Below are 60626 nucleotides of genomic sequence, written 5' to 3' on the forward strand. Positions count from 1 at the left end.
CCCGCTCCCTGGCTCTGCTCCAGCCCTCGGCTCCGCTCCCGGACGCCCCCGCCCCCCCCGGCCCGGCCCTGCCCCCCGGCCCCGCCCCCGGCCCCGCCCCCCCGGCCGGGTACCCCGCTCCCTGGCTCTGCTCCAGCCCTCGGCTCCGCCCCCGGCCCCGCCCCCTGCCCCCGGCCCCGCCCCGCGGACCAGCGCTCTGCTCCCAGGCTCCGCTCCAGCCCCCAGCCCCGCCCCTCCTGCCCCGCCCCCACTCCTGGCCCCGCCCCCCCGGCCCCTGGCCCGGCACCCTGCTCCCTGGCTCCGCTCCAGTCCTAGCCCCGCCCCTCCAGCCCCGCCCCCACTCCTGGCCCCGCCTCCAGCCCTTGGCCCCGCCCCCCGGACCAGCACTCCGCGCTCTGGCTCTGCGCCAGCCCTCGGCCCCGTCCCCGGGTCCGCCCCTCATCCCATGGCCCCGCCCCTCCGCCTCAACCCCGCCCCCTCCACCCTTGACCACGCCCCCGGCCCCTGACCCCGACCCCCGATCTGGCACCCCGCTCCCTGGCCCCGCTCCAGCCCTCGGCCCCGCCCTCTCCACTCCTGGCCCCGCCCCCGGCCATGGCCCCGCCCCCTTCAGCCTCCCCCCAGGCTGCATCCGCTCACGGCACCCGCCCGCCCTCAGCCCCGCGCCTCCGGCCCCGCCCCCTCCGATCCTGGCCACGCCCCCTGGCCATGGCCCCGCCCCCTCCGGCCCCCCCGGGCTGCACCCGCTGCTGGGGCACCCGGCACCCCCTATAGCCCCCCCGACACCCGCCCCCCGGCCCCTCCGCTCCCCGCACCCCCTATAGCCCCCCCCCGGCCCCTCCGCTCCCCGCACCCCCTATAGCCCCCCCCGACACCCGCCCCCCCGGCCCCTCCGCTCCCCGCACCCCCTATAGCCCCCCCCGACACCCGCCCCCCCCCGGCCCCTCCGCTCCCCGCACCCCCTATAGCCCCCCCCCGACACCCGCCCCCCCCCGGCCCCTCCGCTCCCCGCACCCCCTATAGCCCCCCCCGACACCCGCCCCCCCCGGCCCCTCCGCTCCCCGCACCCCCTAGAGCCCCCCCCCGACACCCGCCCCCCCCCGGCCCCTCCGCTCCCCGCACCCCCTATAGCCCCCCCCGACACCCGCCCCCCCCGGCCCCTCCGCTCCCCGCACCCCCTAGAGCCCCCCCCGACACCCGCCCCCCCCCGGCCCCTCCGCTCCCCGCACCCCCTATACCCCCCCCGACACCCGCCCCCCCCCGGCCCCTCCGCTCCCCGCACCCCCTATACCCCCCCCGACACCCGCCCCCCCCCGCCCCTCCGCTCCCCGCACCCCCTATAGCCCCCCCCGACACCCGCCCCCCCCCGGCCCCTCCGCTCCCCGCACCCCCTATAGCCCCCCCGACACCCGCCCCCCCCCGCCCCTCCGCTCCCCGCACCCCCTATAGCCCCCCCGACACCCGCCCCCCCCCGCCCCTCCGCTCCCCGCACCCCCTATAGCCCCCCCCGACACCCGCCCCCCCCGGCCCCTCCGCTCCCCGCACCCCCTATAGCCCCCCCCGACACCCGCCCCCCCGGCCCCTCCGCTCCCCGCACCCCCTAGAGCCCCCCCCGACACCCGCCCCCCCCGGCCCCTCCGCTCCCCGCACCCCCTATAGCCCCCCCCGACACCCGCCCCCCCCGGCCCCTCCGCTCCCCGCACCCCCTAGAACCCCCCCCGACACTCGCCCCCCCCCAGCCCCTATGCTCCCTATACCCCCTATATCCACCCTATAGCACCCATACCCATGTGCCCCCGCCCCCAGCACCCCGGGGTCCCCACCCTCAGCCGTGCCGCCTCGAGGGGCCCAGGTGTCCTGCCCCCCACAGATCCCCCCCAATTTGTCCCGTTCCCCCCCCAAAATAAAGCCAAGAGCAAGGTCGGGGCCCAGGCTGGCTTTACTGCGGGGGCGTCGCGGCCCCCCAACCCCGCATGGAGGGGGTCAGGGCACCCCCAAATCCTGCCGCGGGGCGGGCAGCCCCCCACATGGGTGCCGAAGTGGGGGCAAAAGTGGGGTGTTATATGGGGGGATTGGGGGTGCCGGGAGGGGGGACGTGGAATTGGGGTGCTCTACGGGGGGGGCACAGACAGGGGGTGCAGGGTGGGGGGTGCAGAAGTGGGGTGCTATATGGGCGGACACGGAAATGGGGTGCAGGGTGGGGGGATGTGGAATTGGGGTGCTATATGGGGGGCACAGATGTGGGTTGCCATATGGGGGGGGCCACAGATTTGCAGTGCAGGATGGGAGGTGCAGAACTGGAGTGCTATATGGGGGGCACAGATTTGGGGTGCTGTGGGGGGGGACACAGACTTGGGGTGCAGGGTGGGGGGTCCGGGCACCCCCCCCCCGGGCACAGGCACTTCAGGAGTACATGGTGAGCTGCAGCCACTGCGGAGAGAAAAGGGGGGGTCACCGAGGGTGCCTATAGGGACTGGAGGGGTCCTACAGGGACTGGGTGTCACTCTACAGGGATTTGGGGTCGCTCTCTAGAGATTTGGGGTGTTATAATGGGATTTGGGGGCCCCAAGAGGGATTTGAAGGGCTCTATACGGAGCAGGAGGTCCCTATGGGGATTTGGGGTGCCCTATTTTGGGGTTCCTCGTTAGGGATTCGGGGGGCTCTCTAGGGGTGCTGGATGCTATATACAGAGATTTAGGGTGACCCCATAGGGGTTTGAAAGGCCCTACAAGGATAAGAACCCTATAGGGATTTGGGGTGCCCTACAGAGACTTCAGGCTGCTCTTTAGGGATTTTGGGAGCCCCACGGGGCTTTGTGGGACCCTGTAAGGATATAGGGGGCCCTAGAGGGATTTGCAGGGTCCCATAGGGATTTGGGGGCCCCTATAGAGCTCTGGTGTTGCCCTGTAGGGATATGGGGTGCTCCATAAGGATCTGTGGAGTACTGTGGGGCCCTATAGGCATTTGGGGGGGGCCCTACAGGGATTTGGGGTGATGTTATGGGGATTTAGGAAGCTCTATAGGCATTTGGGGTGCTGTGTAGGTACTTGGGGGTCTCCACAAGGATTTGAGGTTACCCTACAGCGATTGGAGATCTCTATAGGGATTTGGAAGCGCCCCTACGGATTTGAAGCTGCTATATGGGTATTTGCGGGGTCCCTATAGGGAATCTGGGGGCCCTCTGAGCATTTGGGGTGCCCTATAGGAATTTCGGGTGACTGTATAGGGATTTAAGAGATTCTGTTGGCATTTCGGGTTGCTCTGTAAGTATTTGGGGGTCCCTATAGGGATTTGGGGCTGCTCTATGGAGCCCTGAGGGTCCCTATAGGGATTTGGGGTGCTCCACAAGGATTCGGGGTGCTCCACAGGGATTGTGGCGGCCCAGTCGGCTTTTGGGGGGCCGTATAGACACTCGGGGTGATTTCCTAGGGACGTAGGACGCTCTACAGAGACTGGGGCCCTATAGGGATTTGGGGGACCCTATAGGGATTTGGGGGACCCCCAAACTCACCTCCTGGAGGCTCACACGGATCTGCCCGGTCCCATCCCGGTCCAGGGACTTGAAGGCACCTGGGTGGAGGGGGGGAAGGGGTGAGGGGGGCACCCAGTTGGGGCCCCCCAAACCCCCCTGGGGCCCCCCACAAGCACCAGGGGGTCCCCAAAGTCCCAGGATCCCCCCCCAAAATCCAAGGCATCCCCAAAGTCCAGGGCTCCCCCTGGAGGGGATCCCCAAAAGTGCCAGGGGGTCCTCAAAGCCCCCCTGAGAGTCCTCAAAATCTCAGGGGGGTCTTCAAAACCCAGGGGTCACCCCATGTTCTGGGGGTCCCCACTGGCCAAGGACCCCCTCAAAGCACCCAGGGGTCCCCACAATCCAGGGGGTCCCTCATGTTCAAGGGTCACCCCATGCCCTGGGGGAGGGTCCCCAAAAGTGTCGGCGCTTCCCCACTCTCGGGGGTCCCTGGTGCCCCCCCCCACCCCCAGGGGTTTCCCCCAGCTCGGGGGTCCTGAATGTCCCTGGGAGTCCCCAGCCCTGAGGGTGCCCCCCCCCACCCTTGGGTGCCCCCCCACCCCAGGGTGTCCCCAACCTGGGGTCCCCCCCCGCCCAGGGAGCCCCCCATCTCCAGGGGTTTCCCCCAGCTCGGGGGTCCTGAATGTCCCTGGGAGTCCCCAGCCCTGAGGGTGCCCCCCCCCACCCTTGGGTGCCCCCCCACCCCAGGGTGCCCCCAACCTGGGGTCCCCCCCCGCCCAGGGAGCCCCCCATCTCCAGGGGTTTCCCCCAGCTCGGGGGTCCTGAATGTCCCTGGGAATCCCCAGCCCTGAGGGTCCCCCCCCCCACCCTTGGGTGCCCCCCACCCCGGGGTGCCCCCCGCTTACGGAACATGGCGTCGAGGCGCACGAGGCAGCTGATGAAGTTGTCGAAGTCGAGGCTGCCGTCCTCGTCCCCGTAGCGCCGCGCCATCACCGCCCACAGCGGCTCCGGCAGCCCGAAGCCTGAGGAGGGGGCGCGTGGGACCCCCACCCTGACCCCCCCCTCCTCAGCAGCCCCCAACCCCAGCAGCCCCGCCCCCCAGCACCCTCAACCCACCCAGGAGCACCCTAATCCCCCCTAGACACCCCAAATCCCCCTCCCAATACCTCCTAACCACAACCACCCTGACCCCGACCCCCCCAGCACCCCCCAAGACCCCCCCCAAATTCCTCCAGCACCCCTTAACCACAACCTCCCGGACCCCTGACCCCCCCAGCACACCCAAACCCCCTAAATCCCCCCAGCAGCCTCCCAAATCCCCTCCAGCACCCCCTAACCACAACTACCTGGACCCCTGACCCCCCCAGGGCCCCCCCAAATTCCCCCAGCAGCCTCCCAAATCCCCCCCAGCACCCCCTAACCACAACCACCCAGATCCCCAACCCACCCCGACCCCCCCCAGCACTCCCAGGACCCCCCCAAATGCCCCCATCACCCCGTAACCACAACCAGCCCAACCCCCAGCCCCCCCAAATGCCCCCAACCCCCCAAATGCCCCCGGCACCCCCCAAACACCCCCAGACTCCCCCAAACTGCCCCTGACCCCCATCAAATGCTGTCACTCCCCAAAACGCCCCCAGACTCCCCCAAACTGCCCCGACCCCCATCAAATGCCCCCAGCACCCCACAAAACGCCCCCAGACTCCCCCAAACTGCCCTGACCCCCCTCAAATGCCCCTGTCACCCCCCAAAACACCCCCAGACTCCCCCAAACTGCCCCTGACCCCCATCAAATGCCCTCGGCACCCCCTAAATGCCCCCAGACCCCCTAAAACACCCCCAGCCCCACAATCGCCCCCCTCCCCCAAAAACCCCCAGGTCCCCCAACCCACCCTAGCGCCCCTGAACCCCCTCAACACCCCAAATGTCCCTGTGCCCCCCCCAAATGTCCCCAGGCCCCCCCAAAATCGCCCCCCCGAATCCCTCACCCGCAGCCTGGAAGGCGCCGGGCAGCTCCCGGGCGCCGATGGTGCCCGAGCGGTCGGTGTCGAACTGCTTGTAGATGCACTTTGGGGGGGGCAACAGGAGAAATTGGGGGGCACGTGGGGGGGACCCCCACCCAGCACCCCAGGGTGGCCCCCAGCACCCTGGGGTCCCCCCTCCCAAACTCCCGCAGGGGCCCGGGATCACCCCAAGTTGTCTTTCCCCGCTTCCGTTCAGGATTTGGGGGTCCCCTTTGCCCCCCCTCTCCAAAGAGTTTGGGGGTGCTGGGGGGGTCCCCAATTTCTCTCCTCCTCCCCCCCACCCTAGAGTTTGGGGGTGGTGGGGGGGTCCCCACTTCTTCCTTGTTTCCCCCCCCCGGAGTCTGGGGAGCCCGAAGGTGCCCGTTTTTAAGAGGTTTCACCCCAGGAATTTGGGGGTTTTGGGGGTGGGTCCCCACTTCCCCCCCCCAGGACGTTGGGGGTCTCAGTTGCTCCTCAAGGATTTGGGGGTCCTGGGTGGGCCCCATCTCCTCTCTGCCCCCCCCCACCCAGTCTGAAGGTCCCAAAGGTCCCATTTCTGCCAGGTTTCACCCCAACATTTTGGGGGGGTCCCCAACTCCTCTGTACCCCCCCCTCACAGAGACTGAGGGTCCCAAAGGTCCCCATTTCTGCCAGGTTTCATCCCAGAAATTTGGGGGTGTTGAGGGGGGTCCCCATTTTCTCCCCATCCCCCACCAGCTATTTGGGGAAAAAAGTTCTCGTTTGCTCCCCATTTCCCCAAGGATTTGGGGCAGGGGGGGTCTCTGCCCCCCACCCCAGGATTTTGGGGGGGTCCCAGAGGGGGGTCCCACCCCACCCCCTCACCTGCCACTTTTTGATGTTATTCCACAAATACTTGAACTCCTCGAAACCCAACTTCCCAGTCGTGTCGCTCTGGGTGGGGGGTGTCAAGGATTTGGGGGGGGGCCAACAGGGCAGCCCCCCCCTCCTCAAAATAGGGCCACCCCCAATCTGCCCCTATCCCCCCCAAAATCCACCCCCTACCCCCCCGCCAAGGATACGTCCATGACGGCCACCATGCTGCGACACGTGTCGATGCCGAAACCGTCCGTCTTCAGGTCGGGATCTGTTGGGGGGGGGCAAAAATTTGGGGGAGGGGGGCAAAAATTTAGGGGGAGGGGTGAATTTAAGGGGGGGCAACACCTCAAGGAAGTGGCTCTGCCCCCCAAAAGCAGACCCTGGAGTCCTGGATACCCCCCACCAAAATGAGCCCAATTGGTATCAGAGTGGATTCTCTAGTGGCTAGTATAAGGTTGTGCTCTCCCCCTCCCTTCCCCCCCAAATGGGGGGTGGTCCTAGACCCCCCCACTTTAAATTGTCACCAGGAACTGAAAATTTTGGAGCCCCCCCCCCCACCCCTTCCCCATCAGCTACCCCCTAGGTGTGTGGGGATTCTCTAGTGGCTACTACAGGGTTGTGCCCTCTCCCCGATATCTCAACCCTGGTGGGTTTGGGGGGGGGTCCCAGCTCTTCCCCCCCCCCAGAGCTGCCCCCGTAGCCGAGGGTGTCGTGTCCCCCCCCCCCACCCCCCCGGCCGTGGGGACACCTGGGTCTGGGCTGGGGACACTTACGGCGGGTCACCACCTTGTTGAGGATGTTCATGAGCTCGGTGGGGCTCACCTCCATGTCCTGCGAGGAGACGGGGTGTCACGGGGTGGGGGGGGGCACCCTGACCCCCACCCAGACCCCCACCCTGGAGGGGACACCCCCACCCCACCCAGACCCCCACCCTGGGGTGCTGGAGGGTGCCTGGGGGGGTTCAGCACTCGGGCAGTGACTGGAGGGGGAAAGGTATCAGAAGGGGACAAGGATCCAGTGGAGACTCGAAGGACCCACTAGGATCTGATGGGATCTCGTGGGATCCAGTAGGGTCCAGTGAGCCTGCGGGGGTCCAGAAGGGGTCTGGTGGGGATGGGAGAATCTGGGGGGGGGGATCCAGGAGGAGCTGGTGGGGGCAGACGGGGTCTGAAGAGATCTAGAGAGGTCTAGGGATCCAGGGGGATCTGGTGGGGCCAAAAGGAGTCTGAGGCGTCCAAGAGGGGTCAGGATCCAGGAGGATCTGGAGGGGCCTCGATGAGGCCTGGAGATCCATAGGCATCCAGAGGGGTCTAAGGATCCGGGGGGGGATCCAGGGGGATCTAGTAGGGCCAGGAGGGGTCGGGGAGATCCAAGAGAGGTCGGGGGGGGTCCAAGAGGGGTTGGGATCCAGGGGAATCTGATGGGGCTAGAAAAGCTGGAGGGTCCCACAGGGATCCAGAAGGGTCTAGACATCTAGAGGGGATCCAGGGGGATCCAGGGATCCGGGAGGATGCTGGGGGTGATGGGGCCTGGGGAAGGACCTGGGAGGTGGGGGGGGGGAATGGGGTGTTTGGGGGGGGGATCTGAGGGGGGTGGGATCCTGGGGGGGGTGGGATCCCTCGGGGGAGGTTGGGGGATCCCGGGGGATCCCGGGGTCACTCACGTCGCCAGCGAGCTGGGCGAAGAGGCGCCGAAACTGCCGAACCTCCTCGCTCTCGTTGGCGTCCACCGTGGAGATGTAGGTGCGGGGGGGCTGCGGGTGGGGTGGGGGGGTCAGCGGGGGACCCCGAAACCCGGGGGGGGGGCCCGACCCCACTGGAGGGACCCTGATATCTGGGGGGGGCTCAGATTCCACTTGGGGGACCCTAAAACCCAGGGGAGCCCCCACCTTGCTGGGGGGCTGGGGGGGACCCCAAAACCTGGGGGGGCCCGGACCCCTCTAGGGGGACCCTGAAACCCAGGGGCGCCCCCACCTTGCTGGGGGGTTGGGGGGACCCCAAAACCCGGGGGGCCCGGACCCCTCTAGGGGGACCCCAAAACCCGAGGGAGGCTCAGATTCCACTTGAGGGACCCCAAAACCCAGGGGGGCCCCCACCCTGCTGGGGGGTTGGGGGGACCCCAAAGCCCGGGGGGGGGTCCAGACCCCTCTAGGGGGACCCTGAAACCCAGGAGGGCTCAGATACAGCTGGGAGGACCCCAAAACCCAGGGGGGGCCTGGACCCCTCTAGGGGGACCCTGAAATCCGGGGGGGGGCTCAGATTCCACTTGGGGGACCCTAAAACCTGGGGGAGCCCCCACCTTGCTGGGGGGATGGGGGGGACCCCGAAACCCGGGGGGGGGTCCGGACCCCTCTAGGGGGACCCTGAAACCCAGGGGGGGCTCAGATTCCACTTTAAGGATCCCAAAACCCGGGGGGGGGTCCGGACCCCTCTAGGGGACCCCGAAACCCGAGGGAGGCTCAGATTCCACTCGAGAGACCCCAAAACCCGGGGGGTCCCCACCCTGCTGGGGGGTTGGGGGGGACCCCCAAATCCGGGGGGGTCCCAACCCCACTGGGGGGCTGGGGGGGGCCACTGGGGGGGACCCCAAAACTCAGGGGGTGACCCAAGCCCCCCCCACAGGGGATGTGGGGGTCAGTGGGGGGGACCCCAAAAGCCAGTGTCACAGGGGGTCAGGGGACCCCCAAACCCAGGGGTCGGGGGGAACTGGGGGGGGGGGGCCGGGGCACTTACTGGGGGCTCGGGGTTATACTGGGCGGCCGCTTCGCTGGAAGGGAAAGGGGGGGGGGTCAGGGCACCCCGGGGTGCCCCCGCGTCCCCCAGCCACGATCCCGTGGGCCCCCCAAACCCCAGTCCCCGCGCCCCCCCGTGTCCCCGTGCCACTGTGCCATGTCCCCAGTCCCGTGTCCATGACTCCCCCCGCCACGTCCCCCCCCGTTGTCCCCACTCCCCGCCCCCCCAAGCCCCCCCACCATGTCCCTCCTCTAGGCCCCCCCAAGTCCCCATGTCCCTGTCCCCTCCATGTCCCCATGTCCTCCTGACCCTCCCATGTCCCTCTGTCCTGCCATACCCCCCTTGTCCCCTCTCCCTCCCATGTCCCCCTGTCCCATATCCCCCCCACGTCCCATGTCCCCCATCCCATGTCCCCCCCCACGTCCCATGTCCCCTCTCCCTCCCATGTCCCCCTGTCCCACCATGTCCCCCCCACGTCCCATGTCCCCTCTCCCTCCCATGTCCCCCTGTCCCCCCTGTCCCCATGTCCCTATGTCCCCTCTCCCTCCCATGTCCCCCTGTCCCATGTCCCCCCGTCCCCATGTGCCCTCTCCCTCCCATGTCCCCCTGTCCCCTCACGTCCCCCCCACGTCCCATGTCCCCTCTCCCTCCCATGTCCCCGTCCCCTCATGTCCCCCCACGTCCCATGTCCCCTCTCCCTCCCATGTCCCCCTGTCCCCTCATGTCCCCATGTCCCCATGTGCCCTCTCCCTCCACGTCCCCCATGTCCCCCCCCATGTCCCCATGTGCCCTCCCTTCCCATGTCCCCCTGTCCCCCTGTCCCCCTGTCCCCATGTGCCCTCTCCCTCCCCTGTCCCATGTCCCCATGTGCCCTCTCCCTCCCACGTCCCATGTCTCCCCCACGTCCCTATGTGCCCTCTCCCTCCCATGTCCCCATGTCCCCCCATGTCCCCCACGTCCCATGTGCCCTCTCCCTCCCATGTCCCCCTGTCCCATGTGCCCTCTCTCTCCCATGTCCCCCTGTCCCCATGTCCCCCATGTGCCCTCTCCCTCCCATGTCCCCCTGTCCCATGTCCCCCGTCGCCATGTCCCCTCTCCCTCCCATGTCCCCATGTGCCCTCTCCTTCCCATGTCCCCCTTCCCCCTGTCCCCCTGTCCCCATGTGCCCTCTCCCTCCCACGTCCCATGTCCCCATGTCCCCATGTGCCCTCTCCCTCCCACGTCCCATGTCCCCCCCACATCCCTATGTGCCCTCTCCCTCCCATGTCCCCATGTCCCCCCATGTCCCTGTCCCATGTGCCCTCTCCCTCCCATGTCCCCCTGTCCCATGTGCCCTCCTCTCTCCCATGTCCCCATGTCCCCCACGTCCCCATGTGCCCTCTCCCTCCCATGTCCCCCTGTCCCATGTGCCCTCTCTCTCCCATGTCCCCTGTCCCCATGTCCCCCATGTCCCCTCTCCCTCCCATGTCCCCCTGTCCCATGTCCCCCCGTCGCCATGTCCCCTCTCCCTCCCATGTCCCCATGTGCCCTCTCCTTCCCATGTCCCCCCGTCCCCGTCCCCATGTCCCCATGTCCCTCTCCCTCCCATGTCCCCCCGTCCCATGTCCCCATTTCCCATGTCCCCCCCATGTCCCCATGTCCCCTCTCCCTCCCATGTCCCCTCTCCTTCCCATGTCCCCCTGTCCCACCATGTCCCCCGCGTCCCCATGTCCCCCTCTCCCTCCCATGTCCCCCCCCCCGTTCCCCCGCCGCGGCCTCTCACCTGATGGCGCTGATGACGCCCCCCAGGATGCCCATGGCGCCGCCGGCCCCCCCCGGGCGGCCCCCGCCGCCCCCCCCGCTCAGCAGCCCCCCCAGCACCGAGCCGATGTTGCCGGGGAGCCCCCCCGCGCCCCCCCCCACCCCGCCCGCCCCCCCCCAGCAGGTTCTTCACCAGGAACATGGCCCCCGCCCTGCTGGGAGCACTGGGAGCACTGCGGGGGGGTACTGGGAGCGCTGCGGGGGGGTAACTGGGAGTGCTGGGAGCACTGGGAGCGCTGTGGGGGGGTACTGGGAGCGCTGCGGGGGGGCACTGGGAGTGCTGGGAGCACTGGGAGCGCTGCGGGGGTGTAACTGGGAGCGCTGGGAGAGGCTGCAGAGAAACAGAGCACAGCGTTAGCGTACAGCGCGGCGCTATAGGCTCCTCTGGACCCTATAGATCCCCCCCCAAGACCTCCTCTCCCCAGGCCCTATAGAGCCCTCCAGGGCCCTACAGACCCCCCCACACACACCCTATAGACCCCCTGCTCAGCCCTACATACCATAACGCTCATCCAGAACCTATAGACCATTCAATAGTGCCCCCCCCCAACCTTATAGGCCCCCCAGCCCTATAGATGTCTCCAGACCCTATGGGACCATCCTTCTGAGCTCTACAGACTCCTCCCCTCCCCAAGGCCCTATGGATGCTCCTTGGTCCAATTCCCCCCCCCCAGCCCCTATAGACTTCCCCCAGGTCCTATGGATTCTCTCTAGACTACATGGAGACTTCTAGAACCTATAAATCCTTCCCAGGACCTATAGATTTCCCCCAGACCCTATAGAGCCCCCATGGCCCTACAGATTCTTCTCAGCTCCTATAGATCCTGCTGGCTCTATAGAACCCCCAACTCCTATAGAACTTCTCCAGACCTTACAGAATCCCCCCCAGGCCCTATAGACCCTTTCAGCCCTAGATGGATCCTCCCTAGGGCCTATGGACCTTCTCCAGGCCCAATGGACACCCCTAGATCCTACAGCCCCCCCCCAGCCCTATGCATCCCCCTGGCCCCCTAAGCCCCCGTAGATTCTACGCATGCTCAAGAGATACTATAGTCCTCTGCCAGACCTTATAGACTCTTCCAACCCTATAGAATCCCAAATCCTACAGACAACATGCCCCCGAGCCCTGTAGACCTCCCCGCTCTCAGCGCCCCTCAGACCCTATGGATGCTTCCAGGACCTATGGATCTTCCCCAAAACCCTATAGAGCCCCCAGGTCCTGTAGACCTCCCTTCAGACCCTATAGACTCTTCCAGGCACTACAGACATGCCAAGGTCTTATAGACCCTCGCCCAGTTCCCACAGGCTCCCCCCTTCCCTGGCCCTATGGACCCCTCCCTCGGGCCTTATAAATGACCCCAGGCCCTATAGATCCCCTTGGACCCTATGGACCCCCCTTGGCTCCATATAGCCCCTTGGTCCATAGGACCCTATGGACCCCCCAGGCCCTATAGATCTTCCAAGCTCTATGGATTCCCCTTGGCCCTATAGATTCCCCCAGAACCTATGGACCCCCTTGGCTCTATACATCCCCCTGGACCCTATGGGGATTCCCCTTGGCCCTATAGATTCCCCCGGACCCTTATGGACCCCCCTTGCCTCTATACATCCCCCGGACCCTATGGATCCCCTTGGCCCTATAGATTCCCCCAGAACCTATGGACCCCCTTGCCTCTATACATCCCCCTGGACCCTATGGATCCCCCTTGGCCCTATAGATTCCCCCAGAACCTATGGACCCCCCTTGGCTCTATACATCCCCCTGGACCCTACAGATTCCCCTTAGCTCTATAGATTCCCCCGGACCCTATGGATTCCCCCTTGATCCTATAAATCCCTCTGAACCCTACAGATCTCCCCAGACCCTATGGATCCCTCTGAACCCTATGGATCCCCCTTGGCCCTATAGATCCCCCTTGGCCCTATAGATTCCCCCAGACCTTATGGATCTCCCTTGCCCCTACAGATCCCCTGGACCCTATGGATCCCCCTTGGCCCCATAGATCCCCCGGACCCCCCGGACCCCCCTTGGCCCCCCAGGGCACAGCCGGGGGGCAGCCCGCCCGGACGCCTGGGCCCCCCGTAACACCCCCACCCCGGCTCGGGGGTTTCCGGATCGAAAGGGACCCAGGCGTCCGGGGCGGGGCTGAGTCACGCGCGGGGCGGGGGGATCCCGGAAGAGACCGCGGTGGGGGGGGGGAACCGGGGTCGGGGGGGGGGGTCGGGAGGGGGTACCCGGGGGACCCGCTACCTGCGGGCTCCGCTCGGCTCCCGGCGGCGGCGGCGGCGGCGGCGACTGCGGACCCCGCCCCGGGGCCCAGGCGTCCGGGGGCCCAGCCCCGCCCTCCCCGGGAGGGGACCGAGGCGGCCCGGGGGGCGGGGCCTGGCGGCGGCGGCGGCGGGAGGGGCGGGGCCAGCGCGCGTTCTGGCCCCGCCCCCCGCCTCCTCGGGCAGCGGCCCGGGGGGCGGGGCCTGGCGGCGGCGGCGGGCGCGGTAGTGGGCGGGGACCTTTCGCGTCATGGCCCCGCCCCCGCCTCCTCGGGCAGCGGCCGGGGCGGGGCGGGAGCGGGAGGGGGCGGGGCCAGCGCGCGTTCTGGCCCCGCCCCCGCCCCCACATGCGGGCGCGGCCCTTCCGGTGACGCAGCATGAGGCGGCCGGAAGGAGATGATGGCGGCCGGGAGGGGGGGGGGAGGCTCTGCAGGGGGGTATCCGGGCCCCCCCCCATGGGCAGCAGGGGGGGGGCTCTATAGGGGGCGGGTCGGCAGCTATATACCAGGCACCCGGATCCCCCCCCAGGCACCCATATGACCCCCTCTGGCACCCATGTACCCTACCAACACCCCCCCCAGTGCCCATATATCCCCCCAGCACCCCAATATCCCCCCCAGGCACCCATATACCCCCCCCAGTGCCCCATATATCCCCCCAGCACCCCAATATCCCCCCCCAGGCACCCATATACCCCCCCAGTGCCCATATATCCCCCCAGCACCCCAATATCCCCCCCAGGCACCCATATACCCCCCCAGTGCCCATATATCCCCCCAGCACCCCAATATCCCCCCCAGCACCCCAATATCCCCCCCAGGCACCCATATACCCCCCCCCAGTGCCCATATATCCCCCCAGCACCCCAATATCCCCCCCCAGGCACCCATATGACCCCCTCTGGCACCCATGTACCCTACCAACACCCCCCCCAGTGCCCATATATCCCCCCAGCACCCCAATATCCCCCCCCAGGCACCCATATACCCCCCCAGTGCCCATATATCCCCCCAGCACCCCAATATCCCCCCCAGGCACCCATATACCCCCCCAGTGCCCATATATCCCCCCAGCACCCCAATATCCCCCCCAGGCACCCATATACCCCCCCAGTGCCCATATATCCCCCCAGCACCCCAATATCCCCCCCAGCACCCCAATATCCCCCCCAGGCACCCATATACCCCCCCCAGTGCCCATATATCCCCCCAGCACCCCAATATCCCCCCAGGCACCCATATGACCCCCTCTGGCACCCATGTACCCTACCAACACCCCCCCCAGTGCCCATATATCCCCCAGCACCCCAATATCCCCCTTCAGGCACCCATATGACCCCCTCTGGCACCCATGTACCCTACCAACACCCCCCCAGTGCCCATATATCCCCCCAGCACCCCAATATCCCCCCCCAGGCACCCATATACCCCCCCAGTGCCCATATATCCCCCCAGCACCCCAATATCCCCCCCAGGCACCCATATACCCCCCCAGTGCCCATATATCCCCCCAGCACCCCAATATCCCCCCCAGGCACCCATATACCCCCCCAGTGCCCATATATCCCCCCAGCACCCCAATATCCCCCCCAGGCACCCATATACCCCCCCAGTGCCCATATATCCCCCCAGCACCCCAATATCCCCCCCCAGGCACCCATATACCCCCCCAGGTGCCCATATGACCCCCTCCGGCACCCATGTACCCTACCAACACCCCAACACCCCCTCCTGGACACCCATATACCCCCCCCGGGCACCCACAACTCTCCCAGCACCGATATGCCCCACCCCAGGCACCCATATACCCCCCCAGGCACCCCTGTATCCCCCCAGCACCCCAATATCCCCCCCAGGCACCCATGTGACCCCCCACAGGCACCGATATACCCCCCAGCACCCTGATATCCCCTCCCAGTCACCCATATATCCCACCAGCACCCATATATCCCTCCAGCACCCCCATATCCCCTCCCAGGTAGCCATATATCCCCCTAGTACTCCGATATCCCCCCCAGGCACCCTAATATCCCCTCCCAGGCACCCATATATCCCACCTGTCACCCTGATATCCCCCCAGCACCTCTATATCCCCCCAGCACCCCAATATCCCCTCCCAGGCACCCATATGCCCTCCCAGCACCCCTATATCCCCCCAGCACCCTTATATCCCCCCCCAGGCACCCATATACCCCCCCAGGCACCCATATATCCCCTCCCAAGGACCCATATCGCCCCCAGGCACCCCGATATCCCCCCAGGCACCCCGATATCCTCCCAGCACCCCAATATCTTCTCCCAGGCACTCATATCCCCTCCCAGGCACCCTTATATCCCCCCAGCACCCCAATATCCCCCCCAGGCACCCATATGTCCCCCTAGCACCCCAATATCCCCTCCTAGACACCCATGTATCCCCCTAGCACCCCCATATCCCCTCCCAGGTGCCCATATATCCCCCCAAGACCCCAATATCCCTTCCCAGGTGCCCATATACCCCCCCGGCACCCATCTATCCCCCCAGCACCCCAATATCCCCCCAGGCACCCATATATCCCCTCCTAGGGACCCATATACCCCCTGGCACCCATCTATCCCACCAGCACCCCGATATCCCCCCCAGGCACCCATATATCCCCTCCTAGGGACCCATATACCCCCCCAGCACCCCAATATCCCCCCGGCACCCATATATCCCCTCCTAGGGACCCATATACCACCCTGGCACCCATCTATCCCCCCAGCACCCCTATATCCCCTCTAAGCACCCATATATCCCCTCCTAGGGACCCATATACCCCCTGGCACCCATCTATCCCACCAGCACCCCGATATCCCCCCAGGCACCCATATATCCCCTCTTAGGGACCCATATACCACCCTGGCACCCATCTATCCCACCAGCACCCCGATATCCCCTCCAAGCACCCATATATCCCCTCCTAGGGACCCATATACCCCCTGGCACCCATCTATCCCACCAGCACCCCGATATCCCCCCGGCACCCATATATCCCCTCCTAGGGACCCATATACCCTCCCGGCACCCATCTATCCCCCCAGCACCCCGATATCCCCCCAGGCACCCATATATCCCCTCCTAGGGACCCATATACCCCCCGGCACCCATCTATCCCACCAGCACCCGGATATCCCCCCCAGGCACCCATATACCCCCCAGCCCCCATATACCCCCCGAGCTCCCAGCTCCCCCCCCAACCCCCACATATGCGTCACCATCCCCCCGCAGGGTCCCCATGTCCCCCCCCATCTTGACCCTGGCATCCCCACGTGTCCTATCCCCCCCCCATCCCAGCTTCGGGGTCCCCGCGTCCGTGTCCCCCCCCCCCGCCGTGTCCCCACGTCCCCCGCGGGAGCCGACACACGTAGAAACGCGGTTTATTGGTGACAGAAGCGGGTCCGGGGGGACCATGCGGCAGCGGGGGGGACGTCAAGCCACTCACGACGATCGCGGGGACGGGGACAGGGACGAGGCGGGGGGGTTATTGCTACTGAGAGAGGGCGGTGGGGGGGTGGGGGGAGCATGATGCCACGGGGCCCAGGCGTCCGGGGCTTTCCAAGCGCCTCCTCCCACTCTGCATGGCCCGGATGCCTGGGCTCCCCGGGTTTTTTTTTTTGGGGGGGGGGGGGGGCTCAACCTCACTATCAGCCACTGGAGAATCCACCCTGGCGCCGGGGTGGGGGGAAGCGGTTCCTGCTCTAACCACAACGCCCCGCAGCCCTCTGGGAGGGAGCCCAGGCGTCCGGGCTCGTCCCCCTCCACCCCCTTCTTGGGAGTGGGTGGACCCCAGCCCTGCCCCAAAGCCCCCTCTGCCCATTCCCCCCCCAGTAAAGCCTGACACCTCCAGACCAGTATAAACCACTTCCCCACCACCACCACCACCAAGTTGTGACCAGTTTAGGAGCATCCGTTACTGGCGGATGTCGGTCTGCCCCCCGCCGTTAGACTGCGGGAGGGAGGGCTGACGTGGCCGTTCAGGTGCCGACCTATCCCTGTGGGTGTAGTCAGTAGGTTCCAGGGTGAACAGCCCAGAGGAACGGGGTTACGGGAGGTCCCTGGCAGAAATCGGTCTCCATTGTAATCAGTAGGTTCCAGTGTGAACAGCCCCAAACAGGGTTTAGGGGGTCTGGCACCGACTTTCCCTCATAACTGTAATCAGTAGGCTCCAGAGTGAACAGCCCAAAAACGGGTTGGGGGAGGCCCAGAGGGTTTGGGGGAGGCATGGCATCAACTCACCCCCCATAACTGTAATCAGTAGGTTCCAGACTGAACAGCCCCAACAGCATGGAGGGGGTGGGAAATTGGGGGGGGGGGGCCTGGCATCAACTTACTCCCCATAACTGTCATCAGTAGGTTCCAGAGTAAACAGCCCAGAGCAAAAGGGTTAGCAGGGTTAGAGAAGGGGGAAGGGGTGTCACATCACTTCTCCCCTCGCTGGGGAGGGGGCGGGGGACAAGGCACTGGGTGGGGGGGGGACCCGGGGACAGCGGGGGACAGCGTGGCGGCGGGGCGGGGGGGTTAGGACTGCATCTCGGCTCGCAGCATCCAGGGGAACCAGCAGCAGAAGAGTAACCTGGGGGGGGGGGGACACAGAGATGGCACCGTGGGTGGGGGGACGCTGTCCTGTCCCCCCCCCCCCACCAGCTGCCGCCACCCCGGGGTGGCCTTTCCCCACCGCTGTTGGGGGGGGGGTCGTCCCCGCGCGCGGGACCCTCACCTGGAGAGGGAGCTCTCTGATGCGATGTCCTTGGGGGTCCGCACCGCCGGGAAGTTGCGCTTGGGCTGTGACACTGCCGGGGGGGGGGACACAGGGACACCGGGGGGGGGATATGGGGACACCAAGGGGGGGGGAGACAGGGACATCGGGGGGGGCATGGGGACATCGGGGGGGCATGGGGACACCGAAGGGGGGACACGGGGACATTGGGGGGGGCATGGGGACATTGGGGGGGGCATGGGGACACCGAGGGGGGGGACATGGGGACATCGGGGGGGCATGGGGACATCGAGGGGGGCATGGGGACACCGAGGGGGGGGACACGGGGACATTGGGGGGGCATGGGGACATCGGGGGGGGCATGAGGACACCGGGGGGGGGACACGGGGACACCGAGGTGGGGGGACATAGGGATGGGGGGGGGACACGGGGACACCGTGACACGCCGACCCTGGTGTCCCCCTCCCCCAATTTGGGGAGCGAGGTGGGGGGGGGGGATCTGCCCTGGCCAATCAGCACCAGGGTTCTCCACCAGCTGGCCAATCAGCAGGGGCGGGATCTCCCCCCCCCCATGGTGTAGGGTGCTAGAGCAGCCAATCAGCACAAAGTGGCCCTTCCCGCAGGCCAATCAGGCGGCCCCGCCCCCTCCCAGTGCCCCCAGTCCCCCCCACGTACTGGTGACCTGATGGACCTTCTTCTCGGAGCCGCCGTCCCCCGGCGCGTCCTTGGGGCCCCCGATCCTGGGGGGACAGAGCCGGTGGCACCGCGGGGACAGAGCCACCGCCCCCCACGTCCCCCCACGTCCCCCAAACCCCACGTCCCTCCAATGTCCCCATGTCCCCCAATGTCCCCAATGTCCCTCCAATGTCCCCAAGACCCCTCCCATGTCCCCATGTCACCTACATCCCCCATGTCCCCAAGACCCCATATCCCACGTCCCTCCAACGTCCCCATGTCCCCCATGTCCCTCCAATGTCCCCATGTCCTCAATGTCCTTCCAATGTCCCCATGTCCCCCCACATCCCCCATGTCCCTCCATTGTCCCCAAGCCCCCATGTCCCCCCAGGACCCTCCAACGTCCCCAAGCCCCCATGTCCCCCCAGGACCCTCCAATGTCCCCAAGCCCCTCATGTCCCCTGATAGCCCTCCAACGTCTGCATGTCCCCTGCATCCCCCATGTCCCTCCAAAGTCCCCAAGACCCCATGTCCCCCCACAGCCCTCAACGTCCCATCTCCCTCCAATGTCCCCATGTCCCCCCACATCCCCATGTCCCTCCAACGTCCCCAAGCCCCCATGTCCCCCCACAGCCCTCAACGTCCCATCTCCCTCCAATGTCCCCATGTCCCCCCACATCCCCCATGTCCCTCCATTGTCCCCAAGACCCCATGTCCCCCCACAGCCCTCAACGTCCCATCTCCCTCCAATGTCCCCATGTCCCCCCACATCCCCCATGTCCCTCCAACGTCCCCAAGCCCCCATGTCCCTCCACAGCCCTCAACATCCCATCTCCCTCCAATGTTCCCATGTCCCCCCACATCCCCCATGTCCCTCCATTGTCCCCAAGACCCCATGTCCCCCCACAGCCCTCAACGTCCCATCTCCCTCCAATGTCCCCATGTCCCCCCACATCCCCATGTCCCTCCAACGTCCCCAAGCCCCCCATGTCCCTCCACAGCCCTCAACGTCCCATCTCCCTCCAATGTCCCCATGTCCCCCCACATCCCCCATGTCCCTCCATTGTCCCCAAGACCCCATGTCCCCCCACAGCCCTCAACGTCCCATCTCCCTCCAATGTCCCCATGTCCCCCCACATCCCCATGTCCCTCCAACGTCCCCAAGCCCCCCATGTCCCTCCACAGCCCTCAACGTCCCATCTCCCTCCAATGTCCCCATGTCCCCCCACATCCCCCATGTCCCTCCATTGTCCCCAAGACCCCATGTCCCCCCACAGCCCTCAACGTCCCATCTCCCTCCAATGTCCCCATGTCCCCCCACATCCCCATGTCCCTCCAACGTCCCCAAGCCCCCATGTCCCCCCACAGCCCTCAACGTCCCATCTCCCTCCAATGTCCCCATGTCCCCCCACATCCCCCATGTCCCTCCATTGTCCCCAAGACCCCATGTCCCCCCACAGCCCTCAACGTCCCATCTCCCTCCAATGTCCCCATGTCCCCCCACATCCCCCATGTCCCTCCAACGTCCCCAAGCCCCCCATGTCCCTCCACAGCCCTCAACGTCCCATCTCCCTCCAATGTCCCCATGTCCCCCCACATCCCCCATGTCCCTCCATTGTCCCCAAGACCCCATGTCCCCCCACAGCCCTCAACGTCCCATCTCCCTCCAATGTCCCCATGTCCCCCCACATCCCCATGTCCCTCCAACGTCCCCAAGCCCCCATGTCCCCCCACAGCCCTCAACGTCCCATCTCCCTCCAATGTCCCCATGTCCCCCCACATCCCCCATGTCCCTCCATTGTCCCCAAGACCCCATGTCCCCCCACAGCCCTCAACGTCCCATCTCCCCCCAATGTCCCCATGTCCCCCCACATCCCCATGTCCCTCCAACGTCCCCAAGCCCCCATGTCCCCCCACAGCCCTCAACGTCCCATCTCCCTCCAATGTCCCCATGTCCCCCCACATCCCCCATGTCCCTCCATTGTCCCCAAGACCCCATGTCCCCCCACAGCCCTCAACGTCCCATCTCCCTCCAATGTCCCCATGTCCCCCCACATCCCCATGTCCCTCCAACGTCCCCAAGCCCCCCATGTCCCTCCCATGTCCCTGCAATGTCCCGAGGTCCCCCATGTTCCCCCATAGCCCTCCAATGTCCCCAAGCCCCCATGTCCCCCCACATCCCTCCAACATCCCCAAACCGCCAAGTCCCTGCAATGTCCCCAAGCCCCTCATGTCCCCCCCCATCCCCCATGTCCCTCCAATGCCCCCAAGCCCCCATGTCCCCCCAGGACCCTCCAATGTCCCCAAGCCCCTCATGTCCCCTGATAGCCCTCCAATGTCCCCATATCTCCCACATCCCCCAGGTCCCTCCAACGTCCCCAGGCCCCCATGTCCCCCCAGGTCCCTCCAATGCCCCCAAGCCCCTCATGTCCCCTGATAGCCCTCCAATGTCCCCATATCTCCCACATCCCCCAGGTCCCTCCAATGCCCCCAAGCCCCCATGTCCCCCCAGGACCCTCCAATGTCCCCAAGCCCCTCATGTCCCCCGATAGCCCTCCAATGTCCCCATATCCCCCACATCCCCCAGGACCTTCCAATGTCCCCAAGCCGCCACGTCCCCCCGCGTCCCGCCAGCGCCCGCAAGCCGCCCGCGTCCCCCCGGGTGGCCGGGTCCCCGCGCCCCGGCGTCACCTCTGCACGCGGGAGGGGGGCGCGAAGACCCCGTGCTTGGGGGCGCAGCTGAAGTAGCGGACGCCGAAGACGGAGCCGTCGTGTTTGCCCGCCGCCGCCTCCAGCTCCACCCCGAACCAGTAGCCTGCGGCCAGCGTCAGCGGGGTCCCCGGGGGGGGGACACGCGGGGGGACGCCGGGGGGGCGCCGGGGGGGGGACGCCGGGGGGTGGACGCTGGGGGCTCCAAGGGGGATGTTGGGGGGACATCGGGGGGACGCCGGGGGGACACTGGAGGGGACACTGGAGGGGATGCCGGGGGGACGCTGGGGGGACACTGGAGGGGACGCCGGGGGGGATGCTGGGGATACAGGGGACACTGGGGGGGGACAGCAAGGGCTCCAAGGGGGATGCCGGGGGGATATCGGGGGGACGCCGGGGGGACACTGGAGGGGACGCCGGGGGGGCGCCGGGGGGGGGACGCCGGGGGGTGGACGCTGGGGGCTCCAAGGGGGATGTTGGGGGGACATCGGGGGGACGCCGGGGGGACACTGGAGGGGACACTGGAGGGGATGCCGGGGGGACGCCGGGGGGACACTGGCGGGGACGCCGGGGGGGATGCTGGGGATACAGGGGACACTGGGGGGGGACAGCAAGGGCTCCAAGGGGGATGCCGGGGGGACATCGGGGGATGCCAGGGGGACACTGGAGGGGACACCGGGGGGGATACCAGGGGGACATCGAGGGGATGCCGGGGGGGACGCCAGGGACCCCAAGGGAGATGCCGGGGGGACACTGGGGGGACGCCGGGGATACAGGGGACACCGGGGACCCTGAGGGGAACTGCTGGGGGGACACCGGGGGGATGCCAGGGATACGGGGGACACCGGGGGGGACACTAGGGACCCCGAGGGTGACGCCAGGGGGCCACTGGTGGACACCGAGGATACAGGGGACACCGGGGACCCTGAGGGGGACGCTGGGGGGACACCGGGGGGATGCCAGGGGGACACTGGAGGGGACACAGGGGACCCTGAGGGGGATGCTGGGGGGACACCGGGGGGACACCGGGGGACACTGGAGGGGACACTGGAGGGGACACCGGGGACCCTGAGGGGGATGCTGGGGGGACACCGGGGGGACACCGGGGGACACTGGAGGGGACATTGGAGGGGACACCGGGGACCCTGAGGGGGATGCTGGGGGGACACCGGGGGGATGCCAGGGGGACACTGGAGGGGACACCGGGGACCCTGAGGGGGACGCTGGGGGGACACCGGGGGGACACCGGGGGACACTGGAGGGGACACTGGAGGGGACACCGGGGACCCTGAGGGGGATGCTGGGGGGACACCGGGGGGATGCCAGGGGGACACTGGAGGGGACACCGGGGACCCTGAGGGGGACGCTGGGGGGACACCGGGGGGACGCCGGGGGACACTGGAGGGGACACTGGAGGGGACACCGGGGACCCCGAGGGGGACGCTGGGGGGACACCGGGGGGATGCCAGGGGGACACTGGAGGGGACACAGGGGACCCTGAGGGGGATGCTGGGGGGACACCGGGGGGACACCGGGGGACACTGGAGGGGACACTGGAGGGGACACCGGGGACCCTGAGGGGGATGCTGGGGGGACACCGGGGGGACACCGGGGGACACTGGAGGGGACATTGGAGGGGACACCGGGGACCCTGAGGGGGATGCTGGGGGGACACCGGGGGGATGCCAGGGGGACACTGGAGGGGACACCGGGGACCCTGAGGGGGACGCTGGGGGGACACCGGGGGGACACCGGGGGACACTGGAGGGGACACTGGAGGGGACACCGGGGACCCTGAGGGGGATGCTGGGGGGACACCGGGGGGATGCCAGGGGGACACTGGAGGGGACACCGGGGACCCTGAGGGGGACGCTGGGGGGACACCGGGGGGACGCCGGGGGACACTGGAGGGGACACTGGAGGGGACACCGGGGACCCCGAGGGGGACGCTGGGGGGACACCGGGGGGATGCCAGGGGGACACTGGAGGGGACACAGGGGACCCTGAGGGGGATGCTGGGGGGACACCGGGGGGACACCGGGGGACACTGGAGGGGACACTGGAGGGGACACCGGGGACCCTGAGGGGGATGCTGGGGGGACACCGGGGGGATGCCAGGGGGACACTGGAGGGGACACTGGGGACCCTGAGGGGGATGCTGGGGGGACACCGGGGGGATGCCAGGGGGACACTGGAGGGGACACTGGAGGGGACACCGGGGACCCTGAGGAGGGTGCCAGGGGGATGCCAGGGGGATGCCAGGGGGACACTGGAGGGGGACACTGGAGGGGACACTGGGGACCCTGAGGGGGATGCTGGGGGGACACCGGGGGGATGCCAGGGGGACACTGGAGGGGACACTGGGGGGGACACCGGGGACCCTGAGGAGGGTGCCAGGGGGACGCCAGGGGGATGCTGGGGGGACACTGGGGGGGAACCCAGGGACCCCGAGGAGGATGCCGGGGGGACGCCAGGGGGACACTGGAGGGGACACTGGGGGGGACACCGGGGGGAACCCAGGGACCCCGAGGAGGACGCCGGGGGGACACCAGGGGGACACCGGGGGGGACGCCAGGGACCCCGAGGAGGACACCGGGGGGACACCAGGGGGACACCAGTGGGGACACCGGGGGGACGCCAGGGACCCCGAGGGGACACTAGGGGGGACATCGGGGACACCAGGGAATACCAGTGGGATGCCGGGGGGGGACGCCGGGGGGGACACCAGGGGGGACGCCGGGGGGACCCCAGGAGATGGCCGAGGACACGCGGGGGCAGACCAGAGGGACATGGGGACACGGAGCGGACACAGGGACACGGGGGGGGTCCCCAGGGGTCCCCGGGGGGGTCCCAGGAGGGGTCTCGGGGGGGTTCCTGGGGGAGTTGGGGGGTTTCCCAAGGGGGTTGGGGGGGGTCCTGCAGGTGTTCCTGGGGGGGGTTGAGGGGGGTCCCGGGGGGGTTCCCCAGGGGGTCTCCTGGGGGGGGTCTCCTGGGGGGGGTGCTGGGGGGGTATCCCAGGGGGGTGCACAGGCGGGGTGCCCGAGAGGGGTCTCCCATGGGGGTCTCCTAGGAGGATCTCCCATGGGGGTCTCCCGAGGGGGTGCCCAGGGAGGTGCCCGAGGGGGTCCCCGCAGGGGGGTCTCCCGGGGGGGTCTGCCGGGGGGGTGCCTGAGGGGTTGCCCGCAGGGGGTCTCCCGGGGGGGGCTGGGGGGGTCTCCACAGGAGGTACCGGGGGGGTCCCCACAGGGGGTCTCCCGGGGGGGTGCCCGAGGGGGTGTCCGGGGGGGGTGCCCAAGGGGTTCCCTGCAGGGGGTCTCCCGGGGGGGTCCCCGGGGGGGTGCCCAAGGGGGTCCCCGCAGGGGGTCTCCCGGGGGGGTCTCCAGGGGGGGTACCGGGGGGGTCTCCAGGGGGGGTCTCCCGGGGGGGTCTCCCGGGGGGGTGCCCAAGGGGGTCCCCGCAGGGGGTCTCCCGGGGGGGTCTCCAGGGGGGGTACCCAAGGGGGTCCCCGCAGGGGGTCTCCCGGGGGGGTCTCCAGGGGGGTCCCTGCAGGGGGTCTCCAGGGGGGGTCTCCAGGGGGGTCCCCGCAGGGGGTCTCCCGGGGGGGTCTCCAGGGGGGTGCCCGAGGGGTTGCCCGCAGGGGGTCTCCCGGGGGGGTGCCCAAGGGGGTCCCCGCAGAGGGTCTCCCGGGGGGGTCTCCAGGGGGGGTCTCCAGGGGGGTCCCTGCAGGGGGTCTCCCGGGGGGGTCTCCAGGGGGGTCCCCGCAGGGGGTCTCCCGGGGGGGTCTCCAGGGGGGGTCTCCAGGGGGGTCCCCGCAGGGGGTCTCCCGGGGGGGGGCTCACCGGGGGCGAAGTCGGTCTTGCCGTAGAAGCGGGCCCGGCCGGCTTTCTGCCCGGCCACCAGCACGGCGTCGCCCGGCTCCACGCGCCGCCCCTCGCGGTCCAGCCACGCCCCCGGCCCCGCCCCCGGCCCCGCCCGCTTCCGGGAGGCTGCGCGATGGGGCGGGGCTAGCGCCGGGCCACGCCCCTCTGCACCAAGCCACGCCCCCCACATGCACCACGCCCCTCTGCGGGGGGGGGATCAGCGAGGTGGGCGGGGCTATGCGCGGCCACACCCCCCTCACAACAATAGGGGTGTGTGTGGGCGGGGTTTAGGGGTGGCCACGCCCTTCTCACCATTAGCCCCACCCACCTTAGCCCCTCCCAGGGACCTGCCTGGGTAAGGATGGGTGGGGCTAAAACTGGCCACGCCCCCGCTCTAGCCCCACCCCCATCCTGACCCCATCCCTGTTGTTATGGGTAGGTGGGGCTACATGTGGCCACGCCCCCTGCTCCAGCCCCACCCCGACCCCGCCTCCCTGGGACTTGCCTGCATGTGGGTGGGCGGGGTTTGGAGTGACCACACCCCCATCTAGCCCCACCCTCCCTAGCCCCATCCTTAACCCCGCCCCTTCGAGCCAACACACGGGTGGGCGGGGTTTGTGGTGGCCACGCCCCCCACTCCAGCCCCACCCACCACACCTCCCAGCCAGCCAATCCGGAGGCTCCCCGCTCTCCCCTCCCCTCCAATGAGCACACAGCGGGGGGGCGGAGCCCCGGGGAAGGGCAGAGTAAAGGGGATGAGCTGAGTCCTGACCCCCTCCACCCCCACCCGCCGGGGACCCAGGCGTCCGGGTTGGGGAGGGGGCCCAGGCGTCCGGGCCGTACCTCTCTTGTCCTTGCGGGCCTTGGCGGGGGGGCGGGCCGGGGGTCCCGGAGGGGTGCGGGGGGGGGACGGTGCCGGGGGCTGCTCCTCCGCCTTGGAGATCTTCGACACCGAGGCGAAGATACCTGCGGGCGGGCGCCGTCAGACCAGTCCGGACCAGTATGCACCAGTCCGGACCGGTACTGACTAATCCAGGCCAGTCTGCATCCATACAGACCACTCCGGACCAGTCTCGACCAGTCTGGACCAGTTTGCATCCATATAGACCTGTCTGGACCAGTATGGAGCAAAATAGACCAGTCCAGAGCACAGACCAGTATGGTCCAGTCCAGACCAGTACGGACCAGTACAGGTCAGTATAGATTGGTATAGACTGGTAAGGGCCAGTCCAGATCAGTATGGACCAGCATGGACCAGTATGGCCCAGGATGGACTCTGATGGACCATTCTGATCCAGTATGGACCAGTATGGCCTAGGATGGACTGGGATGGACCATTCTGACCCAGTACGGACCATTCTGACCCAGTATGGACCAGTATGGCCTGGGATGGACTGGGATGGACCATTCTGACCCAGTACGGACCATTCTGACCCAGGATGGAGTGGGATGGACCATTCTGACCCAGTATGGACCAGTAGGGCTCGGGATGGACTCTGATGGACCATTCTGACCCAGTATGGACCAGTAGGGCCCAGGATGGACTCTGATGGACCATTCTGACCCAGTATGGACCAGTATGACGCAGTATGGAGTGGGATGGACCATTCTGATCCAGTATGGACCAGTATGACCTAGGGTGGAGTGGGATGGACCATTCTGATCCAGTATGGACCAGTAGGGCCTAGGATGGACTGGGATGGACCATTCTGATCCAGTATGGACCAGTATGGCCTGGGACGGCCTGAGATGGACCATTCTGACCCAGTACGGACCATTCTGACCCAGGATGGAGTGGGATGGACCATTCTGACCCAGTATGGACCAGTAGGGCCCGGGATGGACTCTGATGGACCATTCTGACCCAGTATGGACCAGTAGGGCCCGGGATGGACTCTGATGGACCATTCTGACCCAGTATGGACCAGTAGGGCCCGGGATGGACTCTGATGGACCATTCTGACCCAGTATTGACCAGTAGGGCCCAGGATGGACTCTGATGGACCATTCTGACCCAGTATGGACCAGTAGGGCCCGGGATGGACTCTGATGGACCATTCTGACCCAGTATTGACCAGTAGGGCCCAGGATGGACTCTGATGGACCATTCTGACCCAGTATGGTCCAGTAGGGCCCGGGATGGACTCTGATGGACCATTCTGACCCAGTATGGACCAGTAGGGCCCGGGATGGCCCAATATGTCCCGAGATGGCCCAGTACAGACCAGTATATCCCACCATACCCAGTCTCTCCCTGCACCCCCCTGCCTGGCCCAGTATGTCCCAACGTGACCCAGGGCGACCCAGGGAGCGAGGTGGCCCAGCCCCGCCCCCGCCCCCCGGGGGCCCAGGCGTCCGGTACCTTGCTTGGGGGGGCAGATGAAGTAGCGGACGCCGCCGACGCTGCCGTCGTTCTTGCCCTCGGGCTCGTCCAGCTCCACCCCGGCCCACTGCCCGCTAGCGAAGGCCGTGGTGCCGCAGAACCGCAGCGTCCCCACCTGGCCGGGGAGGGGGGGGACACAGGGCTGGGGGTCAGCCCCACGGCGCCCGGGTCCCCTATGGCGCGTAGGGGTCCACCCCGGTGCCGGCCACCTACTGCTAAACCCTGCCGGGGGCATGGTGTCAGCTCACGCCCCAGCACTGTAATCAGTAGGTTCCAGAGTGAACAAGCCAAATTGAATTAGGGGGGTGGAGGGGGGCTGGTATTAACTCACTCCTCCTGACCGTAATCAGTAGCTTCCAGAGTGAACAGCCCAATAGTGAATCAGGGGGCTTGAGGGGACTGGGATGAACTCATGTCCCAGAAATGTCATCAGTAGGTTCCAGAGTGAACAGCCCGAAACAGGCTTGAGGGTGGGTGGATTGGGATGTGGGTGCTGCTGCACAGGGTGCTGCAGGGCACTCTGCACCCCTGGGACCCCAAGACCGCCCCTAATTCACCCCCAAAAAAACCCTCATGCACCCCAAATACACCCCTAAACCCCCTGTGCATGCTGCACAGCCTCATGCAGCAGCTTGCCTGGGTGCTGGGTGCAGTCGTGTCGGGTGCTCCGGGCTGCCCTGCACCCTTGGGTGCCCCCTGCACCCCAAATCCCTAATGCACCCCAAACCGCCCCAATGCACCCTACAACCCCTCAAATACACCCCTAAACCCCCTATGCATGCCGCACAGCTTCATGCACCAGCTTGCCTGGGTGCTCCAGGTCGGGTGCCCCAGGGTGTCCTGCACCCTTGGGTGCCCCCTGCACCCCAAACCCCCCAAATGCACCCCTAAAACCCTCCAATGCACCCCTAAACCCCCCATGCACCCCAAATACAACCCAAAACCACCCATGTACGCCGCACAGCTTCATGCACCAGCTTGCCCGGGTGCTGGGTGCAGCCATGCCGGGTGCCCCAGGGTGTCCTGCACCCTTGGGTGCCCTCTGCACCCCAAATCCCTAATGCACCCCAACCCCCGCAATGCACCCCAAACTCCCCCAATACACCCCCAACCCTCCTCCAAACACCCCCCCACCCCCCCCCGGGCGGCGAGCGGCGGGGGGCACCTTGTCGGCGCCGTGCAGGCGGACGCGGTCGCCCAGCTGGAGGCCGAGGCAGAGGAGGGTGAGGGTGCCGGGCAGGTTGTCGTAGTTGGGCAGGGTGACGCGGGGCAGGCTGCAGCTCAGCGGCACGGCGTCCAGCAGCAGCCGGCGCAGCTCGCGGGCCGCCAGCGCCGCCTCCGCCTTGTCCAGCGCCATGTCCGTCGGGTCCGGCACCACCTCGGCCGCCACCTGGCCCTTGCTGTTCTGGGGGGGGGGGTGGAGGGGGGTGATGGGGGGGGCCTAGGGCCATGGGGACATCTGGGGGGGTCTGAGGGTCATGGGGACATCTGGGGCACCTGGGCGTGCTGAGGGTCATGGGACCATGGGGACATCTGGGGGGGGCTGAGGACCATGGGGACATCTGGGGCACCTGGGCGTGCTGAGGACCATGGGACCATGGGGACATCTAGAGAACCTGGGGGTGCTGAGGACCATGGGGACATCTGGGGGGGGCGTAGGGCCATGGGGACATCTGGGGCACCTGGGGGTGCTGAGAACCATGGGACCATGGGGACATCTAGAGAACCTGGGGGTGCTGAGGACCATGGGGACATCTGGGGGGGGCGTAGGGCCATGGGGACATCTGGGGCACCTGGGCGTGCTGAGGGTCATGGGAACATCTGGGGCACCCAGGGGGGCTGAGGACCATGGGGACATCTAGAGAACCTGGGGGGGCTGAGGACCATGGGACCATGGGGACATCTAGAGAACCTGGGGGTGCTGAGGACCATGGGGACATCTGGGGGGGGGCGTAGGGCCATGGGGACATCTGGGGCACCTGGGGGTGCTGAGAACCATAGGACCATGGGGACATCTAGAGAACCTGGGGGTGCTGAGGACCATGGGGACATCTGGGGGGTCGTAGGGCCATGGAGACATCTGGGGCACCTGGGGGTGCTGAGAACCATGGGACCATGGGGACATCTAGAGAACCTGGGGGTGCTGAGGACCATGGGGACATCTGGGGGGGGCGTAGAGCCATGGGGACATCTGGGGCACCTGGGGGTGCTGAGAACCATGGGACCATGGGGACATCTAGAGAACCTGGGGGTGCTGAGGACCATGGGGACATCTGGGGGGTCGTAGGGCCATGGAGACATCTGGGGCACCTGGGGGTGCTGAGAACCATGGGACCATGGGGACATCTAGAGAACCTGGGGGTGCTGAGGACCATGGGACCATGGGGACATCTGGGGGGGGTTGAGGACCATGGGGACATCTGGGGCACCTGGGCGTGCTGAGGGTCATGGGAACATCTGGGGCACCCAGGGGGGCTGAGGACCATGGGGACATCTAGAGAACCTGGGGGTGCTGAGGACCATGGGACCATCGGGACATCTGGGGGGGGCTGAAGACCATGGGGACATCTGGGGCACCTAGTGGGGCTGAGGGCCATGGGGACATCTAGAGAACCTGGGGGTGCTGAGGACCATGGGACCATGGGGACATCTGGGGCGTGCTGAGGGTCATGGGGACATCTGGGGCACCCAGGGGGGCTGAGGACCATGGGGACATCTAGAGAACCTGGGGGTGCTGAGGACCATGGGACCATGGGGACATCTGGGGGGGGCTGAAGACCATGGGGACATCTGGGGCACCTAGTGGGGCTGAGGGCCATGGGGACATCTGGGGCACCCAGGGGGGCTGAGGGCCAGGGGGTTTTGGGGGCACCCAGGGGTGCTGAGGAGACCAGCCCCCTCCTGGACCCTGATACCCCCCATCCCCTGATGCCCCCTGCTACCCCAACACCCCCCAGCACCCCAACACCCCCAGCACCCCAACACCCCTCAGTACCTCAACACCCCCCAGCACCCCAACACCCCCATACCCCAATCCCCAGTACCCCAATACCTTCCAGCACCCCCAAACCCCCCCATAACCCAATCCCCCAGTTAGCCCAACACCCCCCAGTACCCCAATATCCCCGGTACCCCAATCCCCCCCAGCACCTCAACACCCCCCAGTATCCCAATATCCCTGGTACCCCAACACCCCCTGGTACCCCAGTCCCCCCAGTACCCCAATACCTTACAGCACCCAAAACCCCCCAAACCCCAATACCCCTCAGTACCCCAACACCCCCCCAGTATCCCAATCCCCCCGGTACCCCAACCCCCCCCAGTATCCCAATATCCCTGGTACCCCAACACCCCCAGCACCCCAATACCGCCCCAGCACCCAGACCCCCAGCACCCCAGCCCCCCCAGCACCCCAGCCCCCCAATCCCCCCCAGCACCCAGCTGCCCCCAGCACCCCAATCCCTCCCCAGCACCCAGACACCCAGCAACCAGACCCCCCAGCACCCCAATCCCCCAGCACCCAGCCCCCCAGCACCCCAATACCCCCCCAGCACCCAGCCGCCCCCAGCACCCCAATCCCTCCCCAGCACCCAGACCCCCCAGCACCCCAATACTGCCCCAACACCCCAATCCCCCCAGCACCCCAATCCCCCCAGCACCCAGCCCCCCCCAGCACCCCAATACCCCCCCAGCACCCCAATACCCCCAGCACCCCAATCCCCCCCAGCACCCAGTCCCCCCAGCACCCCAATCCCTCCCCAGCACCCAGCCCCCCAGCACCCCAATACCCCCCAACACCCCAATCCCCCCCAGCACCCAGTCCCCTCCAGCACCCCAATACCCCCAGCACCCCAATACCCCCAGCACCCCAATACCCCCCAACACCCCAATCCCCCCCAGCACCCAGTCCCCCCCAGCACCCCAATACCCCCAGCACCCCAATACCCCCCAACACCCCAATCCCCCCCAGCACCCAGTCCCCCCCAGCACCCCAATACCCCCACCACCCCAATCCCCCCCAGCAACCCAATCCCTCCCCAGCACCCAGCCCCCCCAGCCCCCCGTCCCCCCCGCACGCAGCCCCCCAGTACCCGGAGCGCGGGGTCGGCGCCGTGCTCGAGCAGGCAGCGCACGGCGCCCAGGCACAGGTTGGAGGCGGCGATGTGCAGCGCCGTGCCGTGGCTGAAGTCGCTGCACGTCGAGTGCAGCACTGCGGGGCCCCGGCGTGCTGAGCCACCGCCGCTGGGGCCCAGGCGTCCGGGGGCACCCCAATCCCACCCGCGGGGAACCCGGGGCCCAGGCGTCCGGGGGTGCCCCAACCCCACCCGCACGGAACCGGGGGCCCAGGCGTCCGGGGGCGCCCCAATCCCACCCGCACGGAACCCGGGGCCCAGGCGTCCAGGCGCACCGCAACCCCACCCGAGCGGAGGACCCCGGGGGCCCAGGCGTCCGGGGGTGTCCCAATCCCACCCGCACGGAACCCGGGGCCCAGGCGTCCGGGGGCGCCCCAACCCCACCCGCACGGAACCCGGGGCCCAGGCGTCCGGGGGTGCCCCAACCCCACCCGCACGGAACCGGGGGCCCAGGCGTCCGGGGGCGCCCCAATCCCGCCCGCACGGAACCCGGGGCCCAGGCGTCCGGGGGCGCCCCAACCCCACCCACGGGGAACCCGGGGCCCAGGCGTCCGGGGGCGCCCCAATCCCACCCGCGGGGAACCCGGGGCCCAGGCGTCCGGGGGCGCCCCAATCCCACCCGCGGGGAACCCGGGGCCCAGGCGTCCGGGGGCGCCCCAATCCCACCCGCGGGGCACCCGGGGCCCAGGCGTCCGGGGGCGCCCCAACCCCACCCGCGGGGAACCCGGGGCCCAGGCGTCCGGGGGTGCCCCAATCCCACCCACGGGGCACCTGGGGGCCCAGGCGTCCAGGCGCACCGCAACCCCACCCGAGCGGAGGACCCCGGGGGCCCAGGCGTCCGGGGGTGCCCCAATCCCACCCGCGGGGCACCCGGGGCCCAGGCATCCAGGGGTGCCCCAATCCCACCCGCACGGAACCGGGGGCCCAGGCGTCCGGGGGCGCCCCAATACCACCCGCACGGAACCCGGGGCCCAGGCGTCCAGGGGCGCCCCAATCCCACCCACCCGCCAGGCACCCAGGGGCCCAGGCGTCCGGGGGTGTCCCAATCCCACCCGCGGGGAACCCGGGGGCCCAGGCGTCCGGGGGCGCCCCAACCCCACCCGAGCGGAGCACCCAGGGGCCCAGGCGTCCGGGGGTGCCCCAACCCCACCCGCGGGGAACCCGGGGCCCAGGCGTCCGGGGGCGCCCCAATCCCACCCGCACGGAACCGGGGGCTCAGGCGTCCGGGGGCGCCCCAATCCCACCCACCCGCCAGGCACCCAGGGGCCCAGGCGTCCGGGGGTGTCCCAATCCCACCCGCGGGGAACCCGGGGGCCCAGGCGTCCGGGGGCGCCCCAACCCCACCCGAGCGGAGCACCCAGGGGCCCAGGCGTCCGGGGGTGCCCCAACCCCACCCGCGGGGAACCCGGGGCCCAGGCGTCCAGGCGCACCGCAACCCCACCCGAGCGGAGGACCCCGGGGGCCCAGGCGTCCGGGGGTGCCCCAACCCCGCCCGCGGGGCACCCGGGGCCCAGGCATCCAGGGGTGCCCCAATCCCACCCGCACGGAACCGGGGGCCCAGGCGTCCGGGGGCGCCCCAATACCACCCGCACGGAACCCGGGGCCCAGGCGTCCGGGGGCGCCCCAATCCCACCCACCCGCCAGGCACCCAGGGGCCCAGGCGTCCGGGGGTGTCCCAATCCCACCCGCGGGGAACCCGGGGGCCCAGGCGTCCGGGGGCGCCCCAACCCCACCCGAGCGGAGCACCCAGGGGCCCAGGCGTCCGGGGGTGCCCCAACCCCACCCGCGGGGAACCCGGGGCCCAGGCGTCCGGGGGCGCCCCAACCCCGCCCGCGGGGAACCCGGGGCCCAGGCGTCCGGGGGCGCCCCAATCCCACCCGCACGGAACCGGGGGCTCAGGCGTCCGGGGGCGCCCCAATCCCACCCACCCGCCAGGCACCCAGGGGCCCAGGCGTCCGGGGGTGTCCCAATCCCACCCGCGGGGAACCCGGGGGCCCAGGCGTCCGGGGGCGCCCCAACCCCACCCGAGCAGAGCACCCAGGGGCCCAGGCGTCCGGGGGTGTCCCAATCCCACCCGCGGGGAACCCGGGGACCCAGGCGTCCGGGGGCGCCCCAAACCCACCCGCGGGGAACCCGGGGCCCAGGCGTCTGGGGGCGCCCCAATCCCACCCGCACGGAACCGGGGGCTCAGGCATCCGGGGGCGCCCCAATCCCACCCACCCGCCAGGCACCCAGGGGCCCAGGCGTCCCAATCCCACCCGCGGGGCACCCGGGGCCCAGGCGTCCGGGGGTGCCCCAATCCCACCCACAGGGCACCCCGGGGGCCCAGGTGTCCGGGCGCACCCCGACCCCAGCCGAACGGAGCACCCCGGGGGCCCAGGCGTCCGGGTGCCCCCCCTCCCCAGCGGAGCACCCCGGGGCCCCGGCGTCCGGGTGCGCCCCCCCGGCCCGGCGGAGCACCCGGGGACCCAGGCGTCCGGGTGCGCCCCCCCAGCCGAGCGGAGCACTCCGGGGGCCCAGGCGTCCGGGTGCGCCCCCCCAGCCGAGCGGAGCACTCCGGGGGCCCCGGCGTCCGGGTGCGCCCCCCCGGCCCGGCGGAGCACCCCGGGGCCCCGGCGCGGGGCGCACCCTGGGGGGCGGCGGCGCGCAGCAGGGTGCGGATGAGCTCGGGCACGTCGAAGTAGGCGGCGTAGTGCAGGGCGTTCATGTGGGTCCAGCGGCTGCGCAGCGTCGCGTCCCCCCCCAGCGCCAGCAGCCGCGTCGAGAGCCGCACGGCCGCCGCCGGGTCCCCTGCGCCCGCGCCCGCCCGTCACCCCGCCGCCACGCCCCCTCGGGAGCCCCGCCCCCTCGGGAGCCCCGCCCAGTCGTGCCGGCCCCGCCCCCTTCTGTAAGCCCCGCCCGCTTGAGTCAGCCCCGCCCCCATTGGAGCCCCGCCCGTTGGTGCCGGCCCCGCCCCTTTATGCAAGCCCCGCCCCCTCGTGTAACCCCGCCCCCCAATGAAAGACCCCGCCCCCATTGTAAGCCCCGCCTCCTGGTTCAAGCCACGCCCCCCCGGCACCAGTCCCACCCCTACGTGCAAGCCCCGCCCCCACTCTGGTGCCAGCCCTGGTGCCGGCCCCGCCCCCAGTGCAAGCCCCGCCCCCCCGGTGCAGCCCCACCCCCCGGGGAGCACACCCACGCCGTGGGCCCTCCCAGTGCAGCCCCACCCCCGAGGTAGCCCCGCCCCAGTGCAAGCCCCGCCCCCGCGGTAGCCCCGCCCCCGCGGCGCGCACCCACGCCGTGGGCCCCGCCCCCAGTGCAAGCCCCGCCCCCGCGGCACGCACCCACGCCGTGGGCCCCGCCCCCCCGCGGCAGCCCCGCCCCCCCGCGGCGCGCACCCACGCCGTGGGCCCCGCCCCCCCGCGGCAGCCCCGCCCCCCCGCGGCGCGCACCCACGCCGTGGGCCCCGCCCCCCCGCGGCAGCCCCGCCCCCGCGGCGCGCACCCACGCCGTGGGCCCCGCCCCCCGCGGCAGCCCCGCCCCCGCGGCGCGCACCCACGCCGTGGGCCCCGGCCCCAGTGCAAGCCCCGCCCCCCCGCGGCGCGCACCCACGCCGTGGGCCCCGGCCTTGCAGGCGTAGTGCAGCAGCGTCATGTCGGTGAGGCCGTCGCGGTCGTCCACGTGGCCGCCCCGGCGCAGGATCTGCCGCGGCCGCCGCTGCTGCACCGCCGCCCGCGGGCACCCGACCCCCCCCGGGGACCCCCCCACCGGGGACACCCCCCCCACGGGGATCCCCCCCGCACCGGGATCCCCCCCACCGGGGACACCCCCCCCGCCGGGGACACCGCCCCCCACCGGGACACCCCCCCGCCGGGGACACACCCCCACCCGGGACCCCCCAGCGGGGACAGCAGCCCCCAGGGACAGCATACCACCCTGGGGACACCCAGCACCCAGGGACACCCAACCCCCAGGGGCACCAGCACCCAGGGACACCCGGCACCCAGGGACACCCGGCACCCAGGGGCACCAGCACCCAGGGACACCAGCACCCAGGGACACCCGGCACCCAGGGACACCCAGCACCCAGGGACACCCAACCCCCAGGGGCACCAGCACCCAGGGACACCAGCACCCAGGGACACCCAGCACCCAGGGGCACCAGCACCCAGGGACACCAGCACCCAGGGACACCCAACCCCCAGGGACACCCAACCCCCCCAGGGGCACCAGCACCCAGGGACACCAGCACCCAGGGACACCCAACCCCCAGGGACACCCGGCACCCAGGGACACCCGGCACCCAGGGACCCCCCCAGCACCCAGGGACCCCCCAGCACCCAGGGACCCCCCCAGCACCCACCTCATTGCCGATGACGTCGATCTTGTGCTGCACCTGGGGCACCCACTGGCGCACGATGGCGAAGAGCTCGGGCACGGTGGTGCGCGGGTCGTACAGGATCTCCTGGCACGCCGGGTCGTTGGGGTCGAAGAAGGTGAAGGCTGGGGGGGGACACGGGGGGGGACACGGGGGGGACACGGCGGGGGGGCACGGGGTGACACCCGGCAGTGCACAACCCCATATCAGCCGCCGGAGAATCCCCACCCGGCTCCTCCAGGTCCCCACCATGGGGGTCTCCTACCCTGGGGGGGGGTTCCCTATGCCCCTGGGGGGGGTCCCTGTGCCCCTGGGGGGGTCCTTGTCCCCATGGGGGGGGTCCCTGTCCCCAAGGAGGGGACACAGGGTGACACCCGGCAGTGCACAACCCCATATCAGCCGCCGGAGAATCCCCACCCAGCTCCTCCAGGTCCCCACCATGGGGGTCTCCTACCCTGGGGGGGGTTCCCTATGCCCCTGGGGGGGTCCCTGTGCCCCTGGGGGGGTCCCTGTCCCCATGGGGGGGTCACCGTCCCCAAGGAAGGGACACGGGGGTGACACCCGGCGGTGCACAACCCCATATCAGCCGCCGGAGAATCCCCACCCAGCTCCTTCAGGTCCCCACCATGGGGGTCTCTTGTCCTGGGGGGGGTCCCTGTGCCCCTGGGGGGGGGTCCCTGTCCCCATGAGGGGGGGGTGTCACCATCCCCAAGGCCCTTCCAGCACCAAGTGGGGATTCTCTGCTGGCTAATATAAGGTTGTGCTCCCCCCCCCACCACCACCACCAATGCACCGAGTTGGCTCGGTCTCAGCCGCGCGGGGCCAGGTGTTGGGGTGTTGGGGGGGGGGGAACGAGGTCTCCTGGGTGGGGGGCGCCCGCGCCGCACTCACCGTAGTCCTTGGGCAGGGGGGCGGGGGCCGAGGGGTGCACCACGGGCTTCTTGCGGCGCTGGGGCGCGGGGCTGGGCGCCTCGGGGGGCTGCTCGCCCCCTGCGGGGGGGTCGCCGGCGCGCTCCTTCGTCATGCTGCCGCCTGCGGGGGGGGGGGGGGGAACGGACAGACGGACGGACGGACGTTGGGTCGTCGCCTCTGGGTGGGGGGGTTCTGATGCCGGGGGGCAGGGGGGAGTGGGAGGGCCCAGGCGTCCGGGTTTGCCACCCAGTCCGGCGTCCCTGCTCGGGATACGGGGTGGGGGGGGGCAGGAGCCGGGATGGGGGCACTGGGATGGGGGGACTGGGAGAGGGATGGGGCTGCTGGGATGGGGGGACTGGGATGGAGAACTGGGACGGGGATGGAGGTACTGGGATGGGGATGGTGATACTGGTATGGGGGGACTGGGAGAGGGATGGGGACACTGGGATTGGGGGGACTGGGACGGGGATGGAGGTACTGGGATGGAGATGGTGATACTGGTATGGGGGGACTGGGATGGGGATGGGGCTACTGGGATGGGGCTACTGGGATGGGGCTACTGGGATGAAGAACTGGGACATGGACGGAGGTACTGGGGTGGGGATGGGGCTACTGGGATGGGGGGACTGGGACGGGGATGGGGCTACTGGGATGGGGGGACTGGGAGAGGGATGGGGATAGTGGGATGGGGGGACTGGGATGGGGCTACTGGGATGGGGGCACTGGGATGGAGAACTGGGATGGGGATGGAGGTACTGGGATGGGGATGCTGATACCGGGATGGGGGGACTGGGATGGGGCTACTGGGATGGGGATGGAGGTACTGGGATGAGGGGACTGGGATGGGGATGGGGCTACTGGGATGGGGGGACTGGGATGGAGAACTGGGATGGGGATGGAGGTACTGGGATGGGGATGGTGATACTGGTATGGGGGGACTGGGAGAGGGATGTGGCCACTGGGATAGGGGATTGGGACAGGGATGCAGATATTGGGATGGGGATGGGGATACTGGGATGGGAGAGTGGGATGGAGCTGGGGCTGGGGATGGGGAGGAGGCGGCGAACGGAGCCGGGGATGGTACCGGGATGCGGGGCCCGGGGACGGTACCGGGATGCGGGGCCGGGGATGCGGGGCCCGGGGACGATACCGGGATGCGGGGCCCGGGGACGGTACCGGGATGCAGGGCCCGGGGACGGTACCGGGATGCAGGGCCCGGGGACGGTACCGGGATGCGGGGCCCGGGGACGGTACCGGGATGCGGGGCCCGGGGACGGTACTGGGATGCGGGGCCCGGGGACGGTACCGGGATGTGGGGCCGGGGGACGGTACCGGGATGCGGGGCCCGGGGACGCTACCGGGATGCGGGGCCGGGGACGGTACCGGGATGCGGGGCCCGGGGACGGTACCGGGATGCGGGGCCCGGGGACGGTACCGGGATGCGGGGCCCGGGGACGGTACCGGGATGCGGGGCCGGGGACGGTACCGGGATGCGGGGCCCGGGGACGGTACCGGGATGCGGGGCCCGGGGATGGTACCGGGATGCGGGGCCGGGGACGGTACCGGGATGCGGGGCCCGGGGATGGTACCGGGATGCGGGGCCTGGGGACGGTACCGGGATGCGGGGCCCGGGGACGGTACCGGGATGCGGGGCCGGGGACGGTACCGGGATGCGGGGCCCGGGGATGGTACCGGGATGCGGGGCCGGGGGACGGTACCGGGATGCGGGGCCCGGGGACGGCACCGGGATGCGGGGCCTGGGGACGGTACCGGGATGGGGGCCCGGGGGACGGTACCGGGATGCGGGGCCCGGGGACGGTACCGGGATGCGGGGCCTGGGGACGGTACCGGGATGGGGGGCCGGGGACGGTACCGGGATGCGGGGCCCGGGGATGGTACCGGGATGCGGGGCCCGGGGACGGCACCGGGATGCGGGGCCTGGGGACGGTACCGGGATGGGGGCCCGGGGGACGGTACCGGGATGCGGGGCCCGGGGACGGTACCGGGATGCGGGGCCCGGGGACGGTACCGGGATGGGGGGCCGGGGGACGGTACCGGGATGCGGGGCCCGGGGACGGTACCGGGATGCGGGGCCCGGGATGCGGGGCCGGTCCCGGCCGGGGGGGGGTCCCGGCGGCGGGGGGGTCCGGGGGGTCGCGACGCTCCGCGCCGCCGGTACCTGCAGGGCCGCGGCCGCCGGGGCTGGGCTCGGCCACGGCCCATGCGCGGCCCGCCCGGGGGAGGGGCGGCGCTATAGGGGCGGGGGCTGCGGCGCTATAGGCGCTATAGGGGCTGCGGGGGCGGGGCTGCGGGGGCTACAGGGGCTGGAGAGGGGCTAGAGGGGAGCTATAGGGGCTGGAGGGGCTGGAGAGAGGCTATAGGAGTGATAGGAGCTGGAGAGGGGCTATAGGGGCTATAGGGGCTGGAGAGGGGCTATAGGAGTGATAGGGGCTGGAGAGGGGCTATAGGGGCTATAGGGGCTGGAGAGGGGCTATAGGAGTGATAGGAGCTGGAGAGGGGCTGGAGAGGAGCTAGAGGGGCTGGAGAGGAGCTATAGGGGCTGGAGAGGAGCTATAGGAGCTATAGGAGCTGGAGAGGGTCTATAGGGGCTGGAGGTGCTGGAGAGGGCCTAGAGGGGCTGGAGAGGGGCTATAGGAGTGATAGGAGCTGGAGAGGGGCTATAGGGGCTGGAGAGGAGCTATAGGAGCTATAGGGGCTGGAGAGGGGCTAGAGGGGCTGGAGAGGGGCTATAGGAGTGATAGGGGCTGGAGAGGGGCTATAGGGGCTATAGGGGCTGGAGAGGGGCTATAGGAGTGATAGGAGCTGGAGAGGGGCTATAGGGGCTGGAGAGGGGCTATAGGGGCTATAGGGGCTGGAGAAGGGCTAGAGGGGCTGGAGAGGAGCTATAGGAGTGATAGGAGCTGGAGAGGGGCTAGAGGGGCTGGAGAGGAGCTATAGGAGTGATAGGAGCTGGAGAGGGGCTAGAGGGGCTGGAGAGGGGCTATAGGGGCTATAGGGGCTGGAGAAGGGCTAGAGGGGCTGGAGAGGAGCTATAGGAGTGATAGGAGCTGGAGAGGGCCTAGAGGGGCTGGAGAGGGGCTATAGGAGTGATAGGGGCTGGAGAGGGGCTATAGGGGCTATAGGGGCTGGAGAGGGGCTATAGGGGCTATAGGAGCTGGAGAGGGGCTAGAGGGGCTGGAGAGGAGCTATAGGAGTGATAGGAGCTGGAGAGGGGCTAGAGGGGCTGGAGAGGGGCTATAGGAGTGATAGGAGCTGGAGAGGGGCTATAGGTGCTGCAGTGGCTATAGAGTATATAGGGGCTGGAGAGGGGCACTAGAGGCTGTAGGTGCTACGGGGGCTACAGGGGCTGGAGGGGCTACAGGGGCTGCAGAGACTGCAGAGGGGCTATGGGGGTCACTGGGGCGACAGGGGCTATAGGGGCTGGAGAGGGGCTAGAGGGACTAGAGCAGCTGTAGGGTATATAAGAACTGCAGGGGGCTATAGGGGGCTACAGGGAGTGTAGGGGCTATAGCAGCTGGACAGCGGCTGGAAGGGCCGTAGGGGCTAAAGGGATTATAGGTGCTGGAGGGGCTATTGGGGCTGCAGAGGCTACAGGGGCTATAGGGGCTGGAGTGAGGCTACACGGCCTGCAGGGGCTATAGCAGCTGGAGGGGCTATAGGGGCTGGAGGATCTATAGGGGTTAGAGGGGCTACAGAGGCTCTGGGAGCCAGGGAGGTGCCGCAGGGGAGCTATAGGGGCTGCAGTGGGGCTATAGGGGCTGCAGAGCAGCTCTAGAAGGAAATCGGGGGCTATAAAAGCTGGAGAGGCACTATAGGGGCTGCGGTGCAGCTATAGGGGGCTAGGGAAGCGTCATAAAGGCTGTAGAGGAGCTATAGGGGCTGGAGAGTGGCTATAGAGGGTTATGGGGGGTATAAAAGCTGTAGAGGGGCTATAGTGGCAGGAGAGCGGCTATAGGGGGCTATGGTAGTGTCATAAAGGCTGGAGAGGGGCAATAGGGGTTGGAGAGCAGCTATAGGGGATTGTGGGGGGTTATAAAGGCTGCAGAGGGGCTCTAGGGCCTCCACGGTGGGTTTTAAAGGTTGGGGAGGGGCTATAGGGGGCCATCGGGGGCTATGAAGGCTGGGAAGAGGGTGTAGAGAGCTATGGCGGGGGGAGTCATAACGTTTGAAGAGGCTATAGGGGCTGGGGAGCAGCTATAGAGGCCTGGGGAGGGGGTAATCAAGGGCCAGAGAGGGGCTATAGCGGTCTATAGGGGCTGCAGTGCAGCTACTGGGGGTACAGAGAGGGGCTATAGGGAGCTGCGGAGGCACTGCAGCGGCTGGAGAGCAGCTATAGGGCAGCTACAGCAGGTAGTGAGCGCTATAGGGGGCCGAGGGTGCTGGGGAGAGGTTTATGGGGACTATAGGGGGCTTTGGGGGCTATAGGTGAGGACAGAGACGGGAAGCGGGCTTTGGGGGAGGTTACAAGGGGTGGAACGGCGCTCGAAGCGGTATAGGGTGCTATAGGGGGCACGTGGGGGGCAACAGGGGGTGGCGGAAGGGGCCTAAAGAGGGCTACAGGGGCCTATAGGGTGCAAAGAAGTGAGAGGAGCCATACGGAGGCTGGAAGGCTGCTATAGGGAGCTGGAGGGGCTGTGGGGGCTCAATGGGTCGGAGAGATGCTATAAGGGGGCTATAGGGGGCTGCAGGAGGGGCTAAGAGAGCAGAGAGGGGATTATGGGGGGGCCTATAGGGGCAGAGACTATAGGGAGGGCGAAGGGCCCCTTCCTGTATCTATAGGGAACTGGCAGCACAGACTCGCCCCAAGGGCTGCCACCTTCTTTCCCCGCTGCCAACAATCCTCCGTTAACTCTGGAACCTACTGACAGCTGCAGCCCAGGGCTCAGAGCGCAGGGTCAGCAGACAACCAGCCGCCACCCAGGGGTGGCCCCAGGGCCGACCCCCACCCAAGGGGACCTCCGAGGGCCGACCCCCACCCCGGGGTCCCCCCCCCACCCTGAGGGTCGAGCGTCACAGACCACCCCCCGCCGCCGCCATCACTTTTGTCTCCGTTCAGCCTTTATTAAAGCGATCGACAATCCCGCCGCCCCGTGTCACAAAATAAACCCGAAATTAAAAAAAAATAAGGTGCCCCCCCACCCCAATCACCGGTGGGGCACGAGGGCTCGTCACCGTCAGCACCCAAAGGTGTGGGGGGGGGGGGCACGGCCACCACCCAGCCACCGCTTCGGTCCCCTCCGCGCCCCCCCCTCCTCCCCGAAACCGCCTTCCGCGGGGCGATTCCCGGGGCGGGGGGGGGGGAAGCCAACCCCCCCCCCCCAACCTCCGTGGCGAACGCGCCGGCTCGCGGAGCTCGAGGCGGCGGTTGTCACCCCGGGGGTTGTCACCCGGCGCGGCGGCGCGTTGTGCCGCGAGCTCGAGGCCCCGGCCGGCGGCTCCGCTCACGGCTCCTCCGGGCGCGGGACGGCGGCGGTTTGCGGCGCGGCGTACGGCACCGCCGGCTCCTCGTCCCGGCAGACGACGGTCACGGTGTTGCCGGGCTCCGGCTGTAGGCAGGCCTGGAGGACGAGGAAACGGGGAGGAAACGGGGAGCCGCCGCGGGGCGGAAGAACAGATTCGGGGCTGGGGGGGGGGGGGGTGAAAGCGCTGCGACGGCGGCGAGCCGAGACCGCCGGGCCCAGGACGAGGCGTCCCGGGGTGGGGGGGGGGGTTTGGGGGTCCCGCGGGGGTCCCGGGGGGGTCGCGACGCTCCGCGCCGCCGGTACCTGCAGGGCCGCGGCCGCCGGGGCTGGGCTCGGCCACGGCCTACGCGCGGCCCGCCCGGGGGAAGGGCGGCGCTATAGGGGCTGCAGAGGGGCTATAGGGGAGCTATAGGGGCTGCGGGGGCTATAGGTGCTAGAGAAGGGCTATAGGGGCTACAGGGGCTGGACAAAGGCTATAGGGGAGCTATAGGAGCGATAGGGGCTGGAGAAGAGCTAGAAGGGCTAGAGGGGCTGGAGGGGAGCTATAGGGGCTGGAGAGGAGCTATAGGAGCGATAGGGGCTAGAGCAGCTAGGGGTGCCAGAGAGGAGCTATAGGGGCTCCAGTGACCACAGAGCATATAGGGGCCGGAGGGGAGCTATAGGGGCTGGAGAGGAGCTATAGAAGCGATAGGGACTGGAGAGGGCCTAGAGGGGCCACAGAGGAGCTATAGGGGCTCCAGCGACTACAGAGCACGTAGGGGCCGGAGAGGAGCTATAGGGGCTCCAGTGACCACAGAGCACGTAGGGGCCGGAGAGGAGCTATAGGGGCCGGAGAGGAGCTATAGGGGCTCCAGCGACTACAGAACACGTAGGGGCCAGAGAGGAGCTATAGGGGCTCCAGCGACTACAGAACATGTAGGGACCGGAGAGGAGCTATAGGGGCCAGAGAGGAGCTATAGGGGCTCCAGCGACTACAGAACATGTAGGGGCCAGAGAGGAGCTATAGGGGCTCCAGCGACTACAGAGCACGTAGGGGCCAGAGAGGAGCTATAGGGGCTCCAGCGACTACAGAACACGTAGGGGCCAGAGAGGAGCTATAGGGGCTCCAGCGACTACAGAGCACATAGGGGCCGGAGAGGAGCTATAGGGGCCGGAGAGGAGCTATAGGGGCTCCAGCGACTACAGAGCACGTAGGGGCCAGAGAGGAGCTATAGGGGCTCCAGCGACTACAGAGCACGTAGGGGCCGGAGAGGAGGAGGTCCCGAAATTCGCGGCGGCGCCACCCACCAGCGGCAGGAGCCCGAGCCCGCGCCGGGCGGGGAGGCTGTGGGCGCGCAGCCGCTGCACCAGGCTCTCCATGGCCTCCAGGCGGGCGCAGTGGCGCCGGCGCCGCTGCTGCAGCCCCTTCACCTTCCTCTGCAGCAGCAGCACCAGGCCGACGAGCTGCTCGGTGCTCAGCTCGGCCGCGGAGCCCCCGGCGGCGGCGGGAGGAGGAGGAGGAGGGAGCCGGACGCTCCGGGAAGGAGGCGGCGGCGGCGAGTCGCAGGCGGTCACGGCCGAGTTGGGGGGCTCCGGCGGGGGGTCCGGCGGCATCGCCCCCTCCCCGTGGCTCTGCGGCGCGGGGTCAGCGCGAACCGACGTCCCGAATCTGCGCGAGGGGCCGGAGCTGTCGGTGGGGGAGGGGAGGGGGGAGGCCAAGGCCTCCTCCATCCCGGGGTTCCCCTCCCCCCCCCCCCAGCAGCTCCCCCCCACCACCACCCCGGGGTGCTCTTGGCCCCTCCCCCATCCTGGGGTGCTCCCCACCCCACCCTGGGGGTTCCCCTCCCCCCTACCCCGAGGGGCTTCTGGCTCCTCCCCCTCTTGGCCCCTCCCCCACCCTGGGTGCTCCCCGACCCTTCCCCCACCCTGGGAGTTCCCCTCCCCCACTCCAGGGGGCTCCCGCCCCTCCCCCACCCCGGGGCTCCCCTCCCCCCACCCCGAGGGGCTCCTGGCTCCTCCCCCTCTTGGCCCCTCCCCCACCCTGGGGGGTTCCCCTCCCCCACCCTGGGGTGCTCCCGACCCCTCCCCCACCCTGAGGATTCCCCCCCACCCCGAGGGGCTCCCAGCCCCTCCCCCACCCCGGGGGCCCCTCCCCCACCCCGGGGGGCTCCCAGCCCCTCCCGCTCCCCCCTCCCAGCCCCACGCGACCTCTGCCCGGGCCCAGGACACGGCACCACCCCCCCCACCCACCCCCGCCGCGTGACGTCACGGCGCGGCCCGTGACGTGCCCTGACGTCAGCCCCCGGCCGCCAAGACCCGGAAGCGCCTGCCGGGCGGGGCGGCGGTACCGACTCGCGGAGGGGGGGGCGGCGGCGGCGGCAGGAGGCGGCGGCAGGAGGCGCCGGGCCGGGCCGGGGGCGCTGGGGCAGCTCGGGGCCCGGCACCACTCGGCCACCACCACCGCCGCCGCCGCCGCCCACGTGACGCGCCGCCGCGCTGCGTCAGCGCGCACGCACGCACGCCACGCCCCTTCCCCGGTGCGCATGCGCGCTGCCGCAGGCGGGGAGGGGCGGGGCGCCGCCATAGCAACGCGGCCTGCACGCCGGAGCCGAGGCGGGGCGGGGACATAAACACGGCTTCCCCACCCCCTCCTCCGCAGCGGCGCCGCCTATTGGCCGAGCCCCGCGCTGATTGACAAGGGGGCGGAGCGGGCGGCGCCCCGCTCTCCTATTGGTCGAGCCGCTGAGCGGCGTGGGCGGGGGCCAATGGGGTGGGGACGCCGGCTGGCCGCGCGCAGTTCGGAGCTGCGGCGGGCGGCGGCGGCGGCCCGGAGCCATGGCGGGAGCCGGCGGTCCCGGGCCCGGTCCCGGCCCCGTTCCCGGCCGGGCCGGCACCGACTCGCCGCCTCTCTTCACCCTCCGGCGGCGGTCGCGGCACCAGGGTCCGGAAGACGCGGTGAGGCGAAGGGAAGGGAGGGGGCGGCCGTTGGCGGGGGGCGGGGCCTGTGGGGGGCTTGGGGGCGGGGCCTAGGGGTGTTGGGGCGGGGCTTTGGGGGGAGCGGGGACCCCCCATGGGGCGGGGCTTGGGGGGCCCATAGGGATTGGGGTGGTGGGGGTGGGGCTTGAAAGGGGGCGGGGCTTGGAGGTCCCCGTGGGGATTGTGGTGGGGGAGGGGCTTGGGGGCAAGGCTTGGGGTCCCCATGGGGATTGGGGTGATGGAGGCGGGGCTTGTAGAGGGGGCGGGGCTTGGGGTCCCCATGGGGATTGGGGTGATGGAGGCGGGGCTTGTAGAGGGGGCGGGGCTTGGGGTCCCCATGGGGATTGGAGTGATGGAGGTGGGGCTTGTAGAGGGGGCGGGGCTTGGGGTCCCCATGGGGATTGGGGTGATGGAGGTGGGGCTTGTAGAGGGGGCGGGGCTTGGGGTCCCCATGGGGATTGGGGTGATGGAGGTGGGGCTTGTAGAGGGGGCGGGGCTTGGGGTCCCCATGGGGATTGGGGTGATGGAGGTGGGGCTTGTAGAGGGTGCGGGGCTTGGGGTCCCCATGGGGATTGGGGTGGTGGGGTGGGGCTTGTAGAAGGGGTGGGGCTTCGGGGTCTCCATGGGGATTGGGGTGGAGGGGTGGGGCTTGTAGAGGGGGCGGGGCTTCAGGGTCTCCATGGGGATTGGGGTGGAGGGGCGGGGCTTGTAGAGGGTGTCGGGCTTGGGGTCCCCATGGGGATTGGGGTGGAGGGGCGGGGCTTGTAGAAGGGGTGGGGCTTGGGGGTCTCCATGGGGATTGGGGTGGTGGGGGTGGGGCTTGTAGAGGGGGCGGGGCTTGGGGGTCCCCTTAGTGGGGGGACTAAGGAGTCCCCCTGCATCCTCGTGGCTTTCCCTCGACTTCCGATTTGGGGGATTTTGGGGGTTTTTTCTCCCCCCCCCCCCCAGGTTATGCTCGAGCGAGTGCTGGGAATAACCACCCAAAGCAGCAGCGCGCTGGCCTGCGACCCCACCACCGGGCAGATCGCCTATCCGGCGGGGTAAGCGCTTCTCGTCCCCCTTGGTCCCAAATGATCCGGCAGCCCCCGGCAAACAGCGGGGGGGGGGAAAACCCCTTCGGCTCGCTCTCGCCGAAGCCGGCTTGGTCGAACGGCGTTATTTGCCGTTGCCGCCCGGAAACGCCTTAACTGACCTCAAAACCGCATCCCGGTTTGGTGCCAGCACTAAACCTTTGGCTTCTCCGAGTTTAAAACGCGGCAGGTTGCCGTTTCCTGCAAAAACGCTTTTACGGGAAGGCTTTAAAGCTCTCGGCGGTCTCTCTCGTCCTCCCTTAAAACCCCCTTCGTTCCTCCGAAGCCGCGATCGAGGAAAACGGCTACCGGTACGCCCTCGATCTCTCTTTTGCCTTTGTTTTTTCTTTTCCAGATGCGTCGTTGTCATCTTAAATCCCCGAAAGAACAAACAGAGACACATCCTGAACGCTTCCAGGTCTCGGGGCGACTTTATCTACCCTCAGCCTCCCAGCGGGCTCGGAGGGAGGTTTGGAAAGCGGCGACGTTTGCGTTCAGGTCGCGTCGGGGCAAAGCGCGCTCCTCCGGCGCGCGCCGGGCCGTTTTCTACCTGCTCAAACGGGCTTGGGAAGGCGGACCGCGCTGACGGTTGACTTTTGGGAACCGTATCTGGGTAGCTTAAAGCTTTTTTTTTTTTCTTTTTCTGCTTTAACGTCACGTTCGACGCAAGGAAACGTTAGTTTGCCCTCTGGCGTGGCTCTCTGTAGCCCAGTTCTTAAAAACCCTCATCTTTTTGCAGGAAAACCCTGAGTGCTTTGGCCTTTTCCCCCGACGGGAAGCTTATTGTGACCGGAGAGGTGAGTCTGACTCGTTTGTAATCATGCCGTTTGCCCGTTTTTAATTGCCCAGCGCTGGTAAACATCCCTTACGAGCAGCACAGAGTAGCCAAGAATATTCCTCCAGCTTTTTTTTGTGTGTTTTCCGGCCCGTTTCCAGCCTTGGGCACTGGGGATCCCGGTCAGTCGGCATGATAACGCTGCTCATAGCAGTCAGCTGTGAACTACGCGCCTGGCTAGCGCAGCGGATGGGGAGGAGGGGGATCGAAAACGGGCTGGAAAATGTCAGACAGCCCCTTTTTTTTGGAAGGGGGGGCGGGAGCGGCGCTGGCAAAACGCGAAAGCCTGCTGCCGCCCCGGCTCCTCTCGCAGAACGGGCACCGGCCGGCCGTGCGCGTGTGGGACGTCGAGGAGCGGACGCAGCTCTCCGAGCTGCACGGCCACAAGCACGGCGTGGCCTGCGTGGCTTTCTCGCCCAACGCCAAGTACCTGGTGTCGGTGGGCTACCAGCACGACATGATCGTCAACGTGTGGGACTGGAAGGTGAGCGCCGGAAAGCCGGGAACTTGGCCTCGTCGCCTTCGGTTCGGGCTTCCTCCCTGGAGGCGTTTAAGCGCGCGGGTCGACCCCGGCCAAACTCAGCTCGATTGGCAAATCGCCCGTTAAACCGAGCCGGCTCGCTGCGGCTGAACCGCCTCGTGAACTCTCGCCGAAACACCGCTATCACCCCCTCCCCAAATTGGGGCAGAATAGCCCTTTCCGATCTCTTTGCCTCGTGACGTTCCTGGGGGCGGCTAGAGGCAGCGGCTCGGCAGCAAGATCGCAACGTCGGCCGTTATTATCTTGTCTCGTCGACGAGCCGCTGGGGGCTGTTTGCTTCTTTCTGAGCAGAAGGATTCTCTGGTGGCATCCAACAAGGTGTCCTGTAAGGTCATGGCCGTGTCCTTCTCCGAGGACAGCTACTTTGTCACCGTGGGGCACCGCCACGTCAAATTCTGGTTCTTGGACTCCTCGAGAGAACTTAAGGTGAAGTAATGTCCCGTTTGACGCCGTATCCGGGGGGCTGCGGGGGCCTAACACAGCTAAAGGCGCTGAAGATGGAGTAAATATTTGGTTACGACGTGGGAGGAAGCATGTTCAGCACAAGACGTGTTGAGTTCCCCCCCAAAATCATGCTGTTCCCCCCGCCAAATTCATGCTGGGTCGTATCCCGATTTCCTACGCGGCTTCTTTTCGCTGGGGTGGAGCAGGCTGCTGAGGGGGACGTAGCCCTGTGCCGACTTGTGCCGCGTACGTGGCTGTCATCCGGCCGGTCGCTGCCCTTGCGCTGTCACCCTCAGCCTCGCCAACGAGGCGGAGTTGCTCGCTCTGGCTGCCGAAAAACCCGACCTCGAACCCCGCGTCCGCTCCGGCGCGGAGAATACGGAGCAAGAAACGCTTAACGTAGCTCTCGGGGTGGAAATATGTAAGGTTTGCCGGGTTGCATCGGTCGGAGGTCTGCTAGCTCGGCCCGGGGAAGGCGTTTCGGCCTGAAAACGCCGCTTGCCGTACCAAGGAGCTAAGTCACCGTCTTCTAGGAGTCCCCTGAGGCCCGCCGAGCGCTTGGGAAGCGCTCGGGGACGCTCGTTGGGGACCGGGCGGATGCTGTTTATTAGTTAGTTATCGCTTTGGTGGCATCGGAGCCGGGTCGTTATGCCGACTGCAGATCAAAGAGACGGTGCCGCTGGTGGGACGCTCGGGACTCCTGGGAGAGCTGCACGACAACATCTTCTGCGGCGTGGCCTGCGGGCAGGGGAAGATGTTGGGCAACACGTTCTGCGTCTCCTACTCGGGGCTGCTCTGTCAGTTCAACGAGAAGCGCGTGCTGGAGAAGTGGATCGTTCTCAAGGTGACCTTCCCCCCGCCCCAAACTCCCCGCGTCCCCCCGACCCCGGCGGGGAAACTCGGCGGAGGGGTCGAAACCCATCCTGCCCCCGTCCCTGCCTCTCCCATGGGCCGGCGGGTGCTTCTCGCCGCAGGTGTCGCTGGCGAATTGCATCTGCGTCAGCGAGGAGTTTATATTTTGCGGCTGCGCCAACGGCACCGTCAGGATCTTCCTTTCGCACAACATGCATTATCTCGCCGACCTCCCGAAACCTCACCGCCTGGGCGTAGACGTCACCCAAGCGCCCGCCTCGAGGTACGACGCCCGCGCTTGGCAGCGAGCGAAGGCGCTTCCTTCGAAACACTTACTTAGCCGCGGCTTTTCGGAGCCCGAAGCTCTCGTTAGCGGAAGCTGCCGAGCGGATCCGAAAGCCCGTCTCAAGGGTTTTCCCCGCGTTCACAGCGCGGCGCGCTCTGAAATTTGAAATCCGTGCTGGAAAGGTCGAGCGCTGGCGCTAGTAACGCTGGGCGGAAGCGGATGCAAACGGGGCCGCGCCGTCAGACTGGAGCAAAAAGGGGCCTCGACAGCTTTCTTTTCCCCCCAGCGCTGATGCTCAGCTCGCTCGTGGGGGCGCGTCCTCGTACTGACGCGCTGGGATTTAAACGCTGTGGATCCGTCCCCGATGGCGAGCGTCGGAGGGGCTCCGAAACCGCAGCCTGGCCTGCGCCCTCATTATTCCCTTTAACGGCGGGGAAGGCCTCATCCCGCTCCGTCTCCCTGCAGGCGGCCGGATTGGGTCTATCCCGACACTGTCGCTTTGGCCTACGACCCCTGCCGCTGCTGGCTGTCCTGCGTGTACAAGGACCACAGCGTCTACGTCTGGGACGTCCGGGACATAGGCAAAGCGAGGAAAGTGTGGTCCGATCTCTTCCACAGCTCCTTCGTGTGGAGCGTCGAGGTAAGGGGACGCTGCGCCGCCCTCTCCGATCCGGCGCCGAGCGTTTCGCTCTTTGCCCGGCGCCTAGGACCGACCCTCGAAGCTTTAGTTAGAAACAGGAGTCAGCGATCATCTCCCCGTCTCCAAACTGCTGCTCCGCTTGCAGAGCAGGGAGATGCTGCGGGGTGACCTGGAGAGGGGCAATTTCGCACCCTACCGAGAGCCGGAAAATGTTGCCCTCCCCTCTCTGGGTGATGGGAACGCACCAGACTCTTCATTTGAGCTGCTGCGTCGCTCAAGGGTCCGTTTAGGGCGGCGGGTATCCGGCAAGCACCGACGTTCCCAAAATCCTGTTTTACCCTTAACGCCCAACCCCCGTTGCCTTTCTTTCCGTGCTCGCCCCGCGGCGAAACGGGGCAGGTTTACCCCGAGTTCGAGGACCAGAGATCCTGTCTGCCCGCCGGCTCGTTTTTGACCTGCTCGTCGGATAACACCATCCGCGCCTGGAACTTGGAAAGCGACGTCTGCCGGAGCAACAACGCCTACAGCACCGTAAGCGCGGCGGCCGTCTCTCGCGTTGTTTCCTTTCCGACCGCGCGCGCTTGTATAACGAAGGGCCCGGTTGACTCCGGCCAACCCTTGCACCTCAGCTGGGAAGCGGCCGGCCGAGGGAAACCGGTTCTTCCCTTCGTTTTGCCCGTGCTCTCCTCCTGCCGATGGCCTTTACGCAATTAGATCGCTCGAGCGCCGGGAGGTTTTGGGGAGGATACCCTTCAGCTTCTCCGCGCTCTAGGCGTGCGGCAGCCGGACAGACCGCGGGCGGCAGGTCTGTACGCGGAGAGGAGCGGTGATTTCGAGCCGTTAGGCGGCAAGCGTTGAAAGCGCTTGCCGTTCTCTTGCGTTTGGCGTTTCTGTTTGAACGGCGTTAGAGGATACGCTCGTTATTTGGCGCTTCCTGAGCGGGAAGCGCGGAAAAATAGTCATAGGGACTTGGAAAACAGATATAAACGCGGCGCACCGGGCTCCTTCCTTCACCAAAACCTCGCCGGAAAGGCGATCGCAAACACCCTCCCAGCGCCCACGCCCTCTCACTGTCCCGGGAGGGCGCTCGCCTTACCGTCCCCTCTTCTTCCACCCCGAGACCTTGCTGAACGTCGTGTACGTGGACAATAACACTCAACACTTACAAGACTCGGCCAGCGCGCCCGACCGGGGCGAGAACGCCGGCTACCTCGATGCGAAGTCGGGCGTGCGCGTCATGCAGGTCAGCCCGGACGGACAGCATTTGGCCTCGGGCGACAGAGGAGGCAACCTCAGGCAAGTGTCGGGGAAGGAAGACGGCGGTAGCGAAACAATCGCAGCTCGGTATATTTGCGGAAACTCCCCAGTCGTTTACCGACAGGGAGTAGGATTAATTTTCGGTGTTGCCCTCTTTTTTTTTTTTTTCCCCCTTGGGCGTCTCCGAATTTCCTCAGCACGCACTCAAAACTAAGCGGGTATTTGTACGCTTGGCCCGACTGGCTCTGAGCGAGCCCATTGGCCGCCCTATTTCCCCGATTTTTAAGGCCGAGCTGACAGCACGTTTCCCCGGCAGGATCCACGAGTTGCAGTTCATGCAGGAGGTGGCGAAGGTGGAAGCTCACGATTCGGAAGTTCTCTGCTTGGAGTATTCGAAGCCGGAAACCGGTACGCTATTTTGCGCGAAGCGATAACTCTCAGCGCCGCTGCTAAAAGACGAGTGGAAAATCTTTAGTTGCTGCCCCAGTTTCAGGCCATCTCGGACATTTTTAGTCCGATGATCCTTTGAGCTCTGCTTTCTAACGATGAGCTTTGCCGTTTTGCCGAAAGAGAGACCTCGAGTCTCTTATTAATAAAATGAGTTCAGGCGTCTGGAAAGACGAGCTCTGCAGGGAAAAGCTTCTCTTCTCTTAGATCAGTGAAACCGCCGGGAGCCGGAGACGAGCCCTGGGGCCTCAGGGTTTGTAGCAGAGGTGCGGATTGCAAACCTGGCTTCACCCGTACTTCGGGGGAAGCTTTGCTGCTCCTTCAGAGCAGGGTGCACGTAGCCAGCTTGATTAAATCCCCTTTGAAGACTTTGCTTCAGGCCTATAACCACCCCGCCTAGGACTTAATTGCTGTTACCCGGCGACGTTAAGTCCTGACAAGGATTTCTCCACCTGATGACAGCAAATATAACTTTTTTTTTAAACTTAACGGCAGCAGTATTTTCACACCCGTTCTTCTTAACGCCTCCAGGAGTAGCGCTGTTGGCTTCAGCGAGCAGAGACAGGCTGATCCACATCTTAAACGTGGACAAAAATTACAGGCTGGAGCAAACCCTGGATGACCATTCGTCTGCTATAACGTCGGTAAAATTCGCTGGTAGGTAGCTCGGTTTCGTCTCGGGGCCCAGCGCTTGGCTTCTGTGTACCTTGTTGGCCTCAGCCTTTGAAGACGGGGTTTCTCGCTCTGGATTTATGGCTCTAAACTATTCCATTAGACGTGGAATAAATGGGCAGAGCCGCACTGATTCCGGCGGAAGCCTGCCTTCGCTGAGAACGTGCTCCCTAAGTTGTGAGCGTGTAGGCCTTCAAACAACCGTCAACGTGGTTTTAACGTTCTTCCCCTCGAGTGGAAACCGCGGCAGCGAACGTCTAAACGAACCTAATCTCTGATTGACTTTCCCCGTTTTGTTTTGTTTTGTTTTTTTTCCACGTAGGTAACGGAGAAGTTCAGCTAATAAGCTGCGGAGCCGATAAAAGTATTTATTTTCGCCATGCTCAAAAGGTAGGTTACGTGGTGCTGCAGCCCGCCAAGATATCACAGCAAAACAGCCCCTCGAGTCCTTTCAGCTCGCCAAGAACGGCGTGTCAAAACCGAAGCTACAGCCTGCCCCAAATCGGCCTCCTGCGCGCTAAAGAGACGGGCGAGAAGCTGGGAGATTTCGGTGCAGCGGGACCATCCTCTTTTGCCTTCGTGTCTCCGCGCAGCTCGTGGACGGCGTTAATTTTGTCAGGACGCACCACGTGGCCGAGAAAACCACCTTGTACGACATGGACATCGACATCACGCAGAAATACGTCGCCGTGGCCTGCCAAGACAGAAACGTCAGGTGACCACGCTCCTCTTTTTCTTTTTTTTCTTTTCTGTCGGGGTCTCCCTTTTCCCCCGGTCTAGCGAAGGCCAATCTGCGTCGCTTGGCGTCTGCCTGCGCTTAAATCGCGTGCTGCTCTTCCCGCAGGGTGTACAACACCGCCAGCGGCAAGCAGAAGTGCTGCTACAAAGGTTCGCAAGGCGACGACGGATCGCTGTTGAAAGTAAGGCATCAATCCCAGCGGCCCTCCCAAGGCGCCTTTGCCCTCGCTCTCTGCAGAGCTGGTTATTTTTAAGGCCCAGTAGCTTGGAAAAAAGGGGTCTCTGTCTACCATTTCTGTGAAAATTGAGTCAGCTGGCCTTAAAACACACAGCTCTCTGAATACGCAGCTCTGCGCGGCTGCGGTTTGGTAGGTTTCCTTTTCCTTCCTCCTCTAACTCCCCCGACAGGGCCAAAGAAAGCCCCCTAGATGCTGCAGATTCGGACCAGGCTCCTCTGCGGGTAGAGCTGCAAACAATATTTTAAAAGGACAGGATGTTTTCTAGTCTGGCTTAAAAACTCGCTCGCCTTTAAACCCTCCTTGGCTTTAAAAACTCTCCAATTTGAAAGCTTAGAGGACAAATCCACGTAGGTAAAACCCCGGCTCCGTAGCTGTGCGGCGAAGCAACCCGAAGCTGGGTGCTCTTCGGGTTTCGGAAGGAGGACGCGCATGAGAACTGCAGCACTTGGGGAAAGCAGCGGATAAGTCTGATTTATCCTTTTTTTTTATTCCCCCTAGGTGCAACTGGATCCCTCGGGCACTTTCCTAGCGACGAGCTGCTCCGATAAGAGCATCTCTGTGATCGACTTCCATTCGGGGGAGTGCGTTGCGAAAATGTTTGGACATTCAGGTTGGCTTTCTGTCGTTAGCCTGTCTTCCAGCTCGGGAATTTGCCCTTTCCGCCTTGCTTGGCTTTCGCCGCTCGTCACTTCAGTCGCGCATCTATAGCGTGAAACGTGTATTCGAGTTGATACGAATCCCTTAAAGCCAGTAAATTGCAGAGGGAAACTTAGAGGAGCAACTGCCTGTACCAGAGCGGTGGTAAAACACGAAGCGTAGTTGCAGGCGCGGCGAAAAGGAGCGTTACGAAATCCGAGTCATTAAAAAATGTAATTAAGGAGGCTTAATCGCACACGCGGAGTTAGTTTAGTCTAGCAGGGTGTTTTACAAGGGGCTAGACTCCAGGCGATGCAAGAGTAGCGGCGCGTGATTTCGTTTTGGCGCTTAAATCTTCCGAAAAGAAGCGTCTCGGTCGAGAGACCTCCAGCGTTTAATTCTGTACGTTGCAGAAATAGTCACGGGCATGAGATTCACCTATGACTGCCAGCATCTCATCACAGTCTCGGGAGACAGGTAGGTGCCAGCCTCGCTTCAGAGCGCCTAAAAGCTGTTTTCCTTTCACGTCTTGAGCCCCAAAGGGAATTTATTCCAGCAGGGTATTTGATAAAGTCTCCCATCTGCACGCCGGCAAGATGCTGGGAGGGAATTTCCCTGGCCGCGCTTGCCCTGATGTTAAGGGGACCTCGGGAATCGCGTGTTTAATTTGCGTCTTGTAACATGGGTGTTGCAGGACGTATATATCAGAGAAGCCTTTGGAGAGCTGTGGGTGACGCTAGATGGATCGAGCCAAATTCGCTTAATTACGCGCCCGAAATCTCGGGGCAACCAGGAATCTGTCACCCAGCGAGGGTGGTGGTGAGGGGGAACCGCAACCCCCTGAGCTTGTTTTTGTGCCGCCAGCTGTGTGTTCGTCTGGCACCTGGGCCCCGAAATCACCACCAGCATGAAGCAGCATCTGCTGGAACTCGACCAGTTTCCGCCGAAGAGGACGAAGGAAGCGAGTCGGCCGAGTCAGCTCAGGTAGAGGAAGGGGAAAGGCGCCTCGACCTTGCAGAAAACGCCTCGTATCGGGGCCGCAGGCGCCGTACCGCTCGGCTCCGCGCTCCGCTCCGTGATTCGGGAAGCGGTGGAGGGACTGGGCCGAGGGAACGTGGAGCGCGCGGGCGCTTGGGCGGTCCTTGAACCTCGAGCCCTGCTTTCCCACCTTTTTTTAAACGGGGAACTAACAAGGAAGCTGGACGGCCGGGGAGGAAGGAAGCGGTGGGTGACCGTTACCCGCTTACGCCCTTCTCCAGGCGGGAGACGTACGTGGCGGTTCCTGGCGGGAAGGTGGCTCGCGTCGCCGAAGAGCTGTCGGGAGAGGAGTCCGACGAGGAGCGAGACGAGGCCTCGTCTCTGCGGACGCCTTCCAAAGAGGACGTCGAGCCGGGTGGGCCGCGCCTCTCCCGCTCTCCCCTCCGGGGCCTGCTCCCCTCGGCAAACACAACCGTTGCTCTTGACTCCGTTCTCCGTCTCCTTTTTCCAGCTCCAGCGTGCGTCCTGACCAACGGCAAGCTGCCCATGTGGGCGAAGAGGCTGGTAAGTGGCACCGCGACGCTGCGTCCGCAGGTTTGAGTTCCCTTTTTAACGGCGCCGGGGGAAGATGCCTTTGCCCCCCGCCAAGTTGAACGTTGCCGCCTCTGCGGCTTTGGCCGTGAGCGGGGAGAGATCCTGTCTCCCGACGGAGCTGGAGACTTGCTCGAATGCTTTTCTCAATGCCCCCGGGGGTGACTTTTCCGGCCAGTGCTGCGACAGCCGCTTTTTTCCTTTCCTTGCAGCTGGGAGAGGTGGATAACTCCGACAACGCCGGCTTCAACCCTCGAGTGAACTACCAGCCGCAGGGCAGGTGGGCAGAACGGGCTGAGAAAGACCCGATTAAGACCCTGCTGGAAGCAGATCTGACCTACTTCACCCCCATCAAAAGCGACTTCGAGGGCGAGGCTGAACTCGAGCCCAGGAATTTAGACCATCTGCTCTTAGAGGTTAGCGAGCCCTCGTCGTTTGCCCCGCGCCCCTAAAACCAAGGTGAATCTGTTCCCTTTCGGTGGCTCTTGTTATCTCTGCGCCTCTGATTTTCGCCTCCTGCGAGGACTCGCGTCGGCCGTCTTTAACGCCCGCAAGCCGCGGGGCGGCGCGCGAAGCCCTCTGTGCCGGAAGAAATGAGGTTTTGCCCTTTATTTTTCCGCTCTCTGGCAGATGGAGAGCTCTCCTAGCAGCGTGATCGAGGACTTCAAACGCTCAGAGCTTTTCTCCGAAGACGACGCGAACCAGGAGCTGGAATCGCTCGACGCCACTGGCAACAGCCTGGACGAGGCGGGCCCCGGGGACAGCTCTTTGGAGACCAACAGGTTGGTTCTGCTTCGCAAGAAGCGGGGGGGGAAAAAAAGTCTCGTTTTTTGGCCGTCTAGAGGACTTTGTTTTCTTTCTGCAGCAATTAAAATCGCGTTGGTTGGGTTGTAACAGGTAGGACCGATCTCTTAGGGCATCTCGGTGAGCTGGGGAATTACTGCCCAAATCACTTGCTTGGTCTGAACTGACCCTCAGGTCTCTGCGTGTAATCCCGGCCTGACGGTCACGCCGAGATCATCTTGGCCCCGAAAGAGCCGTTGTGAAACCTTTCGCTTCGGGGCTCTGTAAGAAATCGCTGCTAGCTAAAACCGACAGCTGGCTGGGGAAGGAAATCTGTGTTTGAATACAGATTTTTCCAGGGAAATCCCTGGAAAGCTGCTAGCCCAGAGCTGAGGAACAGGCGGGATGGAGTTCCCTCGCTCAGATATTTTTAGGGAAACATCCAGATCCAATCTAGCCCCAAACTCCCTTGGCGATCAGAGGAGAGAAACTTCTAGAGAGCGACTTAACCTCATCCTAGGTAAAACGTTGGGCCCTTTCCCCTCTTTGAGCAACCAACCCGCTTGTCTTCCCCCAAGGAAACGCGTGAAGGAGCTGCCGCTGCAACCTGTTTATCGGAGGGAAGTCGGCGACGTCGCTGAGAAAAGCTCGTCCGTCGTGTCGCTGGAGCCGGAGACATCCGCGATTCAAGACCGACCGGAAGGTAACGCCGGGAACGCGGCCTTCGTCCTGCTTAAAAGAGGGGGCGCGGGAGGCCTGGAGGGGAAGAGCGAGGCTGCGAAATCTCTCCCATCGGGCTCGCGCGGGGGCTAGGAGAGGCCGCCATCCAGCGAAACGCTCGTTTGAAGACTAAACGCTCGGGGATTTTATCCTGCTGAGGGTGTCAAAGTCTAGCCGAGCGCCGCCGCTTTTCGCCTCGAAAACGACACGAGCCCACCTCCTCCGCTTTCCCCCTTCCCGCGATGCTTTGCTTTCCTTACGCGCATCCCGCTCTGGCAGAAGACGATTCCGACGGAGACGCCGAGGCGGAAAAGACGGACGAGAACCTGCAGCGCGCCGGTTCTCTGCCTCAAACTCCCGAGCAAGAGAAATACCTCAAGCATCACTTCGAGACGCTGGCGGACACCCACGCCGAAGGTAACGACGAGGCGGGCGGGAAGCGGTTTGCTGCTCCCCCCCGTTCTCCTTAAGGCCCCTCTCGGGCGCACGTGGGTCAGGGGCGCGCGGGCGATGCCCTGCCTGGGTTTTCCTCCCCCTTTTTTGGAGCAATTGGGGTTATTAACGTTCTTCCGTTCCTTTTATTCCCCCCCCATCAATCGAAACGATAAGCGGGGAGGGATTAGGGCACAGCCCGGCTAACGCTTCTCTCCCCTTAACTCCAGAGAAGTTCGACGGCTCCTTAAAGGATTTGAAACCGCCCGAAGCTGGAGAGGAGGAAAAAACCTTGTTCTTGAACCCGCGCTTGAGTATTTCGGCCAGATTCCTCTCGCGCTGTCAGAAAAACAGCAGGTGGGTACTTAACGCCGCTTATCCGTCAGTCCGGCCGGAAAAGGGTTTACCGGGAGCCTGCTGGGCTCGGAAACCACCCGCTGGCCCAAGGAATCTTAAAAAAGACTCCGGGGAACGTCGACGCCGAACGTTAAGACGCCTTTTCTCCTCCGCGAGCCGCTTGGGGGACCGGCGGCGGGCGGCTGATTCGCGATCCTCTGTCGACCCGCAGGCTGGCGGCCGCCTTCCTGCCGCGGGCACGGCCTCCGCTGCAGGTTCCCGCCGATGCCCGGGAGCGCGTTACGGAGGAGACCGAAGCAGCCCACGAACCCGAAAAACCGGAGGCAAGTCGGTAGTCTCCGCTTGCGGGCAGGTTTAAGAACCCCCGGATTCTTAAACCGGCGGAAGGAACGGCCCCAAAAACCGGTGTTTTAGGTACCTGTTTCACCCGGCAGCGATGGGGTTTATTGGTGGGATTTTCCCCGCTGTGCGAGGTGACGTTAAACACACTAGAAAAGGCCCGTTCCGGCCCCAAAATTAGGTTTCAGCCCAGGTTTAGCCCGCCGCGTCTCGTCGGGCGAGACGGAGCTTTTTTCCCTGTCCTCTGGCGCAGCTCAGCGCAGCCGAACCAGCCTCTGTTACGCAACAGTTTTGCCAACTTGCGTTTTTAGAAGCCGCCGGAGGAGAAACCGCTGGAAACGGTAGAAAAAACGGACTCCGCCGCTTGCGAATCTTCAGGTGAGATCCTCGAACGAGCCCGAGCTTCGTTTGCTCAAAAAGCCTAGAAACGCCGTCAAAAACGCTCCCGAAACACGTCCGCTCGGCCTCAACCCGAGCGACGTCGTCCCGCCATCGCTTCCCCGGGCCCGTTTCGCCCGCCGTGAATTAACCCAGCTCCGAATTTGACCCGCGGGAGGGGGGGGCCTTTTCTCTCCGATCGGCGGAGCCGCGAGCCACCGTTTTCTTCCGCCTTTTCCGGCCCGTTTAGGCTGGGAACTAACGAGCGCGTCGCCCTGTTCTTCCGCAGGCGCCCTCATCCGGAGCTTCGAGACGAACCTGCAGCCGCTGCGGGCGAAATTCCAGGAGCTGCTGCAGCTCTACGACGAGGTCAGCGACGACTTAGCGCTCCGGAGCGTTTTTCCCCGACCCTAAACCGGTTCATTCCCCTTTCCGAAACCGCTTCCGGCTCGGAACGAAACCGCCTCGCGCTAACACTCGAGCTCCCGACGCGGGTTTTTTTTTTTTTTTGGGGGGGGGGCTGGACGGGTGTTTTTCGAGCGGTATCGCGCTGATTTCCCCCCCCCCCCGACCCTTCTCCCAGGTGTCTCTCCGCCGGGAAACGCCGGAAGAGGAGCTGCTCCGGCTGCGGACCGCCTTCGCCGGGGTTTTGGGCTGGATGCAGGCGGAGCTGCGGGCCCGCGCCGTCACCCGCCGCGCCGACGCCGCCACCGCCACCGAGGGCGGCCCGCCGGACGCCGCCACCCTCGCCCTGCTCCGCTCCTACTCCGAGTCGCTGCTGCAAATGGTCCGGCGGCGCCTCGACGGCGGCAGCCCCGAAACGGTTTGAAGCCGGATTCCCCTCCCTCTTTCCCCCCCCCCCCAAACTTTTAACTCTTTTTTTATTTTTCCGGTGGCTTCTCTGTGTTTTAAAGGGTCCTATAATAAACGTTTTGCCCCAAAGCGAGCAGAAATCGCCCCCCCTGCCCCCGGCCGTGGTGGTTCAGGGCACCAAATTGGGGCCCCGTGGAGGCGATTCGGAGCTCGGGGGGGGGGACGCAGGGTACCAGGAGGCAATTCAGGGCTTGATAAGGTGATGTGGGCACCTCGGGGTGGGATGGGGGGGCGATTTGGGGGCAATTAGGGGCACTCAGGAGCCATTTGGGGCACCTAGGGAGTGATTGAGGGCATGTTGGGGGGGGGGTTGGGGGCACCTGGGGGCAACTGGGAGGGTATGTGAGTGATTTGGGGCACCCAGGGGGGCAATCAGGGGTATGTGGGGGGGATTGGGGGCAGCTGGGGGGGGGCAAGCAGGGGTATATGAGTGATTTGGGATGCCCGGGGGCAATTGGGGGCACCCGGGGGGGGGATCGGGGCCCGGCGCAGCAAGGACACGGCTGAGGCGGCCTCATCCCCAAAAAAATCATCCTGTTGGCTACGCGAACGGGCAGGATGCGGCCAGGGCTCCGGAGCGCGATCCGGATCCAGATCCGGGGTCGGACCAAAGTCGCGGCTCAGGACCGAGATCCGGGATCGGGACCAGGATCCAGACTGGGGACCGAGATCTGGGATCAGGGCTGAGATCCGGGGTCGGGACCCCTGTCTGGGCTCGGGACCGAGATCCGGGATCGGGACCAGTATCCGGGATTGGGGCTGATATCTGGGATCAGGACCGAGATCTGGGATCGGGACCAGTATCCAGACTGGGGACTGAGATCTGGGATCGGGACCAGTATCCAGACTGGGGACCGAGATCTGGGATCGGGACCAGTATCCAGGCTCAGGACCCCTGTCCGGGCTCGGGACCAAGATCTGGGATCAGGACCAGTATCCGGGATTGGGGCTGGTATCTGGGATCAGGACCGAGATCCGGGATCAGGACCAGTATCCAGACTCGGGACCGAGATCCGGGATCAGGACCGAGATCTGGGATCGGGACAGTATCCAGACTTGGGACCGAGATCCGGGATCAGGACCAAGATCCAGGATCGGGACCAAGATCCAGGATCAGGAACAAAATCCAGGATCAGGAACAAAATCCAGACAGGGGACCGAGATCCGGGATCGGGGCTGAGATCGGGGCTCAGGACCGAGATCC

General features: G+C 66.8%; 4 protein-coding genes across 12 annotated transcripts; 1 reads left to right on the forward strand and 3 right to left on the reverse strand.

Annotated features, from left to right (window-relative positions):
• Window positions 1–1924: 1924 nt before the first annotated feature.
• On the reverse strand, window positions 1925–13214 carry CAPNS1 (calpain small subunit 1). The gene is given in 12 exon segments (XM_068910125.1): window positions 1925–2430; window positions 3512–3570; window positions 4375–4491; window positions 5458–5536; window positions 6316–6384; window positions 6513–6577; window positions 7083–7140; window positions 7973–8062; window positions 9042–9075; window positions 10804–10940; window positions 10942–11172; window positions 13093–13214. Coding segments are annotated over 11 exon segments (777 nt in total). The 5' UTR covers window positions 10984–11172; window positions 13093–13214; the 3' UTR covers window positions 1925–2403.
• Window positions 13215–16491: 3277 nt separating this feature from the next.
• CLIP3 (CAP-Gly domain containing linker protein 3) lies at window positions 16492–39116 on the reverse strand. 2 transcript variants are annotated; one of them, XM_068910245.1, is made up of 14 exons: window positions 39056–39116; window positions 36856–36996; window positions 35950–36089; window positions 35195–35288; window positions 34236–34397; window positions 31566–31684; window positions 28640–28879; window positions 27454–27589; window positions 25935–26057; window positions 25071–25217; window positions 21214–21337; window positions 18523–18587; window positions 17848–17920; window positions 16492–17703 (listed from the first exon to the last, which is right to left on the reverse strand). In XM_068910245.1, the coding sequence occupies exons 2-14, from the start codon at window positions 36986–36988 to the stop codon at window positions 17649–17651; spliced, it is 1611 nt and encodes a 536-aa protein (XP_068766346.1). In that variant the 5' UTR covers window positions 36989–36996; window positions 39056–39116; the 3' UTR covers window positions 16492–17648. The 2 variants fall into 2 exon arrangements, with proteins under 2 accessions (XP_068766346.1, XP_068766347.1); XM_068910246.1 differs by lacking the exon at window positions 39056–39116 and adding an exon at window positions 37961–37988.
• A 2817-nt stretch (window positions 39117–41933) lies between these two features.
• THAP8 (THAP domain containing 8) lies at window positions 41934–44898 on the reverse strand. Of its 5 annotated transcripts, none has more exons than XM_068909454.1 (3): window positions 44687–44898; window positions 43647–44007; window positions 41934–42455 (listed from the first exon to the last, which is right to left on the reverse strand). In XM_068909454.1, exons 1-3 carry the CDS (start codon window positions 44881–44883, stop codon window positions 42339–42341), a joined length of 675 nt encoding a protein of 224 aa, XP_068765555.1. In that variant the 5' UTR covers window positions 44884–44898; the 3' UTR covers window positions 41934–42338. The 5 variants fall into 5 exon arrangements, with proteins under 5 accessions (XP_068765555.1, XP_068765554.1, XP_068765556.1 ...); XM_068909453.1 differs by having other exon boundaries at window positions 44627–44826; XM_068909455.1 differs by having other exon boundaries at window positions 44589–44825.
• A 190-nt stretch (window positions 44899–45088) lies between these two features.
• Window positions 45089–59507, forward strand: WDR62 (WD repeat domain 62). Of its 4 annotated transcripts, none has more exons than XM_068909449.1 (30): window positions 45089–45293; window positions 46263–46354; window positions 46740–46802; window positions 47124–47181; window positions 47471–47703; window positions 48052–48186; window positions 48866–49048; window positions 49179–49339; window positions 49808–49982; window positions 50382–50513; window positions 51103–51278; window positions 51556–51647; window positions 52218–52343; window positions 52681–52748; window positions 52952–53073; window positions 53203–53278; window positions 53834–53945; window positions 54385–54448; window positions 54836–54955; window positions 55231–55364; window positions 55461–55513; window positions 55753–55956; window positions 56171–56322; window positions 56902–57026; window positions 57323–57460; window positions 57706–57832; window positions 58044–58155; window positions 58483–58549; window positions 58839–58918; window positions 59133–59507. In XM_068909449.1, the coding sequence occupies exons 1-30, from the start codon at window positions 45104–45106 to the stop codon at window positions 59376–59378; spliced, it is 3816 nt and encodes a 1271-aa protein (XP_068765550.1). In that variant the 5' UTR covers window positions 45089–45103; the 3' UTR covers window positions 59379–59507. The 4 variants fall into 4 exon arrangements, with proteins under 4 accessions (XP_068765550.1, XP_068765551.1, XP_068765552.1 ...); XM_068909450.1 differs by having other exon boundaries at window positions 45128–45293; window positions 47533–47703; XM_068909451.1 differs by lacking the exons at window positions 45089–45293; window positions 46263–46354; window positions 46740–46802 and adding an exon at window positions 46559–46695 and having other exon boundaries at window positions 47533–47703.
• Window positions 59508–60626: the final 1119 nt, after the last annotated feature.

The sequence above is a fragment of the Struthio camelus genome, chromosome 16, assembly GCF_040807025.1.
Source record: "Struthio camelus isolate bStrCam1 chromosome 16, bStrCam1.hap1, whole genome shotgun sequence".
In the NCBI taxonomy this organism is placed as follows: domain Eukaryota; kingdom Metazoa; phylum Chordata; class Aves; order Struthioniformes; family Struthionidae; genus Struthio; species Struthio camelus.

Bases quoted from the DNA above. Each gene is read 5' to 3' on its own strand.
- CLIP3 (XM_068910245.1), bottom strand. From the start codon at position 36,988: ATGACGAAGGAGCGCGCCGGCGACCCCCCCGCAGGGGGCGAGCAGCCC. The intron at 28,880-31,565 runs GTACTGGGGGGC...CCCCCCCCCCAG, and splicing joins GCGCCGACCCCGCGCTCCGG to AACAGCAAGGGCCAGGTGGC. The intron at 25,218-25,934 runs GTACGGCCCGGA...CCCATCGCGCAG, and splicing joins GGCCCGCAAGGACAAGAGAG to CCTCCCGGAAGCGGGCGGGG.
- THAP8 (XM_068909454.1), bottom strand. From the start codon at position 44,883: ATGCGCACCGGGGAAGGGGCGTGGCGTGCGTGCGTGCGCGCTGACGCA. The intron at 44,008-44,686 runs GTACCGCCGCCC...CCCCTCGCGCAG, and splicing joins GCCCCCCCCTCCGCGAGTCG to ATTCGGGACGTCGGTTCGCG. The intron at 42,456-43,646 runs GTGGGTGGCGCC...CTCGTCCTCCAG, and splicing joins GGCTCGGGCTCCTGCCGCTG to GCCTGCCTACAGCCGGAGCC.
- WDR62 (XM_068909449.1), top strand. From the start codon at position 45,104: ATGGGGTGGGGACGCCGGCTGGCCGCGCGCAGTTCGGAGCTGCGGCGG. The intron at 49,049-49,178 runs GTGACCTTCCCC...TTCTCGCCGCAG, and splicing joins AGAAGTGGATCGTTCTCAAG to GTGTCGCTGGCGAATTGCAT. The intron at 51,279-51,555 runs GCAAGTGTCGGG...TTTCCCCGGCAG, and splicing joins GACAGAGGAGGCAACCTCAG to GATCCACGAGTTGCAGTTCA.